Source organism: Mercurialis annua, linkage group LG2 (genome assembly GCF_937616625.2).
Source record: "Mercurialis annua linkage group LG2, ddMerAnnu1.2, whole genome shotgun sequence".
Taxonomy (NCBI): Eukaryota; Viridiplantae; Streptophyta; class Magnoliopsida; order Malpighiales; family Euphorbiaceae; genus Mercurialis; species Mercurialis annua.
The window spans coordinates 7,454,693-7,515,667 of record NC_065571.1 but is presented as its reverse complement, the minus strand read 5'-3'; the positions used below and the strand labels follow the sequence as shown (position 1 = coordinate 7,515,667).

General features: G+C 31.1%; 7 protein-coding genes across 17 annotated transcripts; 2 read left to right on the top strand and 5 right to left on the bottom strand.

The window, feature by feature from the left end:
• Positions 1-3,131: 3,131 nt before the first annotated feature.
• On the bottom strand, positions 3,132-5,387 carry LOC126667808 (desmethyl-deoxy-podophyllotoxin synthase-like). The gene is made up of 2 exons (XM_050360892.2): positions 4,363-5,387; positions 3,132-3,930 (listed from the first exon to the last, which is right to left on the bottom strand). Exons 1-2 carry the CDS (start codon positions 5,251-5,253, stop codon positions 3,310-3,312), a joined length of 1,512 nt encoding a protein of 503 aa, XP_050216849.1. The 5' UTR covers positions 5,254-5,387; the 3' UTR covers positions 3,132-3,309.
• Positions 5,388-6,360: 973 nt separating this feature from the next.
• LOC126667810 (uncharacterized) lies at positions 6,361-9,440 on the top strand. Of its 11 annotated transcripts, XM_050360896.1 has the most exons (10): positions 6,361-6,548; positions 6,717-6,777; positions 7,286-7,438; positions 7,583-7,668; positions 7,741-7,813; positions 7,906-7,983; positions 8,502-8,564; positions 8,846-8,921; positions 9,072-9,115; positions 9,214-9,440. In XM_050360896.1, exons 3-10 carry the CDS (start codon positions 7,427-7,429, stop codon positions 9,223-9,225), a joined length of 444 nt encoding a protein of 147 aa, XP_050216853.1. In that variant the 5' UTR covers positions 6,361-6,548; positions 6,717-6,777; positions 7,286-7,426; the 3' UTR covers positions 9,226-9,440. The 11 variants fall into 11 exon arrangements, 3 of the variants coding, with proteins under 3 accessions (XP_050216853.1, XP_050216854.1, XP_050216852.1); XM_050360897.1 differs by lacking the exons at positions 6,361-6,548; positions 6,717-6,777 and having other exon boundaries at positions 6,784-7,438; XR_007638283.1 differs by lacking the exons at positions 9,072-9,115; positions 9,214-9,440 and adding an exon at positions 8,186-8,270 and having other exon boundaries at positions 7,286-7,468; positions 7,741-7,983; positions 8,502-9,065.
• Positions 9,441-9,863: 423 nt separating this feature from the next.
• On the bottom strand, positions 9,864-12,635 carry LOC126667809 (desmethyl-deoxy-podophyllotoxin synthase-like). The gene is made up of 2 exons (XM_050360894.2): positions 11,709-12,635; positions 9,864-10,609 (listed from the first exon to the last, which is right to left on the bottom strand). The coding sequence occupies exons 1-2, from the start codon at positions 12,597-12,599 to the stop codon at positions 9,989-9,991; spliced, it is 1,512 nt and encodes a 503-aa protein (XP_050216851.1). The 5' UTR covers positions 12,600-12,635; the 3' UTR covers positions 9,864-9,988.
• Positions 12,636-21,580: 8,945 nt separating this feature from the next.
• On the bottom strand, positions 21,581-23,131 carry LOC126670275 (serine acetyltransferase 1, chloroplastic-like). Its single transcript, XM_050363965.2, has one exon. It carries the CDS (start codon positions 22,942-22,944, stop codon positions 21,820-21,822), a length of 1,125 nt encoding a protein of 374 aa, XP_050219922.1. The 5' UTR covers positions 22,945-23,131; the 3' UTR covers positions 21,581-21,819.
• Positions 23,132-32,783: 9,652 nt separating this feature from the next.
• On the bottom strand, positions 32,784-35,533 carry LOC126670709 (30S ribosomal protein S10, chloroplastic). Its single transcript, XM_050364517.1, has 4 exons — positions 35,224-35,533; positions 34,909-34,968; positions 33,651-33,981; positions 32,784-32,989 (listed from the first exon to the last, which is right to left on the bottom strand). Exons 1-3 carry the CDS (start codon positions 35,449-35,451, stop codon positions 33,670-33,672), a joined length of 600 nt encoding a protein of 199 aa, XP_050220474.1. The 5' UTR covers positions 35,452-35,533; the 3' UTR covers positions 32,784-32,989; positions 33,651-33,669.
• A 3,435-nt stretch (positions 35,534-38,968) lies between these two features.
• On the top strand, positions 38,969-41,396 carry LOC126667775 (pectinesterase QRT1). Its single transcript, XM_050360849.2, has 5 exons — positions 38,969-39,488; positions 40,108-40,303; positions 40,498-40,701; positions 40,790-41,025; positions 41,095-41,396. The coding sequence occupies exons 1-5, from the start codon at positions 39,193-39,195 to the stop codon at positions 41,240-41,242; spliced, it is 1,080 nt and encodes a 359-aa protein (XP_050216806.1). The 5' UTR covers positions 38,969-39,192; the 3' UTR covers positions 41,243-41,396.
• Positions 41,397-41,639: 243 nt separating this feature from the next.
• On the bottom strand, positions 41,640-46,551 carry LOC126667774 (uncharacterized). The gene is made up of 6 exons (XM_050360848.2): positions 45,532-46,551; positions 44,748-44,827; positions 44,518-44,640; positions 43,087-43,905; positions 42,599-42,818; positions 41,640-42,491 (listed from the first exon to the last, which is right to left on the bottom strand). The coding sequence occupies exons 1-6, from the start codon at positions 45,824-45,826 to the stop codon at positions 41,962-41,964; spliced, it is 2,067 nt and encodes a 688-aa protein (XP_050216805.1). The 5' UTR covers positions 45,827-46,551; the 3' UTR covers positions 41,640-41,961.
• Between the last annotated feature and the right edge of the window lie 14,424 nt (positions 46,552-60,975).

Here is a 60,975-nt window from a genome sequence, read left to right as displayed (position 1 = left end):
ACTAAACTGGGAACGTTGAACTTCTCTTGTGCAAAAAGATTAATAAGTCATTATCAAAGTTGGGAGATGAATCTGGTGGTGCTTGAACAGATGCAGAATCCATCATCTTTGCTTTACCTTTAAATTATAGAGTTATACTATAATTTTATTAATTATTTATATTAATTAAGTAATGGTGATGATGCTAAAAATACAAGTTAGTATTCTATTAATATATTTTAATATGAGAAAATAACAAGAAAACCACAATAATAACTCACTATTTCACATAATACAATATTAATAATTTATTTACTTTATTACAATTTTTCTTTTATAAAATACCAACTTCTATTATTACTTTTCAACCAACACCACCTTTCTCCCAAGCCAACATGTGTCCACCCTCACTATATTATGCACCTGATGCAACATTCATACTTAGTAAATTTAATGCAATATTCATACTTAGTAAATTTAAGGTGCACCATTTGGTGCACCTGCTATATACAATGAATGACCCACGTGGGTCATTCTTAATAATAATCAGGTGTATCTTTTGATACACATGATATAATTTTTTTTGTTTTCTTAATATAAATTATATATTTATATAATTATATAATTATTTAAATTGGACATAAATTTATTTATTATATTTAAATTTTGAAAATATTAATTTTAATAATATAAATAAAATATTCTTTTTTTGTTTATATCTCCGATATGTATTTTATATGTCTCCCATATATATATATATATATATATATATATATATATATATATATATTTGATAAATATTCGATTGTTTGAACTTATTTTCTTATTTGTTTATACATATTATTACATATATTTTATATTTATTTGATACATTTTTGAGATGTGTCAAAATATTTTTATATATATTACATATATATTTTTTATACATATTTGATATATCTCCGATACATGATAAGTACATTTTTTAAATTTATTTAATAGATACATTTCTGATACATAATTTATACATTTATTGGTGGGTTTCCAAAATCTTGTATCGAGAAAGTATCAAGTTTTTGATAGATATTTGATACACATTTCTATACATTTATGATACATATATGATACATATTCTGATACATATTTGATATACTTCCGATACATATTTGATACATTTCTGATACATTTATTATTAGTTTTGTAGTTTATGTTATAAATAGATGATTGTCAAAATTTTATATTATAAATATATTTTTGATATACATATTGGATATATTTGATACATATTTGATATATCTCTGATACATAGTTGATACATTGCTGATACCATTAAATACATATTTGATACATATTTAATTTCCTTTCAAAAAAATACATACGATGAATATAATTTACGTAAAAAAATTAAGAAATAATCAAAACATACAAAAATATTTTAAAAAATATTTGATACATCTCCGATACATATTTGGTACATGTCTGATACATATGTGATATATCTCTGATACATAATTTATACGTGATATTTATCAAAAAATAATAAACATGATAGATATATTTTTTAATGTACTTAATAGATACATTGTTGATACATAATTTATACACAATTGATATATTTTTTACATCTTTTTTTAATTTTATTACAAAAAATTTAAATACATATTTGATATATCTTTGATACATAATTTAGATATATTTTTAAATTCACGTAATAGATATATCGCAGATACATGAGTTATACATGATGGATGCAATTTTTTAAATGTATCGGTGATACATGATAGATACATTTTTAAATATATTTAAATATATACATCATTAATACATAATTTATATATAATATATGTATATATTTTTAATATATTTAATAAATACATTTCTGATACATAATATATATTACTTATGCATCAAAACCGTGTTCGCCGTATATCAATAATATATCTCTAATTTATAAAATTATTTTTTTAAAATTATACTCCCTCTGTCCCATTCTAATTGAGAAAATTCTCATTGCACATTGTTTAAGAAATTTTAGTAACTTTACTTTTATATCCTCATATTACATTAAATGTTTCACTACTTTTTAGAAAAATGCTTTTGAAATGCATTAATTGATGAGGGTAAAAGAAGAAAAGTAGTGTGAAAAATATTCTATAAATAGAAGTTTTCAATTAGAATGGGACACCCAAAGTAGAAAATTTAGTCAATTAGAATGGGACGGAGGGAGTATTATTTGTGTATTTTGTATTTTTAAAATTTAATATATTAATATTTTTAAAATTAAAATTAATGTTGATATTTTAAAATTTAAAATTTAAATAAATATATTATAAAGAGTTTTGCAAGATTCAATTTTAATGTTAATACAAGTTTTGTTTTATTGAAAAAAGAAAAAAAAAATAACATCACAGGTGATCATTACATGTGGTGCACCAGCTTAGCTAGTGCACTTGATGTATGCGTGCATCATGTTGATGCATGTTGCATGCTTAAATTAGCATAATTGTATTAATGAAAATAAGGTGGTGCTCATGTAAAGATTTCAAATTTTTGGTAAAGTGTGAAAAGGAAGAGTTATTTTGTGGTATTTTTGTGACTTTCTCTTTTAATATTAGCTAGTAAACTACAATAAATTTATTTTTTTAACAATAGAGATATAATTTTTTAATATAAAATAGTTTTAAATCTAGAATATATAATTAATTTTTATATATATTTTTTCTAGGTAAAATAAAATTATTAATATTCAGCAAATTAATACTTGAAGATTGTACAAATAAATTGATGTAAGTGATACAAAAATATTTTAAATGGCCGGATAATTATTTTTCAATTTTGAAAATTTATTTGGTGTAAATTTTTAAAAATAGCCAACGATGTGTCGTTCGGCTAAAAAATATTTCGCTCCCCCTAAATAATGTTTTTGGTTCCGGCGCCATTGGTTTGAAATAACCATTGAATATAACGTACGAACTGTTGAGTTGCACATTTAAAAAGCTCTATCAACGTCACTGAAAACTATAAATATAATTTTTAATTTTTTAATTCAAATTATTTCTTCTGTACTTTCTAGATTTTTCAATGTGCTTTGATCAAGTTGTGCATGTTTCTCCATCAATGAAATATTCATAATTATAAATGAGAAAATATAACAGAAAATCGGTATTTGGAACTAAATTGCAATAAAATGTCTAGCATAAATTTAATTCCATATCTCAATAAGTAAAATTGAAAGCCTTTTTCACTAATCGGTAACACCGAGATTACAATAAGATAATAAATACGGATGAACTACTGAATTGCATATAATTGTCACCTTCAGTTTTTATAACCGGTTGATCATCTCTAGCATCAAGCGGATGGAGGACGATATGGAATAGGGATCAGCTGCAAATCATGTTTTCTTCTAACCGAAATAGAAAACGATTCGGTCATATCTAGAGTTTCAAGCTTTTGCATATCAGTAAGTTTCCAATCAAAATGATATAGAAGTTGAGCAAGTGGAAGTTCAACATTAGCTATGCCGAACAATATTCCAGGACACATTCTCCTTCCAGCACCAAACGGTATATATTCAAAATTATTTCCTTTATAATCGATGTTGCTGTCGATAAATCTCTCTGGATAGAAAGTCTCAGCTTCGGGCCAATAATTTGGATCTCTTCCGATTGCCCAAGCATTAACGATAATTTGAGAATTCAATGGGATTTTGTACCCATTAATCTCACATGTCTCTTTGGATTCTCTTGGAATTAGTAACGGTGCAGGAGGATGTAATCTCAGTGTTTCTTTGATTACAAATTTTAAATATTCTAATTCTTGAAGATCAGTCTCATTTACATTTCCTTTTTTACTACATAGCTTCCTTACCTCTTCTTGTGCCTTTTCCAATGTTCTTGGATTCTTTAACATTTCCGACATAGCCCATTCTACTGTTGTTGATGATGTATCACTTCCAGCGACGAATATATCCTATAATTTTATAAAACAAGAACATAGATTCAAAGACATACACACAAAGTTTTTGATAAAATAATTTTAAATATCCATAACTTTGAAAAAAATTGACAGATTTATCCTTAAAAATGATAATCCAATCTGTTATATTTTTTAATTAGAATAATCATATTCAAAACATGTCTGGTACCATGTGAATTGTTTATATGAATTTACTTGATTAATTTCAGCTAAAAAGAAAAATTTCATAGCTTTGATCGAACTGATATTTGAATATAATTATTCTAGCTTGTCTAATTGATATACATTTCTTTTTAGGGGCAGTTAAGAGAGTCAAAATTGTGGATATATAATATTTTTCTATCTAATTTTTTCTGTCGAAATAGACGCCCTCGAATCGAAATTTTCATATTAAATTTGCAAAAAGGCAAATAAAAATTTACTAACCTGAAGAACAGCTTTAATATTATCGGTAGTCAAAGGAAATTCAAGATTTCCATGCTCCTGAAGCCTTAAAAGAACATCAACAAGATCTTCTTGATCATCACCAGCCACTGCAATTCTTTTGCTAGCTCTATGGTCAGCAATGATGCTTTCAAGAATCTTATCTGCTTCACCCTGAATTCTTCTGAGCTTAGACATCGTCCCGCTAATATGATGAAGAAATTTAAACGACGGAAACAAATCCGCGATACCAAATCCTGAAGCTGCCTCTAAAATTTCATCAACTACGGAAATAAATGCCTCTTGATCTTCACATTTTTTGCCAAAAGAAATTCTGGCAGTAATACCATATGTTGAAGAAAATATCTTCCTACTCAAGTTAAATGGTTTTCCAGAAGAAGTATAAATTGCAGCTATCAGATTAGACATTTCCTCTTCTCTGATTGATCTGAAAGATTGAACGCGTTTCGCGCTTAACAATTCAGTAACACAAATCTTTCGGAGCTGTCTCCAGTAAGCTGAGTTAGGGGAAAACGCGATATTCGTAAAATTGTAACTTAAAACTCCGATAGACAAAATAAAGGGTCGTTGAGCAAAGACAACATCGTGAGTTTTCATCACTTGTTTAGCAGAATCCGGCGATGAAATGACAATCGTCGAAATTTCTCCCAGCTGAAGATGCATAACACTTCCATATTTGTTGGCGAAAGCTCGGAGACTCCGGTGAGGGTGAGAGCCAGCAAATGCAAGCTGGTGTAAGTTTCCAATGAGAGGCAACTTCCATGGACCCGGAGGAAGATCGGAAAACTTTGATTTCTTCGCGATTTTTAACCCGACGAGGATGAAGATAAGGGTAGTGAATAGTAGAGGAAAAGATAGGAATTGAAGCTCCATGATGAAATGTAAATTGGTAGGTAATGAAATGCTTGACGTAGAGTCGTATTTATGCTGGGATATTGTCGTGTTTACCTAACTATATTAATTCAGTTTTTGTTGTGTAGCTTGATATGTTCCAGAATAAGAATGAAAAATGTGAATCTTATCTTCTCTCTGTTTTTACTTTTTATCAAAGATAGATGCATTCATTGAAAATAAAGATACAATAATTGGTTTGGTTTAGTGCATAATTTGCCCCTAAATTTGTATTCTTTTACCTTATAATCCTCCATCTTTCAATTTAATCTCACACACATCCCAACTTTTTCCTTTTAAACCTTTGAAATAAAGAGTAAGGCACATATATACATTTTCTTATTAATCAAAGAGGTTTTCGTCGATTTAATCCAAGTATGATAATTTCCACCGTGAAAAATATTAGAAACCAAAATCAATTATGGATTTTCATTTGGACGCAAAAAATAAAGACTAAAAATGATTCGTCTATTCTATGCAACTCGTTCGTCATTGAAGGACCTTCAAGTTCATTGATTAATCAATACAAGAATAACATGGATTAATGAACATAAGAGACTATAAAATTCGGCTCTAATACCATGATAAGAACATAAAGAAAAGAGTGCGTTTTTCATGAAACAAGAATCTGAAGCTACAAGGAATGGTAACTGCTACTTAAACAATATTTAAACTAGCTAGAGGAAGATATCAGTAACATTTTTGTAACAACTTGATGATGTAGCATATTGATTGGTATAGTTGTTGACTTGTTGTGTAGCATATAGTGTGTTACTCTCTTATAAGGCCAAATCCAGATAGAGGTCCCTGTACTTTACACTTTTTTTTCGGTAGGTCCTTATACTTCATTTTTATATTATATGGTCTCTCTACTTACCTATTTTTGATTTTTAGGTCTTTTGTGAGTTTTTTCCAGTCTCTACTTACAATTTTTGTTTCCTCCAGTCCCTCTACATACAATTTTTCACTACACCAAAAAAGGTTTTTAGCAACGAACAGTTTAAGACGCTTTTAATAAGCACCGCAAGTTTTATAAAATAAAAATGTAATGATGTTTCACAGAGACGGTCATCAATTTAGAAGGCAAACTCAGACGGCTTAAACCATCTCTAAAATGAAGATTGGTTATTTAAATAGTTTTAGGAAAACTGATTTCAGCCTAATCATTCTTTCGGAGCCGATATTTTCCTTGTTTTTTGTTCTTCTCTTTTCTTTTTTCAGAGACATCATCAACGCTGAACAAAAAATTTCATTCGATCAATTAAACAATTTTCGAAGTAATTAATTGTTACTTATCATCTATATGTATTAGATCAAATTATTGTTTCCTAATTTCTCTTTGATTTTTACAAATTTCAGTTAGTTTTATTTTTAGGGTTTGACTGATCGATTTTGATTTTGCAATCAATTATCCATTGATTTTGATATTCCTGTTGTAAATGCAGAGTTTCAGAGCAATTCTTATTCGATTAAGGTCTGAAGAAGTGCAGATTGTGGAAGTTTTAGGTGAGATTATGCAAATTTCACTGATTAAATTCTAATTTTCTATTTCGCATTCTGATATGAACTTTTGACTTCATAAGTAATTTGCATTCTGATGTGAACTTTTGACTTCATAAGCAATTTCTTTACTAACAATTTGTCTTTAATTTTAATGGATCTGTGTTGTGCTATTATGTTAACCCATAGCAATTGCACTTTACCTGTTTGATAATATGCTCCAAAGATGGTTTTAACATTTTTTTTTGTGTGTGAATTAGAATAATATGCTTCAATGACGCTTACGCTCAAAAATCAAAAATCAGTAAATACGATTTAGATTGCATCAAGTAATAGTTCTCGAGATATGGCGATATATTACTGAAATTACAGTCGTCGTTTCTTTCATATTCATTGATATTTTCTATCATCTTTAGATCAATCTAAATCTACAAGGATCTAAATTTGCAATTTCATTTAACAATTAATGGTGAATAAAAATATTGTTCAATTGATTTCAAAATTGGGTATTCAGTTCTATGTTTTCAATCTATGGAGCAAGCAAAAGTGTATCTTCTTGGTACAAAGCCGTTTGGGATGCATTTGGAGCTATGTGGAAGAGGAGACGCCCAAAGCTCTTGTCAGCTAATTATGACTATTTACTTAAAGAAAGCTGATGGTTCTCAGGGTAAATAATGTTTTTACTTGAAACTTACAGGTGATGGTTCTCAGGATAAACCGGTATTAATTTATAACAATAAAATTGATTTTGTAATGGAAAATGGTCACTACTACGCATTACTAAATGATGAATACATATTGGTTTATGCAGGTGACACTACACAAAATCAGCAGTGAAGATGATGACGGGAAGAATGGAGAACCTAAAATCTTTAGAACTCCTTTTAATGGAAGCCAGTAAGTAGTCAATTTCCAGTTCTGCATTATCGAACTTTTATGTTCTGTTTCTTAATGGTTTCCTCTCTTCAGACTCCATCTGAAGAAAAGCACAAAGATTACTGATTTCCAGCGCCGAGCTGGTCAATTGCCAGTTCAAAAGGAGGTCTAACTTTAACTAGGATATTTGTAGCAACATTCTCTGCTTATTTCTCTATATCCACATTTTGTAATAGTTGGTTCCTTATTGAATTGCAGGGTGATGATGTGCATTACGGAGGTGTCATGCACCGTGATGGCTCCATTCTCATGTTAGTTTCAACAGATCAATTAAAGGTATTTTATACTAATTGCTTTAGGATATATATGAGATACTTAAGTGACACATGTTCTGGCTTCATCAAATATGGAGCAAATACGTTAATAAACTTGATGTTTGTTTATTTTCATTACTATTTGTTTAATCTTTAATATAATGTGGCTGCCATTTCTCATTAAATGGGACAATGCACCTGATTTGTTATATATTTACTTGCAGAATGTTTTATGTGAATAACACAAGCAATCCAGCATTTATGGAAACTAACTTTTGTGCTCGCATAATCAGACAAGGGTTATTGCTGGTAAAACTTATTGACAAGTTAGCTAATATGCGCATTCAAGATTAATTGGCTTGAAAGACAACCTTAATTTTGAAATATAATATTTGATTTTAATGTGTTATTATGATTATTTGAGGTTACTTATATGTTATACTAGCCTATTCGAATTTATCTCTGAAGTTTTTTGTTCTCTTTCAATTAGTTTATGTTTTTGGTTTTAATCGATTAATTATGATTTTAATTTTATTTTAGCTTTTGATTTTGATGCATATGCTGCCTAGCTGCTTCAAATTCTCCGCAATTTTGGTTCTTCAGGTATAAGCTCTTTGTTCTGGTTTTCTATTGCATAAATATTAAAGTTGATGATTTCACCGGATTCGATGTTCCATTGAGAAATGAACTGAGGTTTTGAATTAAATTCAAAAATGGCTGTGTTGATAATTTGAGGTTTAATTTCAAATTTGAAGAAATCATCAACGTTAAAGAATAATTAGTTGCACTTTGAGCTAGATATCTTTTAATATGAGGAAGATGTAGCAGTTGGTGAAAGTAGATCACCAAGTTGGACTAATCTATTCCAGGACTCATGAATGTAGACTCGAGTGCACACTAGTTGGAATAGTAACCGATTCAAATCAAATTTCTTAGATAAGGGTATGCATTTGCTTAAAGGTATGATAATTTGTATTTCTTCTATCTGCTCAGTTTTTTAGCTGCATTTTTGCTTGAAGCAATTTGTGCACTTGTATATTCAGGTTGTGATTGTGCTTGGGACTGAACAATGGGATTTCGTTTCATTTTAGTTTTTTTTTTTAATTGCAGGTCTAGTAATTGCGTTAATTGGCTTTGTCCTCTACATTCTTACGGTAATGTAAAAGCACATCCATATTTACTAGCCAAGTATCTTTTGATATTGGTATTGCTAAGTGTATGATTTTAATCAATATTTGATTCCTAAATGTAGGATTTGATATGATGTCAAAGATCAACTTGAAGACTCATAGAAGGCTAAAGACCAAAATCAGATAGATTTGAAAGACAAATAGATTAGCTTAAATATATAATCATGAATGTTTTTAGTTTTTGTTAGTTTAGCCAATTTAGGGTACTATAATGTAGATTTTACAATTTCAAACTTATGTATTTTCATTAGTTGTTGAATTTTCTTATCATATATATGACCTTTTATGAGATTGTTTTCAATTTAAAAAAAATAGAAATTTTAATTTTATCTCAGAGGCAATTAAAACCGCCCCTACAGATACATGCGCAACCGCCCCTACAGATACATGCGAGACCGCCCCTACTTATACGTGAGATAGCATCTCTACAAACAGATAGTAGGGGCGGTTATAACCGTCTCTACAGACCGCCTCTAATATTTTACTTACCCCGACGCTCGATAATACCGTCGCTATAACATAGCTACGGCTGAAACCCCGACGCACGTGAGACGGTTTGGAAAACCATCTCTAAATTCTGTAGAGGCGGTTAAAACCGCCCCTACATTTAAAAAAACCGCCTCTATAGGCTAAGTTTGGTGTAGTGTAATTTGTTTCCTCCAACCACACAAAAAGATCGGAAAAAACTCATAAAGTACTTGAAAATCAAAAATAGGTAAGTAAAGGGACCAAATAATACAAAAATAAAGTATAAGGACCTACAGAAAAAAAATGTATAAAGTACAGAGACCTCTATATGGGTTAAGCCCTTTTATAACTTGTTGATCATGTCAAGCATCAAACAGATGAAGGATGATATGGAATAGGGATCAACTGCAAATCATGTTTTCTTCTGACTGAAGTACCAAACGACTCAGCCATATCTAAACTTTCAAGCTTTTGCCCATCAGCAAGCTTCCAATCAAAATGATATAAAAGTTGTGCAAGTGGAAGTTCAACATTAGCTATGCCGAACGAAATACCAGGACACATTCTCCTTCCAGCACCGAACGGTATATACTCAAAATTATTCCCCTTATAATCGATGTTGTTGTCGAGAAATCTCTCGGGATTAAAAGTCTCAGCTTCAGGCCAATAATTTGGATCCCTTCCGATCGCCCATGCATTAATGATGATTTTGGATTTTGATGGGATTTTATACCCATTAATCTCACATTGCTCCTTCGATTCTCTTGGAATTAGTAACGGAGCGGGAGGATGCAATCTCAACGTTTCTTTGATTACTAACTTTAAGTAATCTAATTCTTGAAGATCTGTTTCATCTACATTTGCTTTTTTACTGCAGAGTTCCCTTACCTCTTCTTGTGCCTTTTTCAATGTTCTTGGATTTTTTAACATTTCTGATATGGCCCATTCTACTGTTGTTGATGATGTCTCACTTCCAGCAACGAATATGTCCTATAATAGTGTAAAACAAGAAAACAGATTCAGAGACATGCACAATAACTTATTTGGCAAAATAGTTTTATAATATCTATTATTTGATTGTTTTGACATGTTTTTTCGTTTACAAAATTTACAATTTAGTCTATTAATAATTTTAAAAAATTATAAAAATTATATTAAATGTGTTTGGTCCACGTGAATTGTACTTATGGATTAACTTTTAAAAAAGTAAAACTCCATAACATTTATTGTACTAAGATTTGAATGTAATTATGGTCAAATGGCTAAAAAGACCAAACTTTTTATAAAAAATTATAAAAGTTCAAAATTTTTAATTTTATCCAATTTGTCCTGAAACGCATGATTTTGTTTCAATTGTATGTTCAAATACTACACAATTTTGCTTACATGGCGATGATATGTGGTATATGTCACATCAGCATATGAGCAAAATTATCCTAAAACGCATGATTTCGTTTCAATTATGTCCAAATGACTAAAAAATGTCAAACCTTTCATGAAAATTTCACAAAAGTTCAAACTTATTAATTTTATCCAATTTGTCCTGAAACACTTGATTTCGTTTCAATTGTCCAAGTACAGTAAACCCTCTAATAATTAATATTTATTAAATTAATAATTCTAAACTTTAATATTATGTCTTATATAATATTCAATAAACTAATAATTCTAATGATTAATAAATTTTTAGTCCACCATGCATACTAATTATTATAGGGTCGACTGCACACAATTTTACTTATGTGGCGCTGATGTGCGGTAATGCCACATTATAGGTACCATATGAGCAAAATTATATGATTGGATATTATTGAAACAGAATCATGTGTTTCAAGACGAATTAGATAAAATTAAAAAGTTTGAACTTTTGTGAAACTTTCATAAAAGATTTAACTTTTTTTATCAATTGGCCTATAATTATTCAAACTTATCAATTTGACGGATCATACTCCCCAAATTTATTTTTAGGAATATCTCTGTTTATAAAGTCAAAATTATTGAAATATAAAATTACTTTATCTAACTTCTTTTATCCACATATATGCCCTCGTATTGAAAGTTTTGATTAGATTTATAAAAAGCTACTAACCTGAAGAACAGCTTTAATATTATCAGTTGTCAAGGGAAATTCAAGATTTCCATGTTCCTGAAGCCTTAAAAGAACATCAACAAGATCTTCTTGATCATCACCAGCCACTGTTGCTCTCTTGCTAGCTCGGTGGTCAGCAATGATGCTTTCAAGAATCCTATCTGCTTCACCCTGGATTCTTCTGAGCTTAGACATCGTTCCGCTGATATGATGAAGAATTTTAAACGACGGAAACAAATCCGCGACACCAAATCCTGAAGCCGCCTCTAAAATTTCATCAACTACAGAAATAAACGCCTCTTGGTCTTTACATTTCTTGCCGAAAGAAATCCTGGCAGTATTTCCGTATATTAAAGAAAATATCTTCCGAGTCAAGTTAATTGGTTTTCCGCAAGAAGAAGAAATTACAGCAATCAGATTAGACATTTCCTCTTCTCTGATTGATCTGAATGACTGAACGCGTTTCGGGCTTAATAATTCAGTGATACAAATCTTTCGGAGCTGTCTCCAGTAGTCGGAATTCGGAGAAAAGGCGATATTCGTAAAATTGTAAGTTATAATTCCGACAGACAAAACAAAAGGTCTTTGAGCAAAGACAATATCATGAGTTTTCATCACTTGTTTAGCAGAATCCGGCGATGAGACGACGAACATGGTAATTTCGCCAAGCTGAAGCCGCATAACGCTTCCGAACTTGTTGGCGAAGTCTCGAAGACAACGATGAGGGTGCGAGCCTGCTAATGCAAGCTGGTGTAAGTTTCCTATGAGAGGCAACTTCCATGGCCCTGGAGGAAGATCGGAAAATTTTGATTTCTTCCAGATTTTTAATGCTGTGAGGATAAAGATAAGGGTAGTGAATAATACAGAAAAGGATAGAAATTTAAGCTCCATGATGAAAAGTATAATCTGATATTGATTAATTGCTTGATATAGTGTAGTATTTATAGTAGTTGATTCTTGATTTTACACAACTATATTGATTCAGTTTTGTTGTCTACCTTGATATTTTTCTTTTTCGTTGAATTTGGGACTTCCGTAATAAGAATGAAAAATGCCATAAAGAAAATATTACTTTTATTTGGAGTGGAAATTTTCTTTTTTACGTTTTGTTTAAAGATTTAATCCCACATCTTAGCAAAATACTTTCCGCACACATCATTTGAGCAATCACCCATTGGTAAAAATGTGAATCTTATTCTCTTCTTAATAATTGTCATTCCCATTTTTTAAAACTAATAACATTTGTATTTACTATGAAGAATAATTAACCTTTTATCAATTAGCTATAATTAAAATGATATAAGCGTTAAATAGCATTGTATTAGATCGTCAGTTCGATTTCTCTGACAATCGCTCTCTTTTCAAATGTTAAAAAAAAAAAACTAACCTATCATAAATGGATTGTATATCCATTTAAATATATCGTGTATTAAGTAACTTAAATATAGTCTTTTAAAATAATCATGTCAGCAATTTTAACTCAAACATTGTACGTTTATTTAATGGGTTAATACAACACGAACTATTAATTTCATTTACTAATAGATACATACAATAAACGGGTCATATAAATATCAGTTTATTCATAAACAATATTTTATTTTTTATATTAAATTATATAAAATCAATTATTGAGAAATAATTAAATATCATATATATACTTGTTAATTGTAATAATAAATTTTATTTTAATGTTAATTTCAACAAATTTAATTTCTCATTCATTTAATACATTAATTTTGTTAATATGTGTAATATCATCTTTCAACTTCATATAGAAAAAAAAAACATAAAACTAATAATTGTTATTCTCTTTCTTTTATTCTCGTTTCAAGTTTTTTTTTTACGCATTGGACCGTCCGATATTCAGAACTTTCACTGTTTTGACTAATTTGAATCGAGCCAAGTAAGAACTAATAAATAAAAAAATAAAAATAAAAAATAGCTCTATAGTTATGGCTTAAATTAGAAAGGCTTAATCACAAAAAAAACTCCACCTTTTAACCCCTTTTCAGTTGCACACCGACATTATAATTTTGTCCAATTCATCCAAATTCGCACCTTTGGATTTCAATTTCACCCTCAAGTATATATGTATACTTTGTAATCTTGTCCTAGTTTGCTTTCCGAACAAATTGTGGGTTTTTTCTTTCAGATGTTATATGTATACTTTTATATATATATATATATATATATATATATATATATATATATATATATATATATATATATATTAAAGTATATATTCAGTGTTTGTTTCAATTTATTATAATTTATAAACGTATTATAGTTACTGTATTTAATAGGTGTAAAATGACAGGAATAAACGGAAAAATCGGCTACAAACGGCAAAATTCTGCCAAAAAATAACAAAAATTGCGACGGAATACAATAAATAGCGACGGAATTATCCGTCGCTAATTGTGCCATTTCTGAGACAGAAATGGCACAGATAGCGACAGCTTATATTCCGTCGCTAATTTAATACATTTAGCAACGGATAATTTCGTCGCTAAATGTGCCATTTATGTCTCAAAAATGGCACAGTTAGCGACGGATAATTCCATCGCTATTTATTTAATTCCGTCGCCATTTTGTCTCAAAATCGGTCTCAACCGGTTGACAATTGGCGACGGAGATGGCAAAATTAGCGACGGATAGTCCGTCGCTAATTTTGCCACGAATTTGAAAAATGGTCGCAAATTTCTTGTGCGACCATTTCTGTATCCGTCGCTAACCTGTCTTAGTGATGGAATTTAGGCCATTAGCGACGGATAGTCCGTCGCTAATTTTGCCATGAATTTGAAAAATGGTCGCAAATTTTTTGTGCGACCATTTCTATATCCGTCGCTAACCTGTCTTAGCGATGGAATTTAGGCCATTAGCGACTGATCCAGTAGTGTATTAAATTGATCTCTTCTCTATTTGAAAAAAGTTGAAATAAATCATTCATTTTCAACTTTTTATGTGAAAAAAAGTTCAAACGAGTACTTTATAAGGGTTTTTATGAATTTTTCCGAATGAAAAAGAGTTCAATTTGATTTTGAGCGTGGAATTGAAATCCAAAGGTGCGAACTTGGGTGAATTGGACAAAATTATAATATCGGGGTACAACTAAAAAGGGCCTGAAAGATGGAGTGTTTTTTTTGTTGATTAAGTCAATATAAGGAAGGAAAATTCATTGCCACTCGTTCCAACCGCCGCCCGTTCTCATTTCAATTCTCAACCGTCAGTTCTGAACTTGAACCAAATTAATCAAGGGTGATGCATTAAGAAAGGGCTGCTTTATCTTTCATTTTTTTCAACTGAAAAAGGGTCTGCTTTCAGTTGTTTTAATTAGTCAGCGAAAACTATTCAAAGCTTGACCCAATGAAAACCAGCTCTACTTGACTGCTAATACCAAGTTTAATATATTTATAATAATTGTCTTTTCACTATTACTATACTAAGAATTATTGCATAAGTTTTTATATTATAGATTATAATTTTTAATATAACATTTAGAAAAATGAAAATTTTCAAAGTCTTTTATAATCGGATTCTAAATTAGTGCTTGTTTCAAAAATAACAAAATTTTAAAAATAAGTAACTGATTTGCACAAATGAAACCAAATACGACTATAGTATATCTATAGACTCATTTCCAATGGATTGTTTGTAAATGCACAGTGGAGATTTGCCATAGCTAACCGATAACTTAAGTTTAGTTTGGTATAATATTATAAAACAAAAAAAAAGTTAGGTTATCGGTTTGATTTTTGAACATAAAAATTCACTTTAATTTTAGTGCAATTCAAACCTAAATAACTGAACTAAACCAAAAAAGTTAGTCGAACCGACTAGTTGGATTCGGTTTAATTTGAAAAATAAATAATTTCTTCAACATTGATTTAGAAATGGGTACCAGCACATATTCGGTCAATCAAAACTAAAATCTTTCAGTTTTACAAAAGGAATAATCAAAATTCCGAGAAATATTTATGAACGAAACCAGTCAATTCTATCGGTTTTCAATTTAGTTCGGTTCAATTATTTTCAACCCGATTTATTGTAAAACCTAACTACAAAATTTGTGTGGTCAAAATTGAACCTCCAAATGATATCAAGCTAAACCAAATTTAAGCTGTCAGTTCAGTTCGATCAATTTTTTAGACCTTCCCAGCAATAACGACGGTTAATTAGGACCATGAAAACATGATGGTAAATAATGAAATTTTGAAGAGTTGCGTACAAACAATTCAAAGAAATTGAAAGCTGTTTTGGACTTCTCACATTTTCTAGCCGATTCTTTTTACTAGTACAAACTATAGTTCCTTGCAAGCAGTTTAGTTCCTGTCAGCAATTTTTTTGTATGATAAAATTAAAAACATTATGTCTATCAGCTATAATGTATAAAAACCTTGAGGAATCTATATTTTTCAGTTCATGAATATTATCTATTTTAAAAAGTTTCAAAATATCATATATAATATTTTTATAAATAATTAACATAGATATTCATTTTCTAAATTAAAAAGATCATTTTTTAAATTGATAAAAATATAAGGAAAAAATAAAATAATTTAAAAATAAAAATAAATAAATTTCTTTATTTAATCAGCATGTTCAGTTAATTTAGATAATTTAAATTTCAAACTGAATTGATAATTAAAAAATTATTTTAAATTTTTCCTATATTTTTATACTAATTATCAATCATTAAGTTTGATAATTCATTAGATGAACTAAAAGGTAGTATATAGCAAAAGAAAGAGAAAATTAGGCAAAATATTTTTATTTAAAAATAATATAATTTTTTATCTTAATAAAAAAAATCGAGAAAATATCTCATTCTTTTAATGTCTTTAATTTTTTCCTTCAAGACATGTTTTTATTATTATAATATCTTTTATTTTATTTTATGCTTTTTTGTGCTTCGAATCACCATCTGTCACTTTTTCTCTTTCTTTTCTCGCTTTCTCTCTCTTTCTTTTCTATTTTTTTCTGTTTTTTTTCTTTCTATTTTTGTTCTCTTCTGCTTTGTTATTGCTCCACCCTCGCTCCGCCTTTTTTTCATATATAATATTATCGATTTTTTCTTAACTCGTGGTGATTTTTATGATTTATTTTAACTTTTAGACCTAAAAAAATTCCTGCAAATAACAGTATCTGGTTATCATATTAATGTCACTATATTATCATGTCATTATCATGGCATTGCATGAAAATAAATCTACAGAAAATAATGTTTAATTATTATATTGTTATCATAAAATTATCATGTCGTTATCATAACATTATCATATGATACCGAGATAATAATGTTTATGGCACTTATATGATAATGTTATGATAAATCAATGTTTGACTATCATATCAATATCACTACATTAGCATGTTCTTATCATAACATTGCAGTATGATAACTGAATGATAATAAAGTTTGATAAAGTTATGATAACCTACATAAAAAAATTTATAGAAGGATTCATGATTATTATGATGTTATGATAACCAGATGATAACGGAGTAAAATTATAAATATTTTAAATACGTAAAGTAAAAACATAAATCTGAAAAAAACGTGAGGTATTTTTTATAATTTTTCTGTGTTAAGGTAAAAAAGAAATATTTTTATTTTTGAGGTAAATACGTAAACTTTTCCAAAAGAAACCCAAACCAAGTAGTAATTACAGCCTAAAGACAAGCACTCAACCCCCATTTGCCGACACACTATGGCAAAGGCTATCGACACATGAATATTGATACTAACTAATTGCCGCTAATTCCCGCTAATAATTAATTTAGAGTAATTTTATTTTTGATAAAAAAAAATAGTCTGCAAGAAAAGACGCATCATCACTAGCTAAGATTAAAACAAAGGCTTATTCAAATTACATAATCATACCACTCATGAATATGTGAAGTTTGATCCATGGTGAAACTAGGAATCTTATCGAGCAATAGTCCTCGCCAAAACATCCTTCAACACAATCAAATAATTGGATAGAATTGCAATGAAATTATTAAATTGGGTTAAATTTGTAAATGTTGGAAGACCAGCAGTTGGTCTTCCATGGAGGAAGACCACCTCGTTTTCCTCCGGAGCGGGTTCGGTTTTTTTTTTATTAAATTATTAATACATATTTATTTATTTTTTTAGATTTATTTGAAAGGTTTTTAAGTTAAGGGACTTATTTAAATTTGTTCAAGTAGAAAAAGGTATAAAATCACCCTTAAATTTAATTATTTTAAAAAGTTTAATCCTTATAATAATTTTTTTTTTAAATTTAGGGTGCTATTGAAATCAAAAAATACGAAATAGGGTGCTATTGAAAAAATTACAAGGTGAGGGTGTTATTAAAAAAAATTAAAAGATCGGTAGTTTTTCAGACTTTTTGCCAATATTCCGTTGTTTTCATGTCCATTTTCGTTTTCATACAACATAATTTGTTAGCTATTTTTTATTAAGACCAGGGAGAAAAACTTAAACCCATCTCATATGAAAATATTATCAAAATAAATCCTCTTTTTACAACTGAAAAATGAATTAAAACTAAAAGGATATGAAAACAAAAATATGCTGCACACCTGCTACATACCATTGCATATTCTTGTAACAGTAAGTGAACTAATGAAATAACATTTATTAGTAGGATCAGTGTTTTAAACATCGGACCAAACCGGCCGGTCAAACCGGTTAAAATAAAAATCGGCCAGTAGTCCAATTTAAAACTGTAAATATTGAAATTTACGGTTGAACTGAATTAGGCCGGATCGAATCGGGTTGGATCGGATTGAACTGGTAAAAACCCGGGAGTTGAATCGATGAACCAGATTTTTTTTTAATTTATTAAACCGGTTAAAATGGTTATGGAATTAGTTCAACCGCTTAAACTAAAAACCGGCATTGTTGTCGGTTTGATTACCGGTACGATTTTTAAAACACCGAACAGGATCATCAAATTGATGAAAGATTGTAAATACGGGCTCCTCCATACTGAAAATAGCCCAATAGTAACTAATTATTGAACTCATATCAATTTTTTCCATCTCAGAATGTTACAAAATAACTAAGTCCATTATCATAGCCCAAGCCATGTAGCCCAAAACTGTAAATAGCCACATGGCCCACATCCCAAGTTCAAACTATTTTTTAGGGTTTTTTTGATAAATCCCATGATAGAGTAAAATATTCTCAAACATACTGTGTCAAAATTTGTTTTTGAAAAACACTGTTTGTATTTTTCTTTTTGTAAAACTATCTTTTTTTCTTAAAAATATTTTTTTTATTATAAAAAAATACGATTTGGTTAACCAACTGGTTACTAACAGATTGTTAACGGTATACTAAACAAAATTTATATTTTAAATGAACAATTTAGGTTTATTACGAAAATTATTAACGCTAATTAACTATAAATTTATTAATGCTAATTAACTATAATTAAAAGTGCAGTTTGTTTTAAATATACAATTCAAGCTTACCAGAGGTTTACCACCGATTAATTAACCATATATTCAAAATAAAAATTATTAACGGTTAACCAACGTTTACTAACAGTGTACTAAAAAAAATTATTGGTTTACCATTAGTGAACCATTTGTTAACCAACAACAAAATTATTACAAAAAATAGTCAAATTCATCTACTAGTTTAATAAATTCATCACAGCAGGTCCGCCATCTCCAGCGACGACAATTAGTTCTCCATCTCCGGTCGTTGCTCCTTTAAGACTCACGGCGGCCTGTAAACCTCCGATTGCCTTCTCGTTCTCCAATTGCGATTTGTGAAGATTAAAACAATGGTGGTTAATTCACAGATCTGAAGACGGCAGCAGGTCCTCCATCTCCGTTTTCCTCCTTCAAGACACTCGGCGGCTTGGAAATCCACGGTCTGAGTTGCTTCCTCTTTATGAAGGGCATCAGCTTCAAGTCTATCGCGCGACCGACATAGCTTCACGAACAGCTGCGGCGAGGTTGAGACTAGCAGATGGTTGGCGGCGGGAGTCTCAAATTTTTAGGGTTTTCTTTTGTTTTGGTTTTCTGCAATAAGATTATAATATATTAGGATTTATATATAACATATTAATGAAAAAGAGAAAAGTTAAAAGTGAGAAATAAAAAGATTGAACCGTACTTTTCAATTTTGAAAGTATGCACTGTATTATTGAGATTATTTTTCTAATCTACAGTGTATTGTATAATTATCTCTATTTTTTATGAACTTCTCACAAAACTACCTTAAAAAACAAAAAACAATTACCAAAAATAGCTATTAGGCCCATTTTTTATAGGCCAAATGCTGTAAAAAGACCAAATCTTTCACAAAAGTTTCACAAAACTCCTGACCTTTCAATTTTGTCGATTTTGGCCAAAAATGAATTATTTGATTTCACAAAAGTCCTGACCTTTCAATATTTGGCATGCCACATAGGCGTCACATAGGCAAATTGAAATCAAATTGAGAATTGGCCACAATTGAAACCAAATAATTTGTTTTTGGCCAAAATCGACAAAATTGAAAGGTCAGGAGTTTTGTGAAACTTTTATGAAAGGTTTGGCATTTTTATAACATTTGGTCTTTTTTTATAGTAGTACCTAAAGCTTTACACAAAACACCGACTCACTCTAAACTAACTCTAACCGACAATCGATCACTTCCGGCCTACACCACCGCCCTCATCGTCATCCGCTATTAGATACCGTTGGCCTTCGTCAGTCGTCGTCGACTGGCGCTCCCCTACTAGCAAATACTTCTAGCCACCTTTAACTTCTAGGCACCGACCAACACCCCTCCCGGCACCACCCCACCCAACAGTCCCCGGCGGAAAGTGCTAGCAACCGCCAGCCACCGTCAATTGTTTTTCCACCACCGCAGGCCACCTCCCCCACCGACAGCTACCATATCCGATCGGCGGCCTAAAAACTAAACTTTAAATGCTAAACATTAAACCCTAAATATTAAACATATACCTAAAACAAAATCTAGAGAAAATTACAAATACTTTCATAAAAGGATAACTTTTTCAAAAAAAAATCATAAAATGCTATCTTCCACAAAAGTTATTGAGTTAAACTAAAACATTCAAGGAAGTTAGTAATTTTGAAAAGATTTGGAATACATATAGTTTTTTTCATCATTTGGGAGGGGAAATTATTGGCGTTAGTGAGATAATTTAATCATCAACCTTAGTAGAATATTGATTAACTATACGCCTTTTGATTAAATGATTTGCGATTTAAGTTTTGTCTTTTTATCCCCGAACTTATAAATAAACGTGGCTTTAAGTCCTTCAGTTAAAAAAAACGTGTGATTTGCAATTCAAAAATGACGAATTACTTGTTTAAAAATGTCACATAACTAACAAAATCTCTAACGGGGATCCATCGAAAGATTTGATGACACGTTTTCCCTGAGTTTGTGAGCTAGAAAGAGACAAAATTTTAGTTTAGAGACCAGTTAATCAAAAGACATAAAATTTAAAGACCTAACAATTGATTAAGCCAACGATTTACTATGCACAATGCAAGCAGTCGTGATTAGTAATATGCATTCTTCTCTGACAAAACTAAATCAAAATAAAATTTTATTTTAATTTTAAATCAAACATAGTCTAGTTTATTACAAATATTTTTATACTGGATAGAATATTGGCAATTCCATTGATTTTTCAGTTTAAGTTTTTGCTTGTATTATACTGAACTTAACTGCAATTATATTCTCCAAAACAAAACCGAATAAAAACATAGAATTAATTTAATAATATCTGAACCAAATTTATTGATTTGATTATTCAAATTTTACACTTTTAGCATAGTTTACTGATAGAGCACATTATTCAAATTTATAAAATTTTCTGACAAATGTTGTACTACTACTATAAATGAACTTATGTTTGTAATGCAAATTTTGCAATACTTATGATTCATAATTCATTAGATGAACTATTTAGGCAGTACATAGTAAAACAAAAAAACTACTACAAATCAAACTGTAATTATAGCCCAAAACAAGCACTCAACCCCAGCCGCCGACAAACTAGGGCAAAGGCAATGGACGCTATATTATACTATAGTCTGCAACAAAACGACGCCGCATCGCTAGCTAAAGATTAAAACAGAGCCTTATTCAAATGACATAATCAGACCACTCATGAATATGTGAGGTTTGATCCATAGTAAAACTCGGAATCTTATCAAGCTTCACCGGATTAGTTTTCCCACCCAGCAATTTCGCCGGATTCCCAACCGCAGTAGTCCTCGCCGGAACATCCTTCAACACAACCGAACACGCCCCGATTTTCGCCCCGTCACCGATCCTAATATTACCCAGAATACAAGTCCCCGCGCCAATCAAAACCCCGTCTCCAATCTTCGGATGCCTATCACCCGAACTCTTCCCAGTCCCGCCTAGCGTAACATTATGCAGAATCGAAACATTGTCTCCGATCACAGCAGTTTCTCCGATCACAACTCCGGTAGCATGATCCAGCAATATCCCCTGACCAATCTTAGCTCCGGGATGAATATCAACGGCGAACGCCTCCGATACTCTGTTCTGTATCAGAATAGCTAGAACTTTTCTCCCCTGAGTCCATAATTTGTGAGCAATTCTATGCGCTTGGCAAGATTGAAACCCTTTAAAATTCAAGAAACAGTGGACATAACTGATACAAGCGGGATCCCGTTCTTTAACTGCGATTAAATCTGCCTTAACAGAGTCGATTATGTCTTGATTTTCTTCAAGAACCCTAGTGAAAATATCGAACAGAGTAGTACTAGGAAGGCTCGAATTACTTAGCTTTACCGCCAGATGATTGGCTAAAGCTCTCTCGAGTGAGGACTGTGAGAGAATCGACGAGTAATAATAGCTTGATAAAATTGGTTCTTGATCAACGTCTAGTTTTGCTTCTTCTTTCATTTTCAGCCATGGATCTTCTTTAACCTCTGGTTCTTGATCTTCTTCTTCGAGAATTTGACCCGTGTGGAGGTTTTTTGTTTGATTCTTGGAAATGGGTATGCGTGAAATGTCATCGGGAAAACTGGGTCGGTAATAGTTTTTCAAATACTTGTTGTATGATTCGTCGGATTGAGAACGAGACCTGTTTGGATCGCGAGAAAGTTCAGTTCTTGGTGTGTCAACGCAAGCAGCCATATTGGTGCAGATTGAAGAGAGAATTTGTGGTGATGAGAATGGTTTGTGAGGAGAGAAGGCTTTATATAGAGAAGGGGTTACTGCAACTAGAAATTTCATTGAAAATTTTCTTGGACTTTCTTGGGAAAATTTCTAGTGGATAAGAAATATTTAAGAGGGAAAAAATGTTGATCACGCAACCTTGTGGATCTGCTTCTCTGGATTGTTGACACTTGAATTTAAAGAATGGGAAATAGTAATTTATAGAGCTTTGGTGTTCTATCTCTCACACAATTTTTGCTCGGGAAAGTGTATTATATTCGGAAAAAAGCAAAAGTGAATTATATTCTGTCACTAATTTTATAAAGAAGACAAGGACAGGACGAAGAAATTGTCAATTTCTTTTTTATTCATGTTATTGAAACTGTTTTTTATAGTATAGTATATTTTAGCAATCGCCAAAACGTTATTATTTTCATTTTATATGTCTGGGTAATTAATTTTGGTTTCATAAAAGTATATATATTTTTTTTCTTGTTTTTTACTAAAAAAATTGTTTCCTCGTGTTTTAGCCTTTCAAGGAAAACTCTTATTTCCTCGTGAATTTTAAAAAAAACATTAGTGGCAAAGGTGTGTGAGTGTGTCAGATGTTATATCTCAAATTAAATATTTTAAAATAAAATCAAACGATTGTATCGATTTCCAAAGAACTTTCAACAATCTCAAGAGTTTTTAAACAAACCTATTAAGAGCGTTTAAATTTAAAAGAAAACTTCTGTAACTGAAAAACTAAACTTGACACTGTAATTGAAATTGCGATTGGAAATAATATTAAAAATACAAGATTGAAATAAGAAAAATGTAAATTGCAGTATATGAACAGGGATAATGCTTGTGCCATTGCTTTTCTTATAAGAGTTTCTGAATTTTTGGTTGATTTTTGTTGAGACTTGTAATTGTTGTTTTTTTTTTGCTTTTGTAGCATTTTAAAAAAAAAAATCAGATGCTCATTTCTTTTCAACTGCCCATATTTTTCACTTTTCATTTTTTCCACTTTCATAAAAAACCCGTCATTTTAATAAATTGTCATTGCGCGTGTTAAAATTGGAGATCTAATATCGTAGAAAAATTGAAAATTTTGGCCTATAGGCAAATTGGAGATCCTCAGCTATTGGCGAATTGAAATCCTAGGTTGTAGACTTCTGTAACTTCAGTATTTCGTTAATTCTTTTGAGCTTTTGGATAATTTTAAATTTGGTATAAATACCTCTGATTTTAGTTTTATATATTTTAAAAATATATTAAAACATTATGACGTAATAAAAAGATAATTTTTTATAACCATCCAAAAAAATTATTTAAGAAAATGATGAAAAAACAAATTATTTAAGATATTAAAGAAAACAATATCTATAAAAATACTAGATTAAAAAATACAGGAAAAAAGCTAAAGTAAATCGAAATTAAACCGGTCTATTTTTGGTTTAATTTTCAGTCTATTTTTGGTTTACTTTTAGATACTGGTATTGTCAAAAATACACTAAGAAAAACTCTTAAACTCAATAAATATTGTTAAAAAACACACATACATAACAATCAACAAAATCAATAATCCAATGGTCAGTAGTGAGCATATCACGTGTTGACCGATGTTGATCGACGCCGATAATACATTTTTCAGCCAAATACTGAATAATGGTCATCAGACTCTGACGGTGTATTTTTTATGTGTACTAGTGTTTTCTGGTGTTTTTGTGTTTCTTTTAATCAATTTTTTTTAAACAAAAATTAAAAGTAAATAATGTATGTTAAGTAGTCAAGTATGAAGTATAATTTTAAAAATTTACAGTATTTTTATTAATAAATTTTAAAAAATGATGGATGATGTATTTTTTCATATAATAAAATAAAAATAGTTAAAATATAAAATAAATAGTATTTTAAATATTTTGAATAAAATAGTAAAAACATTTCAGGGATAATACTATCAGTGTAAAGGTCCTGAGAGATGATGGTAGGAATTATTGAAAATTATTTTATTTATAGTGTAAATTTATTATTTTTTATTTTATACTAAAGTGAGGGGTTAAACTAAAATTTATTTTTATCAATTATATTTTTGATGATATGAAGTATTTAATGTTAGAAAAAATTATTTTAAACAACTGAAATATTATAGAAAAGAAGGGTAATCTAAATTATAAAACTAAAAATAGACTAATAATTAAATATAATGTCATTTCTCGTAAAATTTTGATGATATCATAATTTATGTGACTAGGCTATTTTTGTAAAGAAAGTAGATATATCTTTCAATTTGCGTCTTTTTAAAACTAATACTAATATAATTTGTGTTTTAGAAAAGGAAATCCCTAAAGTAAAAATTATCATTGTTGCCATCTAGTCAAAATCAACACTAATTGATCATGTACTTACTACTTAGTGCAACGGATGTCTTTTTCTAAGCTTTGTGTTTCTTTAGAAAACTTTAGAAAGAACAAAAAATAAAATCTATTTTTTAGCAAAAAAAATTCCTCTTTATACCATATTAAATTGTCCTTCCATTTCAATATAATATTTGATTTTTTTATTATATTTCTAATTAGGTGTTAATTTTACCATATAGCACAATTTTTAGCGTTTTTTTTTTCAATTTAAACACAAACTATAAAACGTCTTAACTAATAGTACAACCTTTTATTATGTGGCATATATAGCATAAATGTCTACAGCGACGTCGTTTTGGTCGTCCGTACGACCAAAAATGACGACATTTTAATAAGAAATAAAGCATAAAATGCAGAACGGGCTATGTAATAAAAAGTTTGGAAAGTTTGTGCTAATGGATGAGACACTTTTTAGTTTGTGTTCAAATCGGAAAAAAACGCAAAAGGTTGTGCTACATGGTGAGATTAACATATCTAATTACGATTAAATGAGATTTTAACCAATGACCTATAACTCAAATAATATAAGGATTGGACAACAGACTACTAAATCGTGGGTTCGCTTCCTCTCACAAGCGTTCTCCCTTCTCAATTATCAAAGAAAAAAAAGATTTTACATCAAAAATGTTAAATATAATTAAAAAAATATCAAATTATCATAATAATAATTTGTAATTTTTATGGTTAAAAACATACAAATATGTTTTTCAAGTATTTCATATCATATAATAAAATTTTAAAGTATTTTACTTACTAATAATTAAATAAAATTATATCATAAATAAAGATAATATAAAATAAAAAAAATATGTAATGGTTTTAAAAAAGATGAAAATAATAAATGAAATTATCATTCTACGACGAAGAAAGAATATGTGTCTTATTCTTTTAAATTTTGATTATTTTTATATTTTTTTTATTGTTAAGTCAATTTACTTATAAAAGATGTGGTAGAAACTCTTATATAACTACTCTTAATGCCAAATATTTTTTGAAGTCGTCTTTTCTTGATGCAAAATTAGATGCAAATTCTAGTTTTATATGGCGGAGTATTTTCGAGGCTCAAGCGAGGTTGATATTTGGGAGCTCATATTGGTAATTGAAAGTCAACAGAAGTCTGGAAATCTCCTTAGCTGTTGGAGTTTAAGAGTGGCTATGTGAATGTTGTCCAACAACATAATTTAGCAAATGTTTGGATGGATCAATTGATGACTTTGGATGGAAAGAGTCGGATGAGGGTTTGGTCAGAGATGTCTTCGATGAGGAAGATGTGCTTCAGATTTTGAATGTCCCGTATTAATAATCGTAACATCGAAGACAAATGGCGGTGGAGGTTGGAATTGAAAGGTAAGTTTTCGGTAAAGAGTTTCCATAGCGTCTGTTCCGAATGTTATTCGAGGTCGGATCTGGAATCTTAGAGCCCATTTTCACATCAAAAGCTTCTTATGGCGTGTTTGTGCTGGTCTCCTTCCCACAATTGAAGTGTTGGCGTCTAGTCGAGTTTTTGTTAATGCTACGTACATGAGTTGCATGGCTTGGAATGATTATGCTGCTCATTTATTTACTGAATGTCCTTCGGTCATAGATAGTTGGGAGTTGGTGGTATTGAAGATGGAGGGAACAAATTTCAGTTATGTCCTTGATTGGTGTAGTTCCTAGCTTTAGAGGCTTGGTGATGATGATAAAACCATGACTGACTTTATTTGCTGGACATTATGGGTTAGCACGAATGATATCGTATGAAAGAATAAGGTGAATGTGGCTTCTTCGGTGATAGCAGTTTCTATAGTTACCACCTCAGTTCCTGGAAGGTGGAAAATAATTCCTCCCCTCATATCAGTAGTGTAACAGTGACAAGAAGAAGACAGGAGAGCTAAGTGGCGGCCCCCTCTGGATGGTTGACTGAAGGTTAACATTAATGCAACAGTTTTTCCACGCCACCAACGTATTGGAATAGGAATTGTGGTGCGAGATTGGTATGGGTCTTTGGTTCTTGCGCGACAGTGCAATTGGTTTGGCTCGTACTCGCCTCAACTGGATAAGATTATAGGTATCTAAGAGGTACTCAATTGGTTGAAAGGAAGAAACAAGTTCATAATCGAGTCAGATGCAATGGAGGCGATTTTGGAGATAGGAGTCCGGAGGTTCAGAATTCAGAGATTTTAGTGGAGGATTGCGCTGTTTTAGCGAAGCAGATTGATACGATTAATTTTTTGCTCGGGAGACGATCTGCGAATTAGACAACACATGTATTATCGCAATATGCCAGTTCCAATTCAGGTCATTAAGAGTGGGTCTGTCATTTCTCTGAGTTTCTAAAAAATATAACTGTTTCGAATTTGATGTAATAAAATCAGTTTTGTTCTAAGAAAACACTTAATAAACTTAAATAATTATTTTATATATATATATATAAACTTCTAATTTATTTTAGCTAAAAGTTATGGACATCTGTAATAGTATATTAATATTTTTTTAGTCATTAATAATATTATTTTCTAAATTAAATCATTTTAAAATAATTTATTATATTTTTAGGCAGAATTAAGAGTAGTTTTATAATAAAAAGAAAAATATGAACTGAATTTACATAAAACAAATTGAAAGTTATCACTCCTTTACTCAAGCTTTCAAATTCTTTTTTAACTAGTTATCAATATAATTTATAAAACAATATTTATTTCCATAAAAATATATATTTATTTGACTGAATTTTACTTATATTAGATAAAAATAAATAAATTTATTAGATTGGAATAATTTCATGCTCAAAAAAAGAATTAACAATCTATATTTTAAACATAATAATAAATAAAATTTAATAACTCATGAAAAATGTAATACTACTATTTATTAACAGATTTAATACAATTTACGGAACAAACATCTACAAATACAATATTAATCCTCGCTAATTTCTCATAATTATCATTATGCCAAACGTCACTAAATCAGAGCTTTTTGTAAATGTTTGACAAGGGACAGGGACAGTGGCGATGACGCGAGTGATGACGCGTCAGTCACTATCTCTACAAATATTGAAATTGAAATTTTGGTACGAGAAATTCTGATTAATTTGATATGTTTATGCTTTTTTTGTTGACGACATATGTTTATGTTAATATATTGTTAACTGATATATTATTTATTAATGTTTTTAATTATATAGTTCGTATGAAAAATAGAACTTATATATTAATTTACTATGTAGTGTTTTTTTGTCCACATCAACTCTAAAAATTTAAAAAGTTATTATATTTAAAATTAGGCCAAATAACCAAAAAAGGCCAGAACCTTTCACAAAAGTTAAAACCTTTTAATTTTATCCAATTTATCTTGAAACGCATGATTTCGTTTCAATTTTGTTCAATTATGTAATTTTGCTCATGTGGCGCTTACTTGGCGCTGATGTGGCAATGCTACACATCAGCGCCACATAAGCAAAATTGTGTAATTGGATAAAATTGAAATGAAATAATGCGTTTCAAGACAAATTGGATAAAATTGAAAGATTTAGACTATTGTAAAACTTTCATGAAAGGTTTGGCCTTTTTTGGTCATTTGGCCTTAAAATTATAGTCATTATAATTTTTTTTTAATTTTTAGGTTTATTAGGTTTAAATTTTTCAATTTTAATTAGGTTTAAATAAAATTTTAATTGGTTTAATTAAATTTTGTTTTATTTAATTGGATTTTGAAGCATTTAATTAGGGATCGAAGTATTTAATTGAGTTTTAATTATTTTATAAATATTTTAACTTTAAATATTTTTTAATTATTGATATTTAAATGAAAAAAGGGTGAAAATGGTTAAACAAATTTATAAATATAAAATTGGTAAGTATTTTAAATATTAAGAATTTTTTTAAAATTTTTCCTTACGTGCCAGTCATCATTTGACTGAAGAAACTAACGGTGATATAATGTGAGCTATTTTGGACCACTACAAGATGTGAAATGAGCGAACTTCTAATTTTAAGGGTTTATTTTTTCTTTTGGTCCAAACTCAGGAGATAAAATGAGCTTTTTGCCTTGATTTTAAATAACTAACTAAAAAATAGTTAATTTGTTTGTAATTTAGAACCTTAAAATAAAAGTTTGATGTTGAAGCTAGTGACTGAATTTAGCAACAAAGTAGAATGATAATGGAGGGACGTTATGTAATCGATTACGTACTCAATTGTTAAGGCCACGTCCAATGCGTTAACTTTAAAGTATGGATAGTCTAGATGGTTAGGCTCTCTGAAATTGAACACCTGAATCGAACTGACAAACTCGGTTCAAATTGGTTTTGATGTTGTAAAGTAATTTTGGTTGGCTGATTTGGTTTGATTTGGTTCGGTTCGAAATATGAAAAATTTCAGACAGTTGATTAAAAAAGACCAAATTTTTTATGAAAGTTTCATAAAAATACAAACCTTTCAATTTTATCCAATTTGTCCCGAAATGCATGATTTCGTTTCAATTTTGTCCAACTACATAATTTTACTTATGTGGCGCTGATGTGTGGCACTGCCACATCAGTACCACGTAGGCGCCACATGAGTAAAATTACATAATTAGACAAATTGAAACGAAATCATACGTTTCAGGACAAATTGGATAAAATTAAAAAATTTAAACTTTTATAAAACTTTCATAAGAGATTTGACCTTTTTAAAATAACACAACAAAAACAATTTAATCTCTTTTTTCCTATGTCTTACATTACTTACATAAATTGAAACCTATTTATAGGCATATTATCCACCAATTTATATGTTTTGTCATTATGTCAACAATAAAAAATTTATGTTTAATTATCTAAATCAGGTAGGAAGTGTGATAATTTTACTTAGAACTCTGATACACAAACAAATATATGTTTCTTTTGAAGTAGATATACAATTATTGAATTATATCAAATATTTTATTTTTTTATTATTAAAAAAAGAGTTAATTACTAAAAAAATCACGAACTTTACACGAAGTTTCATTTTAATCATGACCTTTAAAAGTTATCATTTAAAGGCACAAATTTTCATTTTATTTCAAATCTATCACCAAAGTAAAATTCACTGTATTTTATCTGACTAAAAATTCTATCACCAAAGTAAAATTCGCTGTATTTTATCTGACTAAAAATTTCTAATCCTAGATACTCTAACTGAAAGATAATAAGATTTGATGTTAATTAATAACTTAGGTCTTTTATTAATGGTTTAGTGAAAAATTTAGTCAATGAATATACACTGAAATGATGAATTTGAAATAATATGAAAGTTCGTGCCTTTAAATGGCAACTTTTAAAGGTCATGATTAAAATGAAACTTCGTGTAAAGTTCGTGATTTTTTTAAAAATTAACCCTTAAAAAAAATGCATGTAATAGGAATTGAATCTATATTTTATCACAATGCTACCTAACCTTTTAACCATTTTAAATATAGCTCATTAGTATATATCCAAGGTTCTTATTCAATGGTTGAAATGCACATAATCTAGAATCACACATTTGCCTTAAGAAACAAAAACTCACACAATTGCCAAAGCATCGTCCACGCGATCATACAACTATCTATAATTTGTAAGCCCAATAATAAGATATTGAATATACTGAGTCATATGCCATCATCTCATTTATTTTCTTCTTTATATTGCCCATTCAATTTTGGTAAATAAACACATCAAATTTCCATTCTTAACTAGTTGGAAACATTAAATTGAGACCAAGATCGATTTAGCCAGTGATCGATACAATTTCACGTGATGATATTCTTTTCTATTTTTATATAATTGACATCATTTTTTTATTGACAATTGTTGTTTATAAATACTTTTAAATATATTTTTCATCATTTTAATTGTTATGTTCTAAATCTTCTATAATAAATCAAAATATAATACTGATAAAAAATTTCATGAAACTTTTACTGTGATGGTAGTGCCACAAATTGATAATTATGCAGCTACAAAACAAAAAATTGGTTAGATTAGATAATTTTTTTTTTATTAATTAAGGGATGGAGAAGGCCTTATGGAAGTAATCGATCCCATGACCTAACAGATTATTATCTAGCACTTATACCGTTTGAACTATAACTCATCGGTTAGATTAGATAATTGAGTTGAAGAGTTGAAATTTGAAGATTCGATTGAATTTTGGTAAAGGCGTTGGACTTAAGTTGAAATTGTGTGAAAATGGATGAGAGGTAGGGTCTACTTGTAACACACGACGCCTTGCAGACCACTGAAACAAAGAGAAAGGAACGTATAATTGAGTGTATATTATTATTATATCACTGTTTTATGAGGTGGGGATGCCTTGAAAAAGGTGAATGCATATTCCGACTAGGGTTGTGCGCCACTCGGCTGGATTCAGTTTGATATGAAATCAAGTAAAAGAGTTTTAGGACTCAAGTCTACAAAAGTCTTTGAAACCCATGCATTATAGCTCAAATAGTATAAGCGGTAAATATTTAGATTGTGAGTATTTTTTTCACAAACGCTTCTTTTTTTAATTAATAAAAAAATGTCCTTAAAAAAAGAAATAAGGATTATTATAAATTTGGTGGGTGAACTTGTTTGAAAATAACAATTTAATATTTGAACTAAAATTTACTAGCTTATAAATTGAGGGGCAAATTGTTAATTTATGAGACAATTAGCTCACAAGTTGAGAAGGCAAATTGCCAAAATAGGGTTAATTTACCAAGTTCGTGACTGATTTGCCATAAAATTAATTTATGTGTTAATTGTCCATTGCTTACAAGTTGAGGGGGAAATTGCTACTTAAGTGTTATATAAATGTATATAAATATGAATATAAAATTTACGAAATTAATAATTATTTAATATTCATTTTTATTTTTGTATTTAATTTTCAAATTGTTAAAACTGAATTGAAAATTGAAAATAAAAAACTAAACATTTATAAGAATACAAATCAAATTAAACTATAAACTATATTTTTTTAATGATCGAACTATTCTTAAAATTCCGATTCGATTTTATTTAATTTCTTCAGGTTGTAATCTCATTAACGTTTCTTTCACCGCCTTTATTCCTGGGACCATAAAGCATATTTTGAAAAATTAAAAAAATTGTTTGAATTGTTTTTTGGCTTTTCCAATTTTATGATTACATTTTATCTGAATTTAAATATGGATCCATCTTATATTTATTTTTTATGAATGGATTTTAATTTTAATGTTTAGCTAAGATTTTACTTTGAATCATAAAATCCCGATCGAAACTCACATAAATTCAATTCATAAACTGAAATTAGATAATGAAAACTAAATCCGTATTTGCATATAAAGAGTCGGAAACAATTGGATTCGACTCAAACTCCCCCAATCCCTCCCTATGACAGTAGATACAATTTAGATAAGAATTTCACAAATTGATGTCACTGTATGTTTTTTTTGGTCGAAAACCTGTGAATATACTGAGCTCAAAACAATTCAACACAATAAAAACCTGATGACTATCACAATCAGAGCAGGCAACCAAACTAAACAAAGAAAGCAGGCTAAGAAAATGTTAATACAACTAAAAAGCTCTTTGTTCCTATTTTTCATTGCTAATATCTTAGCAGCATCAGTGAATTTTACACATTTCTTACAATTCATGAGGGCAAATGGAACACTTTTACTACTCTTGTTCAAGCAACACCTTCTTCAATCTTGAATGGAATAGTAGTTCTCCTTAGCTTGCTTTTCTTAGGAAAATACAACTCCTAAAATGACAATCTTTGCGTTAAGATTTCAGAAAAATGAAAATCACCAACATATATCACAAGCAAAATTAACATGGTACATAAAACACACAGGAACAACCAAATAATAAGTACATGAAGTTGATTCGATAATTTTCCAATGTCATCTCATTAAATTTTCTTACAAGAAGTTCAAGGCTTCAACCATCGCTCGGAATGGGGGAAGTTTATTGAGTAGCTTAATTCCGTGCAACTATATTTGATCTACAGAGGGAAGCTGCCAATTGTGAAGTTCAGGTTTTATCGCAGACAATGGAAAAGGAAGGTCGAATGAAGCCAAAGATTTTGGCACAAAATGCTGTTTAGCTACGACTAATTCTAAGACCTTGGGAGAGAAGCAAATAACATCTGAGAAATTTTGATGGACTAAATACCGTGAATAGTCATTATTCCGTCCATATTAACATTATCATAACAACTATCATTATTTCCTACCATGTACAAGTCACTAGTTACGCAAGAACGAGAAGAAACCTACAGAAACCTCAAGAAAATTGCTATCAAGTTGTTAAAGACTTCGTATGTTCAAATATCATACACTTGAACTTTTCATCTAGCCAATATTTAGAGAGGTGAGTAAAGGGCATACTATGTAGCAATGTAAGAATTTCAAGAATTTTACCTAACTTTGTGTTACTTTTTCAGAGCTTGACCTCCACATCAACGCCGGCAGGAAGGTCGAGTTGCATCAATGAATCTATTGTCTGGGCAGTAGGGTAGAGAATATCTATTAGGCGTTGATGGGTTCTGATCTCAAAATGGAATCTTGCATCCTTGTGCACATGAGGGGATTTTAGCACACAATAGATACGCTTCTTTGTCGGTAAGGGTACAGGACCCATTGTCTTTGCATTGGTAGTCCTAGCAGCATCCATTATCTGCTTGCAAGAATCCTCAATCAAAGGCACCCAGTAAGATCTTAGCTTAATTCTGATTTTCTGCTTTGGTGCCAGCTGAGAACAGAAACACAAGATAGCATGAAAAGTTAGGCTCGTATGAATGATTTTGGAAAGTACGTACTACGTACAGAGTCGATCATTATTCCAATAAGAGGCTCATAACTTTGAAACCAATATGCAAGTCTATGGTAAGGGTGATTACACCATTCAATGATGGTTTAGTGTTAGACTGAACCAACTCATATGCTTTTCTAGACTTCAATGCCTGTATGTACTAGGCAGATGATCTTATCACTAGAACTACGAGATTTTCATGGATAAAATACCCTTCAGAACTAATGCCGTCTTATTATTTTCAGATGCAGCGATCCAAATTGCATGAAAATAACTTCAATCAGTTCAGCGTTAAGTAAATTATCATGCCATATTATGTCCATCTAGTACATTACAGTTTCCTAACTAACCAGCACAACCTGAAATATGAAGACATTTCCAATCACAGTCCAGAAGAGACTTGAATAGAAGACACCGTATCTTACTCTTCAACAAAAAAAAACATATGCATGAAGGGAATGATGGAATGCATAAAAACCGCCACCTATGAGATCATGAAAAAGCTAAAAGAAATACGCATGATCCATTCATGTTAGACTCTGAATCATAACATTTGTGTTACATTGGTGTATTGTACTACACCGCACAATTGACCGAGAACCAAAGACACTTGTTTTAGGTTTGTCAGCAATTTAACATGATATTGTTCAGTAAAACAGTTAAATACACATTTCACAATGTTCACTATTTTGTTTCTTCTCAACATGACAAGAGAACAATACCCTATGAAACGGCCGCGAAACCATATTTTTATACGTGAATAGGTTTATAAATACACAGTTTCGGAGTTTCAAATGCACTTTCAGAAACCTAAATAAAACGCGAAAACATATGACTCGAGATGAGTTCGTGCAAGATAGAGCATACCTCGTCTGCATCTGCTGCAATGCTGATTGACGGTACACTGGGAGTCTCAGAGTCCCCAATCTGCAACACACAAATTTAACAAGATAATAAATAACAGCAGCTAACTATATCTTTCCCCTAAATTTCTGACAAACTAAACACATTGTCACACCCTCAATTTTTTTTTTGCCAAACTAAATCCAGTAATTTGAAGTACAAAGAAAAACCCACAAACTCTAAACAAATCTGAAAAACTCAAACTCAACTTAAAATTGAGAAATTTTCTCGCATTTCTCAGTAACCAAACGAAAAACAAGCAAAGAAACGTAAACAGACCTGAAAAGTATCAGTGTCGGGTTCATCAAGGGTTTGAACAGGTGGGTCCAGAGTCTCAGGAGCAGCGAAAACCCGGGTTGTTGAAGGTGAGAGTTTGAGGGTATTAATAGAATTAGATAAGGAAGAAGAAGAGGAAAAGAGCTTGGTTATTGGCGTTTTATACGTAAAGGAAGCAGAAGTTGCGAGAGAAGGGATTAGTGTAGTGGTAATTGAAGAAGAAGCTGCCATTTTTATCTTCTTTGTTCAGCTATACAGTACAGAGAACTGATGATAATAACCTCTCTCAGTTTTTCTTCTTCAATTATCCAATTCTTTTCTTTTTTTTAAAAAAATTTCATTTTCAGATTATTACTTGGGCCTTGATTTGGATGGGCTTATTCATAGCCTGTAAAATGTTGGAAATGGAAAAAAGCCATAACTGGGTCCTGATTTTTGTTCTTATTAGACCCTCTAATTTTAAGTTTACTTAATTGGATATCTGAACTTTCAATTTTTTATTCCTGAATCATTAACTAACGCAAAGTTAGAAGTGTGTATTATAGTCATACTAATAATTCATTAGATCATTAAAATTTAATGTTTCAATAACAATATAATTTAAAATCAGTTTTTAGTTGTGTTATTTGTATCAATTTTAACTTTGATAAGGAGTTAAATATTATAAATATAAAATTTAAGGAAGTTAATTAAATAAAACTGTAAGTTGACAGACCAAACTTATAAAAGTTGTGATAGTTAAATTGAAATGAGCTATGAATGTTTATAATGCCCTCCCCTAATTGAAAAAAAAAAACAGATTTAGGATAATTTTATCACAACAATTAGAGAATTTTCTAATTTATGTTTTGCATCTCTCACCTCCGATTTATATTTCACACATTTTAAAAAATACAATTATGGGGTAATCTGAGCCAAAAATAAAAAATTTCGGAGTTAGTTGCTCAAACAAGTAAATATATGATCATGTGTCACAAGTTTAGCGAACGCGTTGACCCTTTCTTCATTACCAAAAGTAAAAAGACAATAGCTTCATTACGAGTTTTCCCGAGGAAGAAACTTTCTTTTGTTTTAAAATATTAATTTGATATTTGTAGACCTACTTTTTGATATCATAATCAGTGACGGAAATAGAGACGATACGAAGAGCGGTAGAAGATGGGGAAGCAGCTGCTCACTCTGCCCCTAATTCCGCCTACGGATGTAAACGAACCGAGCTGCTTGTGAGCAGCTCAGTGTTCGGCTCGATAAGAACTCAGTTTGAGTTTGGTTCGTTTTCTAAATGAACCAAACTCGAACTTGATTTTAATTTCATTAATTTAAACAAGCCGAATATGAAAATAATGTTGTTCGGCTCGTTTAGGTTACGAACAACTCGATTAGTAGTTCGTGAACAAGCTCGTTTAGAAATTCGATTAGGTGTTCGCGAACTAAATCACGTTTAAATTAAATTATATAAATATCTTATATAATTCTAAAATTACATGGGTTTAAAGACACTATAGTTTTGACATAAGAAATTAACGTAGTTTAATGCTCGTGAATTTTATATGTTTGCTAAGCGAACCAGTTCATGAAGGGGCTCATGAACGAGCTCGTTTAGTACTTATCGAACTTGTTCGGTGAGCTTATTCACGAGCGCGTTTGCAAGCTCGTTCGTTTAGCGGATAAACGAACAAATACGTGTTGAACACGAGTCGAATATGAACACTATAAAATTTAAATGAACCGAAAATGAATAGTTCAAAGTTCGAATGGACATGAACGGAACATGAATACCTTGCTCGCTAAACGAGCTGAACATGAACACTTCAAAACTCAGCTCGACTCGGTTCATTTACTCCCCTAATTCCGCCCATGCTGATAGTACAAAGATATTATCCAAATCAAATATACCAAAAACTTCTCCAAATCCACTCATTATCATTTCTAACAAATATAACAATTTAAAAAGACATGAGAAATTGTAAAGTACAATGAAGACGTCGTGCCCTATGGCATCAATTGGCTACATAAATAGAAAAAATATGGAGACTCAAAATTTCACACATGAGAGCTGAATCTACTACAATGGCTAAAAAACATAAACTCAATCTTGAGGAAGTAAAAGTTTGTACAAGACCATACGCTTGGTGGAATCATTATGCTCAAAGGACATGCAAACATTTCTTGAGGTCGAACCGTTTGTTTATTTCTTTCTTGTGAATTAAATAGATCATCAATGAACCAAATATGGCATTGTTCGTGGAACAAAGATTTATAAACAACAGTACAAACTTTAAAAAGAAAAACAGCAGTAAAAGCTGTTTCATAAAATTAGTATTTTTTATTAAAATTGAATTATAAATTAAATTTGTATGTGTTTCTATTATTACCAATGAGCTATAGACCAAATAGTATAAGTGTTAGACAATGATCAAGCCCTTGTTTGGCGTGAGTTGCTTAGTGTTTAGTGTATAGCTACAAAGAAATTACATAAGGCATTTCACACTAGCTTTTCGGAAGGAATAAAAAAATAGACCGTGAGTTCAATTCCTTCTACAAGCGTTCTTTTGTCCCGAATTGTAAAAAAAAATGCATTCCTATCATTTTTTCAAAAAAAAAACACAAAATTTTAATTAAAAATAGGGTTGATCATCTAAAAAATTAAACTTTTACGAGTGCGGTCAATTTCATTTAAAACTTTTAAAATCAACTTAATCTATTTTTAATAAGTACATTTTCAATTTTAGCCAACTACTCAATTTAAAAATATATTTATCCAAAAAAAACCAAATTATTTTTAACTTTTTTTTTTCAATTTGCAAATTGTATTCTAATTTTTGATAAGTGTTTTTCAATTGAAAAAAAAAATCAGGTTTTGTTAGAGTTGAAAATTTTCAGTAAAGTTCGGGTTTTTCATGAATAAGCCATTAAATTGAAAGTTAAAAATATAAAATTAGCTAAGAATTAATGTTTTTAAACAATTAGTTAAATTGACCACATTCAAAAAATTAATATTTTTAAAACATCAAACCTTAAAAATAATATTTGAGTCAGCCCGTATAAAAATAATTTTAATATAAGATTAAAGCATGATCAAACTTTATAGAAAATTAAGTGTTCAAATCTAATTCAAACGGGCAGAACGAATACTCGATCCATTAAATATGTCTACTCATATATGAATTAATGATTTCTTCATATATGATCATAAAAATAAATAAATTTCTTCATATCACGAGAAATTCTTACCTGCACTGGTTAATTTAATTGCAAGAATTTCACCATTTCTGCTTTATTTGATTAGTTCTTCCCTTTTAAAGAGTTTAAACATTATTGGGCAGTTACAAATACTTAAGCTCGTTTTAAATGCCTCCAAAAATTATTTCCACACTTCTTTAAATCAAAATTAAAACAATCAAATTTATTTATTTCAAAAATTCCAAAAGGCAAATCCATAATTACTAATCTTCAGCAGTTTCAGCTATAAAAAAACCATAACTGCTCAACATGTAAATAATTCTTTTTTTTGCTTTTTAACACTTTCTCTTAACTACCCATTAACAAACACCACCTTTTTCTTCCATTACTAACTCAAATATTCAACAAAAAAAGCTTCATTATTCTAAAAACTTTGCATAAATTTCATGACTAACCTATTAACTCTAAAAATTGTAGTAAATCTTTTGTTTTTTCGTTAGTTTTATTTTACATGCATTTAATTGATCACCACCATGCTCTTTTGCTACTATCATTATTCATTATTTCATACTACAACACACGCTCCTCTTCTCTTATATTTATTACACTCACCTCATTTCACACCCTTTCAACTTTCTTGCAAACCAAACAAAAATAATACAAAACAACACTATTTATAAGATTTTACAGAATAATGCATGTTCTTGGTTTCAATCCTTACGTTTTAACTCATTTTCTGTCACCCGTTCGCTTGTTTTCGTAGAAAATTAACCCGGAACGGATATATATATGGAAAGATCAAGTGTTTTTGTGGTAGTTTTCATGTGTTTTTTAGGTTGTTTTGAAGTAGGGTTTTGTGAAAGTGAAACGGTACTTTTTGAGAAAAGTTTTATTAGTTGGGATGATATGAAAGTTGATGAAGATAAAGCCAGATTGAATTCTAGATTTGATTTTAACAGAAGCAAAATTATTGTAGTTGATATGAATGGTGAAGGCGATTCTTTAACTGTTCAAGGTGGTATTGATTTGGTTCCAGAAAATAATACTCAGAGAGTCAAGATTTATATTCTTCCTGGAATTTACAGGTTTGTGTTATATATTTTGTTAAATTTGCATTTACTGTTTTTTATTTTAAGGTCTTTCCATGGAAAATGGAACATTAAACACGTATTGGCGAAACAGTGTTATTTTAAGCATTTTTATTTAAAAATGAAGTTGTGTATCCAAAACATTAAGTCGCCGACGGGTTTCTAAAACGGAAAATATCGATCCAAAGAAGTGTGCATGCTTCTTTTAGCTACATATTATAAAGTAATAATTTTTTTGAGATTGCTTAATGTTTTTACAAAATTCGTACACTTATTTTCTTTTCTGATTACAATTTGAAATAGAGATGTCCGAACTTGAAACTCTACCAACCAGGTCCGGGTAAAAAAATACCGTAAATATTTGATTAAAGTTTTAAGTTTGGATTTTTTTTAGGGGAAGTTACAATTTTAAAACTGAGCATTATTTTGCAGTTACGCTAGCTTTTTTTTAGTAAGTGGGGACATAATTTTAGCTACGTGGTTAATTTGAGGTGGTTACATTTAGGACAAGCATGTACGACCTAGTATCAGTTTTTGCATATCATAGGAGAAATCAAATTTTTTTCATAATACTAATTTCATGAGGATTTGATAATTTTATTGGATCTTTATGCAGAGAAAAAGTGTTTGTACCAAGAAGCAAGCCATATGTATCATTCATTGGAAAAGAAAGTAAATGTGCTGACACTGTGATTACTTGGAACAACAAAGCTTCTGATATTGACAGCAGTGGAGTTGAATTAGGAACGTATAGATCGGCCTCCGTCACCATAGAATCCGACTATTTCTGCGCTACTGGAGTCACTTTCGAGGTAAGATAATGTTTCTATCTATGCAGCACGGAAATAAAAATATTAAAACGTAAAAATGCCGGAACTATATAAATATAGAGTTTCGGAATTTTATATAAGTATTTCTGGACACGGAAATGAAAAGCGAAACATATATTTTTGTGCGGAAAATATTATGATTAAGTACTATAATTTGATGGTTAGAACAATGACAGAATACAGTAGTGGCAGAGCCTGGAGAATTTGGAATGCAAGCGGTAGCACTGAGAGTTTCTGCAGACAAGTCATTTTTTCATAAAGTTAGAATATTGGGAACACAGGACACTCTATTAGATGAGACTGGATCACATTTTTTTTACAAATGTCACATTCAAGGAGCTGTAGATTTTATATTTGGTAGAGGACGATCACTTTTTCAGGTTCAACAATTTAATTTTAGATATATTTTGTATTTTCTAGGCGTTTATTTTGTGATTGTTTTAAATAATGAGGTTGGTGTAAAAACAGGACTGTGTGCTTCAATCAACAGCTAAAAGATCTGGAGCAATTGCAGCTCATCACAGGGATACACCGTTTGACGATTCAGGTTTCTCTTTCGTAGGCTGTATCATTAACGGAACCGGAAAAATCCTTCTCGGAAGAGCTTGGGGAAATTATTCGAGGGCTATATACTCCTACTGTTTCATTGATGACATCATAACTCCTCCGGGATGGAGCGACTGGAACAACCCGGACAGGCAAAAGTACAATTCTTCTGTCAAAACCTTAAAAACATTAGATTCAGTAATAACAGTTTAAAAAAATGCTTGCAGGACCGTGTTTTTTGGAGAATACGAATGTAGCGGAAGAGGAGCGGAAACAGGAGGTCGAGTCCCATGGTCAAAGACTTTCAGTTATGAGGAAGTAAGACCTTTCTTAGATATGCAATTCATAAAAGGAGATGAATGGCTTAGACTATAGCTTTTATTTCTTTCTTATAGTTCATCTTATCAAATTGTGTTATAGTTTTCATTTTTTTAAATCCGGCTTTACCGGCGGATTTACTATGTCATAAAGGCTAAAGCATGCACAGGACAGCTAAGTTGTAAAAAAATTTCATTCATATTTTTCTCTATCCATTGATTGCTTCTACATTCAATAGAGGAAAGAAAACAGTTTATCAAAACATAAAAAATTGAATCAGTATCATATCATAAAATTACTAATAACTCAGTCATAGTGCGAACATCTGATAAGATCAGCCGCAGAGGCCGACATGCTTCAATGTAAACAAGTACACAGTTGCACACCGGCATAGTATAATAGACAACAAACTAGAGCAAACTTAAAAGCTACACTAGCATTCAGACAATTGAACAACCACAAAAGAGGGTACAGAATATGTATTTAACTTTCAATTTTTGTCAGAGTACAACTTACAAGCAAGAAGCAAACCGCTTTGAGAGATCCGACTCAAATAGGGGCTTCCGAGCGATGGAATTGAAACATCAATCCAAATTTTTAATTCCAGTTACAGCAGAAACCTCAAAAATCTAATATGATTTCTGTACATCTATGAATGCCAACCAAGTTCTCATGTTAATATATACAATGGCATTCAGACTAACATATGAAACCTATGCATATATGCAGCATTATGACAACATTAAGATAATGCATTACCGCCTTTTTTAGACAGCCTATGCTGCCACTTCCGTGATTTCCAAAGCTTTACAGTCCTGCTCAGAAGTCTCAAACGCCTCTATATCTAATTTGTCATCATTGCCCTTAATATCACCATCACCATCACCATCAACCTCGTCTCCATTAGTACCCTCTACTTCATCTACTTTATCATATCCAACATTAATGTCGCTACCACCAGCTTCATCAGCTTTGTCATCTGATGATGGAGGCTTCCTATTATCATCACAGTCCATGTCTTCTGGAATGCTATCAGTATTGGGTAATGGAACTACGTCAGGCTTTTCCTCTTCAATATTATCAAGTTCAGCGCCAATAGGAACTTCAGACCCAGACACAGCATGACCATCAGGCTTCAAGTCCTTGGAAATGGCTGCAGAAAGTGACATTTTGGTGCCTGGACTGATGGACGCAGATACGGCTGGAAGTATGTCACATTTCGATGGAACATCGATCCATTGATTTCCCACCCAATCTCTCGAAATTCTAAGATCCTTTTTGTGTATGCTCAAGAAGAAGCTTTCACCTAATATAAACAGTTTATGACGCAGATAAGGATAGAAAATAATAGAGGAGCCTAATGGGGAATGAAATAAAAAAAGTTCAAATACAGCTTGTCAATGTCAAGCTTACCAGGAAAATAAACTTGCAGAACATCATCGCTGCCACTATCCGCTCCTGTTACCACCCCCTCCCACCAACCATCACTCCACCATGCATCAACTGCAGAGCCGACTTCCAGAGCAATGTCTTTTTGTTCATTTAGAGGAGGTACTGGTCGAATAGTTGGACGGCCTAAAAACCTCATGTCAAGTTTATCACGTATTGCCACTTTGAAAGCTGGGATCCATTCCTACAATTTATATGAAGAGTCAATAATTGGTACAACTACAATGGAACTTAAAATTTCATTTTCACTACCAACAAAATTTCCTGATGTACCCAAATTACCATAAATGCAGTTCTCCAATCCACATTAATACTGAAATTCCCTTTACTATAAGTAGTTATTCTTGGTACTGTAAGAGAATTATTTGATTTTCATGCTTAAATAAAACAAAAAACGAAACATGATGTTAAATAAGTCATCTAAACAGATGTCAACATAAAAAAGGAATTACCTCAAGATTGCCATATTCATCTTCATCTCGCAAATCATCATATTGGACTTTTATCTGTTTTTTAGAAACCTGCAAGACTGTACACCTAAACCAGCAGCCTCGTATACCACTGTCTTGACACAACAATTCAATCTTCTCATCAACCTTATATTGTGGGTTGTATCGAAACTGAGACGCAACATGCTTGAGGGGAAGCAATCTCTTGGCCGACTTGCGAAACCTTATATTCATAAAGGTATCCTCAAAATTCATCATCTGGTTACCAGAAATGCCAACTCGTGAATGATCTGTCATCAATGTTTCACTCCCTCTACCGCTTCTTCTTGTCCTCTTGGATCCCAACCTTATATCGTCTTCTCGGACAAATTCTTCATCTTCTTCAGCAGTCCCGTAACCTATCGAGTCAACCCTAGGCAATGATTTGGAATTCAAACAAGAGAGAATTGGCTGATCAAAGTACCCACGTAATTTACTCAAATCGAAAGGCTTTGTTTTATTGCCTCTAAACTGCCTAAAGCACAAGTGTACTTTATTTACCAAGATGTTAGGAAATGCAGCCATGCATTCCTCATAATGTTCACGAGTTAAGACTATTGCAGGACCATCAACACATTCTGCACTAATGACCTGAGAATAAGGAGTGATGAAAACTTCTTTAGGGTGAGCATTTCTTAGAGGAACTACACCCTTGACTTCCTGGTTATGATGAAACCACCTCACTTTTACTTTTTTTTGTCCCCTCTTGTCTTCATACATATCTTCCAAATAAGCTAAGTAATGATTCTCTCCTTTAGCCATAACAAAAACAAAGGACTGGATCTGTAATTTGTACAACAAGGAAAGGTCATGGACTATTATAAGAGCAACTGATCTTATAAATAAATAAAACAACAATTACATGCTATTGTTCTTGACGAAAAGTGAGATAAAACCAATCATTTCTCAAGCTGGTAAGAACACCTCAATTAGAAATTTGTGCATTAATCCGTTTGCATATTGAGTTCATTGGGAATTTGCCATACAAGTTAATAGTATACTGATCTGCCATCAGACATGCATCTCTTTGTTTCCAACAAATCTAATTTTTCCTGAACACTTATCAAGTGGTTCATGCACAACTTGATATAACTGTCCATATTTCTAGCCTAATTGAAGCTGCTCTTCATGTTTTCAGATAAAACAAGGAAAAATTTCAATAATTTCAACAAGTGTTAGAGATACCCTCTTTAAGACTATTCTCTTCTGTATAGGTTTGTGAAGGCAAGAGAGCCAAATTCAAGCGAACATTTCTATTAATTAACTTACCAAATAAAATAGTACATTCTATTTAAAGATAAGAAAGTTGGGTTAAGGAGACCTATTCTCCGCACATCACAAATTCAAAGCCCTAGCTTTTTCCATTAAAACTTCAATTCAGCAATGGATACTTACTGCTATCGTAATCCCATTTCTGCAAAATGCTGGATAATGTTTGAGCCGTTTACCACATGCCCATGCAGTGCCTGACCACACAATGTCTGAATTATGGCCACTCAAGTTTCTAGAAATACGACCCTGCAAACATATGTTACATGTACATCGGAGCATTAATTCAAAATAATAACCCAAAAAAGCAAGATAAAAATAGAGAAGAAGAAAGCACTGAATTCTGCATCTCATACCTGTGTCTGTTGAGAGCTGAATCCATTCATGGAATATTCAGGAGATTCTAAAACTTGTGTTACATCGCATTTAGGTGATTCTGGCATCAAAAAATATTCTAATTAAGGGGTACTAATAAAGCATAAGGCAACTAAATAATAGGAGAAAAATAAAGCCATTAGCCAGATGTACAAGTAGCTATAGACAGTTAATACCCTGACTATTACTATAAAGAGAAAAGAAGATATAATCTACCAAAGTACCAAATACCAATAAATGAACCAAGGATGACTACAACATCGGGACATATGATATAACGCATATGCGGTTTTGTAGGGATTGAAATGGAAATGCCTAATCATATATATAATCCAGTAAAAAAGCTTTTCATTTAAAGTATTTCACATATCTACAAAGTTGTATGAAACACCACAACGCAAAAATAATTTTCAACAAAATAAACGAACAAACTTAATCACAAGCAAGGATGAACAAATAAAAGTATGACCCTTAAAATTAACCAATACTAATGTGATCAGATTCTTCTTATAAAGGAATGACCTTAAATAGTTATTTCTGCATTTCTGCTTTAAGCAACCCATTCAAAAGAATATTAATGTGCTAAAATTTTCCGGCAGCTCTTATTGCATTATGGCAGTCATCCTTTACAACAAATAATCAATTTATGACACGCAAACCATACTACAGATCGATAATTACAACTTCAAATATCATATTCCATCACAACATATTATCCAAAAGTAAGTAGCAAAGTTAAAAGAATCCAAAACGAGATAAACATACTAGATCGGTCCCCCTGAAAATGCTGCTTCGATAGCATAGAAGTAAGCCAGTCAACAACCTCCCTTCTCGACCTCCATTTAAAACCAGCATGGATAGAATGTTCAGCACCATAAGCCTCAACAAACTCCTCAGCAACAACATAGAACATATGCCGAACACTCCTCTCAGTTCCGATAACTGCACGAACAGATTCTCCAGCAGAATCTTTCAAGAAATAGTGAACCACCCGGTTGCCTCGCTCCTGCGAAACAAATTGCTCTTTCCACTCCACAAAACAATGGCCATTTCCAGTCATCTTGGAACAGAACAAAATAGAGCTAATAAAACCCTAAAATCCCACTAGTAACTATGATTACTTAGACATCTAAAATAGTTAAAATTGTTATCTTTTTCCAACATAAGCTTAAACAAAATTAGATCAGAAATCAAACCCTAAAGCTAAAACTCAAAACCCTAGAAGCCACCGCAAAGTTTGAGCTGAAAAAACTCAAAGAACTCGACCAAATAAGTAAGTGCTAGAGAAAACCGACCAGAACAAAGAAAAATCGACGGTTTGCAAATCGGAAAGTAGATCAGTAACCAAGTCAAGAAAACTAAAATTGGAGTTAGAAAAAACCAAGAAACACCAAGAAACGGCTTTGACTGAATCAACTAAGAGAATCATTAAATGGGCATCGACAAAAACAAAAACCCAAGTGAAAAAAAAGCTGGGTCTTGAAAAAAACAAGAGCTTTGAGCTTTGTGACGGCGGTTTTACTTTTACAGTGGGTTCAAGAAATGGGTGAGAATATGAGGTTTTGGATATGTTGACTGGACAGTGGAGGAGGAGGAGAGGAGGGCAGGGCGGAGAGACGGCGGCGATGAGGTGAGAAGTGGAGAAAGAATGGAGGAATTAGACATGGTTTTGATTAATGAGCGGTGGTTTTTGAGAGTTTTGGCATGCAGGTGAAGTGAGGTGGGTGGTGATAATTAAGATGAGAGAGAAAGGGTTGAAAAACTTGGTGATGAAAAAGTTAGCTGTTTGGTAAGATGAAATGGTATGATTGAATTGATTGTTGGATTTGGGCCATTTACTTTTGGGTTTTGGATTTGGATAGCTTCTTTTCCTTTATATTCAAAACTGTAAACTTGGGCTTACTAGTCCACTTTCTATCCATTCATAATGGGGTGTCCATGGGTCTCCAAGCCTACATTATTGGGCTGTTTGTAAAACTACCTATTTTCAGTTAAATGTTTATAAATATAGGATTAATTAGACAAAACACCGAATTTAGCCAAATTATTTAAACAAATACGGACGTAAATTTCAGTTTAGAGATTTAGCTTTTCTTTTTTTTCTTTTTTTATGCTTTCTAAACTTGAAAAATACGATCTTAGGGATGTTCTCTCCATCTCCCATTTTTTCTTTCTCAATTCCAACTCCAATTCAAAACCTATATCATCGTTACTCGCTGCCGCCGTTCGAGAAGAGATGAAGAGAATATTATAATCGTTATAACTTATCGATATCAGAATTTTAGCAACGGTCTATTATAACGACCATTAAAATCGTTACAATACATATACCTTTTATAACGATTATTTTAATGTTGTTTCTAAATATAATTATTTTACAACGTCTAATAAAATCGTTATTAAAAGTTATACTTTTAGCAACGACTTAATTTATATCGTTTTTAAAGATAATTATTTTACAACGACTAATCATGTCATTGTAAATTATTTGCTTTACCAACGATTTAATATGTGTCGTTTTTAAATATTATCATTTCACAACGACAAATAATTTCGTTGCTACAAAAAGAAGGAATAGTTAAAATCCCACATTGAAAATAAGTGAAATGAGAATGATGCATTCTCACTATAAAAAAACCCACCCTTCACTATAAAAATATTTTTTACTTTTGTTGTAATATATCAATCAAAAAGTAAAAAATATTAAATTTTAATAATAATTGTAATTTTAAATTATAAAAATAAAAAAAATTCTAAAATTATATATATATTTAAATAATAATTAATATTACAATGTTTTGACAACGACTTTTTATAGTTATTAATAACTTTTAATAACCAATCTTATAGATTTTGTAAAACCTATAGCAACGACCATTATTAGAAAAGGTCGTTATAAAAAACATTACATTACGCCAACACGCACAACCACGTTTATCGTTGTTAAAAACTTTTAACAACCATATTTTAGCTTTTCACAACGACAACTCACGTTTCCAAAAATTAAATTTCTTGTAGTGTTTGCTAAATCAATGCATTTGTAAGGCCGCGATGTACTATAAATCACATTGCCCGACTTTCTTTTTTCAAAAGATGATGTTTTTAAAAGTTTAATTTTTTTTTTGTAAGTAAAATTAGTTTTTTTTTCTTTTGCCATACATTTATTTGTGGTTAAACTAATCTATTGATCATTTATAAAAAAAAATTGTTTAGTGATTTTTGTTTTTCAGCTATAATAAAACATAATTAATTCCACTTTTTGAGTATATTAAAGTTCAATATTGAAGATTATACAGATGCATTTCAACAAGCAAAATGAAAATGTTTAAAATATATTTAATCTTTAATAATATTTTTTTTATTTTATATTATCTACCTTGATGGCAGTTTGTGTTTTCTTATCTGGTAGAAGTTTAATTTGTTTTATGAAGATCATCTCTTATGCAATCCGGGGATAATTTTTTTTATTATTATTATTCAAACATCTCGTTCTATATATGCTAAATCAGCATATATACATTTTAATAGGTTAAATATTTTTTAAGTCACCGAATTATAAATTTTTCATAAAACAGTTACTGTCACGACCCAAAATTTGAGCCGCAACCGGCGCTAGGGAACGGGAGTGGTAGCTCCGGAACCCGTAGCAAGCCTAAAATCACAATTAATTTTTCGCAAATATAATATAATATAAAATAAACAATATCAACAAACGGAAGAAAACATACATATATAACATATAATCATACATTTACACTAACTGTTTCAAAACCTCGCGGGCTCTAATTACCGTATCATGTACGAACTGGCCTCGCGGTACTATATACATCAGTTAGTGTTTTAAACATCTCACCGGCATCTGGGGCCGTGGATTATATACTAAACACGTAGCCTATCAAAATGCATATAAAACAATAACAACAGTTAATATATACAATCAAAATGAACTGCTGTCTAGGCTACTATACTATCGACGAAGGACCACAACTGCAGCGTTCACAGAAGTCATAAACTAACATATACAGATGACTTCTGCACTTCAAAATTGGCTTCTAGCTAGGTCCACAAACTAAGCACCTGTGAGACATCAAAGGTGAGAGGTCAGTATTTGGGAAAATACTGAGTTAGTTGACATTTACTAACAGTATTAGTATAAAAACATAGTATCGCATTTCAAGAAAACAATAATATGAAACATATAAACATGTATTTGATCCGTACGAAACTAATATCCTAGCATACGACACATCTCTCAAATAATCATATATCATTTAACCCAATCGTAAATATCAATTGCGAGTCCAACTCGCTGGTGGCCCAGCCACTAGATACGGGGACTCCAGACTACACCGTAGCCGAGTACTCACTCGTATCAGAAACCCAATCGTAAATTTCATATTCATCAACAGCTCCCAGCTGTGTCAAGTCATTTCTCAAATGCAAACATACTAGACTGACTCGATACTGGTGATCACACAGCCTATTGACACCCAATAGGTAGCTAGTTTCTTCGGATCGCATACTAGTTCCCATATATAGAAATTAAATAAACATATAACATTTCAATCAATTATATATAATGTGATGCGTGAAAACAGTATATATATATCAAATAGTTTTAATACATGAAAGTAAAAGTACAACTCACAGTGACCGCAAACCAAGAAATGATATGATCGATCTGATAGTACGCTCTCGCTAGTCCGCCTCTATTGACTCCACTACTCGCTGACACGTCTGATAAATCGTTAATAGTTAGACGTGATTCTCGCATTCTTATACGTATAATACTTTTAAGTTTTAGGATTTAATTTCATTTTATACTTGTTTACGTATTCAATAACTTTAGTCGTATAAACGATTTAGCGAATACTATTTCTCATAATTGAGAATTGCTTAACGTCCTTGACGTTTTCCATTATTATTATATATCTAAAACGTCGAGCTAATCTCGAGATTAATGATTCTCAAGGTCCGAAACCCGTTCTTTAGAGTCAAATTACTCAAAACGTCGAATACCTAGGTCAATTATAACTTGCATACGCATGGGGGTGAGTCAGGGTGCACGGGCGTGCCCTTCGGTAGGTACACGTTCGTGTAATCAAGTACACGTTCGTGCACCGTGGTGCACGGTCGTGCACCACGTGCACAGCCCCGGAAATCAAGTTTTCCGGGGTTTCGCCACAACCCCGACGTGATAAACACTTCCCTAGTCAATACCCATATCTCGGTTTCTTCATAAATGTCATAATAACTTCAAAAACGTCAAATTCAACCCAAAATCACAATCTCATAAAAACAGCCTATAAACTTGCTTTTAGCACCAAAAATCCGAAGATTTACCTTGAAATAAAGCTCAAGATCAGTAGAGGATTGAATTCCGGAGAGATGGCCGCGAAAATCGCTTGAATCGGACGCCGAACGGCAAAACGGCGGCGAAACGGTGTAATCGGCGATAACCTTTCCTTTCTCTCGAACCTTCCTCTGATTCTTCATTTCATATTTCCTTTCTTATATTATTTGGCTAAAAGCCCACTTTGATCCTTGTTCTTTTTGTTTCTTATCATTTATCCTTTAAACTTTTCTTTTATACAATTTAGTCCATATCTAAATCGTTAAACTCTTTTATTACGACTTATACACATTATTTATATCCGATAAATAATACAAAATTCGATATTAGCACTTTCCCGTAAAAATCCAATATTACCATTTTCGACACAAAGTGGCTAAATTACCACTTTGGTCCCTGTGCCCTATATTGGACTTTTCTTGCCATTTTTCCTTTTTATTCCAATTCTAACTTTAGAATTGAAATATAATATAAATTTTCTCAATAATAATCTTTTCTAAAACCGACCTGCTAAAACTTATCTATCGGAAAACTTTCCGATATCGTTACTTCTGCGACTCAAAACTGGACACGTGGTCTAATTAACTAATTACTTATTTTGGGGTATTACATTCTACCCCCCTTATAAAAATTCGTCCTCGAATTTTCATAAATCTTGTCGGGATCTTAAGTTATCTTTACAATTTCCTTGACGTCCCTTAGTATGTTTTAGTCGCAGCCTTTTTCTTTTACTTAAACTCTTAACTTTCTACTTACAGCTGTGACTTCACACTTGTTGCTAATTGATTATAGCTTCTTCCCACTGTATCGTTGAAACTTTTCGTGTTGTTTCTCTTTGTCTTGTCTGTTGCCTTTCCAAAATAATGTGGCTTAGGACGTACCGTTGGCAATGTAATTCTGACGTCATCTATAACTAGTCGTCATTGAGATGCTACTCGTCTCCTTGTACGTGAATACTCACGACGTGTCGATTACATCCTTGATGACGTATTTACTTTACTCATACCTCTATGGGTATTTTCTCTTGTAATCAAAACTTGCAGTTATGATCTTTCTTATCGTCAGTAGTTATCACCTTCCTTTTCTAACTGGTTCTTGTCATTTTTCATTCCTTGCTGTCATTATCTAACACTTCATTCTTTATTATTCAATCTTTCTCAACTTGCTTTACGTTTAACACATCTGTTACTTCTTAACGTAGCTAAACTTGATACATACTTCACTATCTTCCATTTCTTATTCTTTCGCTTCTTTAAGCTATCGTGAACTTCACGTCGTTTGTTGATCGTGATCCTTCATTCACTTACCATTGTCTTAAACGTTTCATTTCACGTTACCTTCGATTATATGGCTTGTACAGATGCCCTTGTTTGCTAGTACTACTCATATTCTTATCTTCTTCACCTTTCCTCTAATTACTCTTTTGAGGTTCATTTTGAGTTTCTTATTGACTTTTCAGTCAAAACTGTCTTTCCTTTACGTCACATTTCTTTATTTATTATAATTTCATAAGAATTTCATATGTTTCTTTAACGTTTATTTGTTTCGAGAATCTTTCTCATTAATTAACTTTCACTTAATTTCTTTCTTACTGTATAAACATCCTTCTCTTTCGTCTCACATCTTCTTCTTGGAGTGTTCTCGATCACTTTTAGCATTTAAATCATACTTGACTTTGTAATTTCCAAAATTAGGGTATAGTTTCGATTTTTTGTTGTCCTACACTCCTTATGCTTCTTTAGCACTTATAACATGGTTCTAATTGTCTTTTAAATAACTTGTTTTCTTCGTACTGGTATCATCCCTTGTCCTTATGACATCGTGACTTCTTAGCTGCAATTCACTCCTTTCTGTTCAAAAGTAATAAAGTATTACTTTATTCTTTACTTACTGTATTCACTGTATCTTTCCTTTGTTTTATAATAGCTCCACTATTGCCACTTTATTCTAATAATCATTCTGACGTATCTCTTACATTTATTAACACGTACACCTATACCTGTGCTTTTCTGCTTATGTTAGAATTTTACACTTAACCTTTCTCCTTTTTGTTAACGCAGCTTATAATTCATGACGCTGATATTAGTTACTTCACCTAATATCAGTCATATAGCATTATTATCTTTCTTGATTTATTTATATCTTTTCTTTCTACTTCTGTATTCTTCGAACACTGGTATTATAAGGTTGTATATCCTTTAAATATCACTTGATGTTCATCATTCATATTACCACCTTTTCGTCCTTCATACTTTTAATCTTTTTCCTCCAATTATGACTTTGGATTGCTACTTTCTCTATGAGAAAAATTGTTATATTCTTCATCCTTACGTGCTTGTACGTTTCTTTCGCCTAACACAACTCTCTGTCATTTCATTCTTCATTTTATCATAAGGATAAATATCGTATCCTTAAGTATTGCCAGTGCATTGCAGCTTATCTGCACATGCTCTCTGGCGATAACTTCTTATTCAAACTTTACTTTAATCTTGTTTGCTTTGTCGCAATTAATCGTTAATACGGCTTTGTTCTGTTATTAGGGTTTATTTTACAAGTCTTATTCTTATTTATTAGGAATCTTTTATTATTCGTCGCAGAGTTTCACATCTGAGTTCACTCATCAAACAAAAGATTTCAAAACATCCTTTGGCTGGCCAGCTCTTTTAAATCACTTTTCATAAATCATTTGAAATCATTGGTACAATTGTAGCTCAGAGTGATGACACCTCTCATCACCAAAGAGTTGCTTAAAATCGCATTTTCTGTATAATTACAAAGATATGATGCATGATGTTGAGTTTGAAAATCATTTTCTTATGCATTCCTATCGTGATTATGCAATATTATATGCGATGTCTGAGCACAATCGTACTTTGAAATTTTTTAAAATTTCTTCACACTTTTCATAAAACATAAGTTTACTCCAGACTGTACACTCTGCGACTATCAACGGCTTTCTTTGCTTATTGAGTATATTTCAAATTTTTATATTGCTGTCACTTTCTGTCGTTTTACTGACTATTCTTATGTCATATCACTTCTTTTTCTTATTTCCGACAGCTCAATTCAATTCAAATTTTCTACTACTGTAAACACCACATCCACTTCTTCGATATATTGCATCCAGTCATATATAGACGCAGGTACCGATGTTTCACATCGATTTCCGGTTAATTAACCATTTCCTTCTTTACAACTTCTAGAATGTACTATAGGAATTACGTTTACATCAAATGTATTATATGGTGTTTATTATGTTATTGCTTTTGTAAATTATGTTCGTATGTTCTTTTATTAGTCGCGTGTTTAACAACAGCGCTTCCTATAGGTTCTCACTTTCTGAGGTTTTTATCCAATAGGCATATTCTATTCTATCATGCAATGCAACAGATATATAAACACAGTAATGCAAACACATAAACACAATTACTGAAAGCATATAAATCGCTAATACTTGGAGGTGCCTGACGCGGAACGTTAGGTTCCCTAATAACTACGCCTGTATGTCGGCCCCTAACTGTTCTACCAGAGTTTCTTCCACCTCTTTGCACAAAATAGGGGTTGGTTGTAGTTCTGGAGGACGTACTGACGTAATCTGGGTGGTACTCACGTCTAAAGTAATAGGGTCGTACCGGATCGCCCGCCCATTCATGCTCTGTCTCAATCCTACGGGCCATTGTAGTAAGTGTACTAAAATGTTCATCCACGTGCTCGTACAGCTCATCAAACTGAGGTCCTAAACCCCTGACATACCTACGATTAATAGTCCTATTGCTTTCGTTCAGATCAGGGACTCCCTCTGCCATCCGCAGAAAATCAGTAGAGTACGCCCCTACAGTCAACATCCCTCTAGAAAAAGAACGCATCTGCCTTCTAACTTGATTTAAAGCTATTTGCGCCTGACCGTTAGCTATGTCCGCATCTTCCCTCAAATTGCGGTATCTCCGCACACCTGACCAGAAATAGTCACCTCTGTATTCCTCGACATCTAATTCATCTAACTCTTCTTCTTCTTCATACTCTTCTTCCTGAGGATTTTCCTCATCTGCTTCTTCTTCTAATTCTTCTTCTGGATCCTCCTCAGGATCCTCTTCAGGGTCTTCCTCAGGATCTTCTTCAGGATCCTCTTCCGGTTCCTCTTCCTCTTCTTCACTGTACTCTATCTCCGGTGAATGCATTCTAACTCGGTTTCCAGAAGAACCACCTATCTCCGACACAGACATAAAACCATGTTGATATATTTCTGGCGATGTTCTAGTATCTGCGTGGAATCCATTCTGATGGACCCCAGATGGTTCGCCTACTTCGTTATGAAACCCGTTTTGAAATATAGGAGGCGCTTCCTCCCGTTCTTCCTCAGCATGCAACTGAGCTTCATTTTGCCCAGACATGCTGAAAAGAAACAATTTCAAACGTAAGCGACCATCTGAACCCATTTCTCACGCAATCCCAATATCAGCTTACAAAATGCTATAAACATTTAGTATTTAATCCAGTCGCACGTAATTCGCAAGCAATTGTCCATTTAATAATCTCAACGCAAGTAACCAACACTTTACCATCTCAATCGTTCATAATTTGCAACCACATAACCACTTTCTATCTCCTAGTATAAATACTTAATTGTCTTCGTCGTCCGTATAAACAGATACTATTCACTTACTAACTCAATAGTCCTGGTTCGCGCGCGTCATACTACAAATTACCAATACATATATCACATAATAACAGACAACTACGGTCTGACTCTTGCTGCAGTAGTTCCTAGGTATACTTACTGACAAAATACTTCTAGTCAAACAGACAATTAAACAAATCTAGCAGTGGTAACTGGACCAAACCAGGCTCTGATACCAACATTGTCACGACCCAAAATATTGAGCCGCAACCGGCGCTAGGGAACGGTAGTGGTAGCTCCGGAACCCGTAGCAAGCCTAAAATCACAATTAATTTTTCGCAAATATAATATAATATAAAATAAACAATATCAACAAACGGAAGAAAATATACATATATAACATATAATCATACATTTACACTAACTGTTTCAAAACCTCACGGGCTCTAGTTACCGTATACTGTACGAACTGGCCTCGCGGTACTATATATATCAGTTAGTGTTTTAAACATCTCACCGGCATCTGGGGCCGTGGATTATATACTAAACACGTAGCCTATCAAAATGCATATAAAACAATAACAACAGTTAATATATACAATCAAAATGAACTGCTGTCTAGGCTACTATACTATCGACGAAGGACCACTACTGCAGCGTTCACAGAAGTCATAAACTAACATATACAGATGACTTCTGCACTTCAAAATTGGCTTCTAGCTAGGTCTACAAACTAAGCACCTATGAGACATCAAAGGTGAGAGGTCAGTATTTGGGAAAATACTGAGTGAGTTGACATTTACTAACAGTATTAGTATAAAAACATAGCATCGCATTTCAAGAAAACAATAATATGAAACATATAAACATGTATTTGATCCGTACGAAACTAATATCCTAGCATGCGACACATCTCTCGAATAATCATATATCATTTAACCCAATCGTAAATATCAATTGCGAGTCCAACTCGCTGGTGGCCCAATCACTAGATACGGGGACTCCAGACTACACCGTAGCCGAGTACTCACTCGTATCAGAAACCCAATCGTAAATTTCATATTCATCAACAGCTCCCAGCTGTGCCAAGTCATTTCTCAAATGCAAACATACTAGACTGACTCGATACTGGTGATCACACAGCCTATTGACACCCAATAGGTAGCTAGTTTCTTCGGATCGCATACTAGTTCCCATATATAGAAATTAAATAAACATATAACATTTCAATCAATTATATATAATGCGATGCGTGAAAACAGTATATATATATCAAATAGTTTTAATACATGAAAGTAAAAGTACAACTCACAGTGACCGCAAACCAAGAAATGATATGATCGATCTGATAGTACGCTCTCGCTAGTCCGCCTCTATTGACTCCACTACTCGCTGACACGTCTGATAAATCGTTAATAGTTAGACGTGATTCTCGCATTCTTATACGTATAATACTTTTAAGTTTTAGGATTTAATTTCATTTTATACTTGTTTACGTATTCAATAACTTTAGTCGTATAAACGATTTAGCGAATACTATTTCTCATAATTGAGAATTGCTTAACGTCCTTGACGTTTTCCATTATTATTATATATCTAAAACGTCGAGCTAATCTCGAGATTAATGATTCTCAAGGTCCGAAACCCGTTCTTTAGAGTCAAATTACTCAAAACGTCGAATACCTAGGTCAATTATAACTTGCATACGCATGGGGGTGAGTCAGGGTGCACGGGCGTGCCCTTCGGTAGGTACACGTTCGTGTAATCAAGTACACGTTCGTGCACCGTGGTGCACGGTCGTGCACCACGTGCACAGCCCCGGAAATCAAGTTTTCCGGGGTTTCGCCACAACCCCGACGTGATAAACACTTCCCTAGTCAATACCCATATCTCGGTTTCTTCATAAATGTCATAATAACTTCAAAAACGTCAAATTCAACCCAAAATCACAATCTCATAAAAACAGCCTATAAACTTGCTTTTAGCACCAAAAATCCGAAGATTTACCTTGAAATAAAGCTCAAGATCAGTAGAGGATTGAATTCCGGAGAGATGGCCGCGAAAATCGCTTGAATCGGACGCCGAACGGCAAAACGGCGGCGAAACGGTGTAATCGGCGATAACCTTTCCTTTCTCTCGAACCTTCCTCTGATTCTTCATTTCATATTTCCTTTCTTATATTATTTGGCTAAAAGCCCACTTTGATCCTTGTTCTTTTTGTTTCTTATCATTTATCCTTTAAACTTTTCTTTTATACAATTTAGTCCATAGCTAAATCGTTAAACTCTTTTATTACGACTTATACACATTATTTATATCCGATAAATAATACAAAATTCGATATTAGCACTTTCCCGTAAAAATCCAATATTACCATTTTCGACACAAAGCGGCTAAATTACCACTTTGGTCCCTGTGCCCTATATTGGACTTTTCTTGCCATTTTTCCTTTTTATTCCAATTCTAACTTTAGAATTGAAATATAATATAAATTTTCTCAATAATAATCTTTTCTAAAACCGACCTGCTAAAACTTATCTATCGGAAAACTTTCCGATATCGTTACTTCTGCGACTCAAAACTGGACACGTGGTCCAATTAACTAATTACTTATTTTGGAGTATTACAGTTGCCGAATTTTAAAGTTATAAAATGATTATTGAACTATAGTTTTTATAAAACAGTTATCAAACTATTAAAAGTTACGAAATGATTACCAAAAATAAAAGGTTTACCATTTTAATGATGTGGACAAGAAAAATATGTTTATATAGTGAGACAATTTGCTTGTAACCTTTTTGTAAAAAATAAAAAAATAAATAGTTGAGTAACTGTTATATAACTTTTATAGTTCATTAACCGTTCTATTAACAAGTTAAAGTTTGATAATCATTTTTTTTATGATTTGATAACCTTTTCGTAAAAAGATTATATTCAGGTCATCAGGAGTGGTTTTGTCACTTCCTGAATATCTCATACCTGTAACTGCCGAATTATTGACAGTATCTCGTTAAATTTCAAAAAAAAAAGACTAAGGGGGTGTTTGGTTCAGCTTTTTGGTGAAACTTTTGGCTTTTACTTTTAAAAAAACTCCACCAAAGTGTTTGGTGAGAAATTTTTCAGAGCTTTTTGGAGCTTTTTGAACCTCCAACAGCTGCTGTTTGAAAAGCACCATTTTGGAGCTTTTTGCCAACAGCTGCTAGCTGTTTCATTATTTAGACAAAATTACCCCTATTAGAATATATCTTTTTTTATATATAAAATTATTTAATTTATTTTTAAATACTCTAATCATTTATAAATTATATAAAATTATTTTATCTATATTAAAACAAATAGAGAAAATAACAAAAAAACCACAAAAAGAGCTTCAATTTTCACACAATACCTTTTTTCTTACTTAGTTTACTTCCTTACCATATTTCTCTAATACTTTTCACCAGCACCATCTTTTTAAATATCCACACCCACAAAACACTTATTTTCCTTTTTAATGGATAAGTCCACGACAACCTGCCTCCTTCTTACACGCTAACTGGATAATGCCAATCTCATTCTTTTTTTTTTACTTGTAATAATGCATATCCCATTTTTTTTGTTTTATATACTAAACATGAGAAATCTATCCAATATTTTCATACATAATTACTTCTTTAGCCTTATTATAGTTATGCTAATTTCACAATATTATTTTATTAGTACTGATAATTTATTTAAATGTTAAAAGTTTCTTATTAAAATTATATTTTAATTTTTTCTTTAATAATTTATTACTTGTAATTTTACTTAAATCATTAGGCTAGTAGATATACTTAGTAGACTCATTTTTATATTTTTATTTTTTCACATTAAGTATGAAATATAATAACTTATTTTAAAAAAAAAATATTAATGATTGTTCTTCAAGGTCAAAGTGAATCGGACCGGTTTGGTCCGACTAAACTCTGATGCCTAAGTCAAATGGAAGATAGTTGAAATAGTAAACAAAAAAATATTAATTTTAAGTTTGAGAAAATACATATTTAAATAAAATATTGTCAAATTACGTTAAAATTTTAAAAATAATCAAATATATATTTGATACAACTCTGATACATATTTGATATACTTCTGATACATGTTTGATACATTTCTAATACATTTATTATTAGTTTTGTAGTTTATTTTATAATAGATGATTGTTTAAAATTTTATATCATAAATATATATTCGATATACATATTGGATACATTTCTTTTACATATTTGATACATCTCCGATACATAGTTGATATATTCAATTTCCTTTCAAAAAAATACATACGATGAATTTAATTTACGTAAAAAAATTAAGAAATAATCAAAACACACAAAAGGCATTTAAAAAGAATATTTGATACATCTCCGATACATATTTGATACATGTATGATACATATGTGATATATCTCCGATATATAATTTATACGTGATATTTATCAAAAAAAATAATAATAATAATAATAATAATAAACATGATAGATACATTTTTTAAATGTACTTAATATATACATCATTGATACATAATTTATACATAATTGACACATTTTTTACATCTTTTTTTAGTTTTATAATAAAAAAATTAAATACATATTTGATATATCTTTGATACATAATTTATATGTGATAAATATATTTTTACTATATAATCATACACAATAGATACATTTTAAAATTTACTTAATAGATATATCGCAGATACATGAGTTATACATGATATATGCATTTTTTTTAAATGTTTCGTGATATATGATAGATACATTTTTAAATGTGTTTAAATATATACATCGTTAATATATAATTTATATATATATATATATATATATACTTAATAAATACATCTCTGATACATAATTTATACATAATATAAATATTACTTATGCATCAAAACCGTATTCAGCGTGTATCAATAATATATCTGTAATACATAAAATAATTTCTTTTAAAGTGTATAATTTGTGTATTTTTATATTTTTAAAATTTAATATATTAATATTTTTAAAATTAAGATTAATATTGATATTTTAAAATTTAAAATTTAAAATTTAAATAAATATATTATAATTTTTTTTTGCAAGATTCAGTTTCAATGTTAAATATATGATACAAGTTTTTGTTTTATTGAAAAAAGAAAAAAAAACATCACAGGTCATTACATTTGGTGCACTTGATGTCAGCGTGCATCATGTTGATGCATGATGCATGCTTATGTCAGCATAATGATACCAATGAAAATAAAGTGGTGCCACTGTAAAGATTTCAAATTTTTGGTAAAGTGTGAAAAGGAAGAGTTATTTTGTGGTATTTTTGTGACTTTCTCAAACAAATATAATTTAATAACTTTTTGAAAAATTTATTATAAATTTATCAAAAAAATATCTAAATAAGTTTAAACTAAATATTACTTCTTATAAAAAATAATTATTAATACTTTTATTAAATAATATATGATATAATATATTCATAATTTAATAAATAAAAACAAAAATTATGCCCTTTATAGTCATTTTATATATAAACAGATATAGCTAATTAAATCTCATCAAACACTTATGGTCTATCAGCTACCAGCTAACAGCTATCAGCCAACAGCTAACAGCTATCAGCAACAGCTAACAGCCACCAACTACAAGAAACAGCTGAACCAAACAGGCCCTAAATGAAATTAAATTATTTGAATATAAGTATCAGACACTTCATTTCCACTTCATCTTTTTTCTTACACGAATTACATAACATTTATTTATTTATTTATTCACAAGGACAAGCTTGCAATAAATAAAAAAAGAACACAAAACCATATGATAGATAATGAGAAAAAATAACTATAATAAGTAAATGATTAAAATTACTTAATCATAAATTTTAGGAATTTCATTTCTACCTCTAGTATACTGTCCTTTAAATGCAGGATCATAATTGCCATCAAATGGTTTTAAAGGTACCCCTCTGGCTATAGCTTTTTTTCTTGCGTTTTCAATGGGTTTTTTAAATGCTGCTCCTACATCAATAGAGGGCACGCCAGCAATGGCGTTTCCCATAAACAAGATTATCAAAATTATCAAGCCATAGAAGACCAAATATGTTTGCTTCGTTATAGCCATGATAATTAATAAAATTCATATTATCAACTTTTAATTTATAGTGTTTTGTTTTCAAGAATTAGTTGAAGATCTCTCTGTAATTAAACTATAAATGGCTGCATGCATGGATGAACTAATAA

Coding starts and splice junctions, on each gene's coding strand:
- LOC126667808 (XM_050360892.2), bottom strand. CDS start 5,253: ATGGAGCTTCAATTCCTATCTTTTCCTCTACTATTCACTACCCTTATC. Junction 3,931..4,362: donor ATATTAAAGCTGTTCTTCAG/GTTAGTAAATTT, acceptor ATAAAATTATAG/GATATATTCGTCGCTGGAAG.
- LOC126667810 (XM_050360895.1), top strand. CDS start 7,556: ATGATGAATACATATTGGTTTATGCAGGTGACACTACACAAAATCAGC. Junction 7,814..7,905: donor AATTGCCAGTTCAAAAGGAG/GTCTAACTTTAA, acceptor ATTGAATTGCAG/GGTGATGATGTGCATTACGG. Junction 8,922..9,071: donor GGGTATGCATTTGCTTAAAG/GTATGATAATTT, acceptor TTTTAATTGCAG/GTCTAGTAATTGCGTTAATT.
- LOC126667809 (XM_050360894.2), bottom strand. CDS start 12,599: ATGGAGCTTAAATTTCTATCCTTTTCTGTATTATTCACTACCCTTATC. Junction 10,610..11,708: donor ATATTAAAGCTGTTCTTCAG/GTTAGTAGCTTT, acceptor ACACTATTATAG/GACATATTCGTTGCTGGAAG.
- LOC126670275 (XM_050363965.2), bottom strand. CDS start 22,944: ATGAAATTTCTAGTTGCAGTAACCCCTTCTCTATATAAAGCCTTCTCT.
- LOC126670709 (XM_050364517.1), bottom strand. CDS start 35,451: ATGGCAGCTTCTTCTTCAATTACCACTACACTAATCCCTTCTCTCGCA. Junction 34,969..35,223: donor CCGACACTGATACTTTTCAG/GTCTGTTTACGT, acceptor TGTGTGTTGCAG/ATTGGGGACTCTGAGACTCC. Junction 33,982..34,908: donor TTGCAGCAGATGCAGACGAG/GTATGCTCTATC, acceptor TTCTGTTCTCAG/CTGGCACCAAAGCAGAAAAT.
- LOC126667775 (XM_050360849.2), top strand. CDS start 39,193: ATGGAAAGATCAAGTGTTTTTGTGGTAGTTTTCATGTGTTTTTTAGGT. Junction 39,489..40,107: donor ATTCTTCCTGGAATTTACAG/GTTTGTGTTATA, acceptor ATCTTTATGCAG/AGAAAAAGTGTTTGTACCAA. Junction 40,702..40,789: donor GAGGACGATCACTTTTTCAG/GTTCAACAATTT, acceptor GTGTAAAAACAG/GACTGTGTGCTTCAATCAAC.
- LOC126667774 (XM_050360848.2), bottom strand. CDS start 45,826: ATGACTGGAAATGGCCATTGTTTTGTGGAGTGGAAAGAGCAATTTGTT. Junction 43,906..44,517: donor GAAATGGGATTACGATAGCA/GTAAGTATCCAT, acceptor TACAAATTACAG/ATCCAGTCCTTTGTTTTTGT. Junction 42,819..43,086: donor ATGAATATGGCAATCTTGAG/GTAATTCCTTTT, acceptor TATAAATTGTAG/GAATGGATCCCAGCTTTCAA.